Genomic DNA, 50,548 nt, shown 5'->3' on the forward strand with positions numbered 1-50,548 from the left:
TGCATTTTCAAAGTTTTTAAATTTAATTTTATGATAAATTAGTTGAAATCTAACTTGTGTGCATCCCTAGTCAATAAATTTGATGGTAAAAATAAATTAAAACTAAAAAAAATGAAAGATTAAATTAAAAGAATATAAAAAAAGGCTTCCATTGACATTCACAGGAACAGTCCAAATGAGAATAGTATGGTCTAGCAAACTTATGTTCTTGTTTTAATTAATTTAAATTCATACTTAAATTAACATATATTTTGCTTTGATTTGGTCAAATCTTATGTAATTCAGTTTTCAAATGTTTTGAATTATCTTAAAATATTAAACAGTTATAAATTTTTGGAATACTATTTTATATGTAAGCCATTCAATCCAAAACTAAAAGAGAAAAAAAAGTGACTTAAATAAAACATATATTTCTCATAATAATTATGAAAATAAAAAATATTATTAAACATAAAAAAATAATTACAAAAAAATAATTTATATAATTTTATCATACGTAGTTATTATTATTATTGCTAGTTAATTCAATTTTAATTTTTTTTGGAATAAAATAATAAGACTTTGTATACATTATAAAAAGAGAATCTCCTTAACCATATTATAGATAAATATAATTAAAAAGGAAATATTATAATGATTATTAAAATAAAACTATTTTAATTTTTATTAATTTTAAAATGTCATGATTATATATTATTTGAAGATAACTATTTATTATTACAGATAATTTTATAATTGTTTTTAAAATAAAATAATAAATTTTTTAGATATTAATTTTATAAAGTGGTATCAAACTTAACTCAACTTTATAATAATGCTTTACAATGAAATTATACCTTCTCATACCTACATTTTGACAGTGAGTTAGTGATATGATAGATAACAACAAACTATAATCAAAATAAATTGATATCGTATGAAAAAGTGGAGTTAAAGTCTAATTCTTAGTTTAAAAAGTAAAATTTACACACACTTATATACTAAAAAATATTTTTATAAAAAATATAAATTTATTTACTATCTTAGTATTAATGTTGAAAAAAAAATGAGTTTATGAAAAGATTTTGTGCATGAGAGGATATAGATGATAGTTAGAATAGAAATGGAATCTTGATGAGCATTATTACCTCAATAATTAAAAAATAAATGAAGACTCAACTGAGTTGTCATTGAATATAAGAAAGGCTGAGTTTGAATTGAACACAAGTTAAATCAAAGAAACCATTATTATTATTAATTCATTAAACAAAACGCCCCATCGTCAATTTCACACTTTTTCTGCATAAAACTATGGATTTTGGACCCATCTTTCTGTTCTCATGTGATCTTTCTTCTTCTCATTTTGAAAATTCTACCTGTGAACACACATCAACAAACTACAACTTGTTCCTACTCTTCTAACTAAGTTCTCTACAACCATTTTTTTTTTTACTCTTAATAATTGTCATAACAATCTTCTTAGACTGCTATATAACAATAATGGTTTAAAATTAGATATCGATTAGGGACTATTTCGATAATCTATATATAATTCTAACTTAACTTATTCAGCACTTATTATGAAATTGAAATGAATGATAATTTATATATTATTTCTTTTTTATTCTTATCTAGTTTATTCAAAAGTTGAAGTGAATGATAATTTATATATTATTTATTCTTTATTCTCATTTAGACGTTTGTTAAGGATAAAATCGGAACATAATTTTTAAAATAGACAATACTTTGAATGCGGTTGTAACATTATGTGCACTAAGTATGTTTTAGTTTTTTTAGCAGAAAATTGTTTTTTTCATGCGTGGTTCAAAAAATTTTGTTCTTTATTTTTATAATCATAATAAAAATTGATACAATAAGTTTGAGTTTTTAAAAAATTAATGTATATTTTTTTTAAAATTGTGTTAAACCGTGTTAGAATTGTTAAAATTTTAACAAATATTTTTTTAAATAGACACTTCACCGATACTTACGAATAGTATCAATGTTCGATATATGTGTTCGACATAGACACACTATTTAAAAGACGTGTCCGAACCTCATATACTCCTTTCTCTTCCAACTCACCGAGACTTTTAAGGATAAACTGTGATTTGATGGAACGCTGATCATATCGTTTATCATTGAATTATTATTATTTTTGTTCAATTTCATCAGTTGAATAAAATTTGTAAAATAGTAAAATATAAAAAAAAAGTGTTTGATTGATATGATGATGCATTCAGTGGACGGTGATTCAGGGTCTCATTTTGATGTCTACAGCAGAAACCAGAAAAGAAAAATCAACTGAGGAAAAAGGCCATGCAATTCCACGAAACTTCTAACAACAAATTGACAATCATTTTGTTTTGCAATTCCTTGATGTGTTGCAGTAACGTTTTGTATTATCCAAATTCTCAATCCACTCAAATCTTCTTACAAAACCACCCTCCATAACCACACACACCACACACTTTTCATAACTACCATTAACGCACTTCAACCTTTTTCAGAGAAAACCTCACACAGTGGCACGCTCTTCTTCACTCCCACCCCTTTCTCTCTCTCTCTCAAACCTTCATTAATATCTTCGGTGAGTTAGAAACAAACCAGGACTCGTGGCCGTTGGGGGCACCATTAATGCACTATCCATTTTCTTCGCACCCATTTAATGTTTAGTTGCAAAAGGCTCACCTTTGCTTCGGAACCATCACCCCTTTTGGTCATGTAAAACACACCGCAGCATTACACAAACATACAACCTTAAACATGCCAAAGCCTTGTTCCATCCACGCTCGTGCGAGGGAATAAAAAAACAGAGACATTTTCCCCGATTGAAACATTGATGGATCCCTTTTGTGGGCTGTGTCGGAGTTCAGAAGATACAGCGGAACAACATCGTGTGCAGGTAAACAAACAAAAGTGAAAAAGTAAATAAAATTCTGGGTTGTTTGTAGAATTTGCTGAATTGAACTAACCTGGTGCATGCATGATGCAGACGAAGTAAAGTAGTTCAACTGGTACAGGTCAAGTAGCAGTCCCGAATTCAAGTTCTGGTATTCCACTGTGTTCTGCCTTAAACACCCAGAAGGAGAACTTTTGCAGTGATATTAGTTCTAGTCGAGTGGAGCAGAATTTTTACTGTAGAGGATATTTGTGAAATAAAGAAGGGAATTTGAGTTTTGGGATTCATGGGAATGGGGGCAATTGCAGAGAGTGTGGTTTCAGTGTTGTTGTTAATGTTTGGGTTAACAATGGGAATGGGTTTGAGTTCGAGACCGGAATGGGTCGCGTTAAGGGAGCTTCGATCGTCGTTGGGGATTAGGGCAAAGTATTGGCCCATAAAAGCAGAACCGTGCAGGAACTGGACCGGAGTTCAGTGCCGGAAAGGTCGAGTTGTGGGTTTAAACTTGTCCGGTTTGAGGAGAACCCGGTTGGGTAGCGTTAACCCAAGTTTTGAAGTGGGTTCTCTTGTGAATTTGACACTGTTAGAATCGTTTAATGCTTCTGGGTTTGTGCTTAATGGGTCTATTCCTGAGTGGTTGGGTGGGAGACTGAGGGTGTTGGATGTTCTTGACCTTAGGTTTTGTTCTATAACGGGTTGGATTCCTTATTCAATTGGGAAGTTGAGTGTGTTGAAGGTTTTGGTGCTTTCAGGGAATTTTCTCACTGGTAGAATGCCTTCAACGCTTGGGAACCTCACAAGGTTGTCTGTTCTTGATCTCTCTGCTAACTCTCTTTCAGGCTATGTGCCTGCTTCTGTGTCTAAACTTGGGAATCTCACAAGGCTTGATCTTTCTGGCAATTATTTTTCTGGGTCTGTTCCACCTGAACTGGGTGCACTTTCGAGTCTTCAAAAGTTGAACCTTTCTGGGAATTCTTTTACTGGGTCGATTCCCTCTCAACTGGGTAACCTTTTTGAGTTGGTTGAGGTTGATCTTAGTATGAATTTTCTGTCGGGTTCGTTTCCAGGTGATTTGTTTTTCTCTCGGCTCTTGGCCCTCGAGGTTCTCATTCTCAGAGGGAATTCGTTTGATGGCGTTCTTCATGATAATCTTAGGCTAACGCCCAGGTTGAGCTTTCTTGATGTGTCCAGTAACAACCTCACTGGGACACTGCCAAATTTCACAAGTTGGAATGTTAGCTCTGCTGGTGCTGTGTTCAATTTGTCAAACAATTTGTTCTATGGAGATCTGAACACTTCACTGTACATGTTTAAAACAATTGATTTGTCAAGTAATTATTTGGAAGGTGAGGTGCAAGGTGGTGGTAACGTTATTCTAGATAGAAATTGCCTACAGATGGCTCCAAACCAGAGGAATTTGGAAGAGTGTAAAGAATTTTATGTTGCAAGAAATTTAACCTCTGCATTCCTAGAATCTAAGTCCAGGAGCAGCAGAAGGGTGGTATTCATACTGGTAGGAATATTTGGGGGGCTTGCCTTTATTGCTGTGCTGACATTGGTCCTCGTGCTGGTTCTAAAACAACGTCACAATCGTAGAAGCTTGGAAGTTCAAAGGGGGACCAAAGAAGAGGGACCTGTTCAGGAAGGGGAAAGCCCTATACCTCCTAAGGATGCTGATTTTGTGACTGGCGTGGGAGAAGCATTTAGTTCTGAGAAAATTATCCATTTAACTGGCAATTTTGCTGAAGCGAATATCATAAAGCATGGCCATTCTGGGGTCCTCTTCTTGGGAGTCATGGAAGGTGGAGCAACTGTGGTTGTCAAAAGGATAGATTTGAGTTTATTTAAGAGAGAATCATACATCGTGGAATTGGGACTATTAAGTAAGGTTTCACATGCAAGATTTGTCCCAATCCTGGGCCACTGCTTGGACAATGAGAATGAGAAATGTATAGTTTACAAGTACATGCCAAATAGAGATTTGGCTACTTCTTTGCACAGAGTCAACGAGTCAGATGGTAAATTGCAGTCCCTGGATTGGATCACGAGATTGAAAATTGCAATAGGAGCTGCTGAAGGCCTAGCTTACCTACATGAGTGCAGCCCTCCCCTTGTCCACAGGTAATGCCAAAAGCATTATAGATTGTTAGTGTTCTCTCACTATGGTTATGGTTATAAGAATATGATCACGCCACTAAATAGAATTTGTCTGCAAAATTTGATTGAGTTTATGTTGTCAAAAAAAGCTATGCTGGATTCTCATTTCTTTAGCATGGTGCCCTTTTGATTTTAGAATGATATACTTCTATGTTAGAAATGGAACTTCTAAGTTGACTGATGTATTGACATAAAAGTTGACTTATTGTTTTTTTCATAGGCATAAAGCTAACACTCAAACGTTTATGTAGTTATATTTTATATTACAATTGCGTTGCATTGAGTTGTTACCATTGCCCTTGTTAACAATGAGTGAAGTTAGGAGGTGTGAAAGAACTTTTGTAGTTCTGCAAATTACTAAAATTACACTCTTGATTTTTGAAGGGATGTCCAATCTAGCAGTATACTTCTTGATGATAAATTTGAAGTGCGACTTGGAAGTTTGAGCCAGGTTACCGCCCAAGGAGATCTTCAACAGGGAGTCATCTCAAGGGTTTTCAGCAAGCCACCGTAAGTTTTTGAATTGATGGAGCATAACTGTTTTATAATGAATGAAAATCAAAGAGATATTGTTAAAGGGGTATAGGTATAGGTCAGTTGGTTGAGCAGAAGTGTTAAATTCGTATGGATAAAAAAATTCAAAGAGATGCTGTGATGATTTATAAACATACTGAAGCTTTTAATGGCCAGAAAAATGATTTGATCATACCTATGATTAGTATGTTTGTTGCTTTGTCTTGGGCATTTGACCTATTTAATTTAACTTTGCATATCTTCTTAAGTGACCGAAAATTGATGTCTCTAATTGATTGATTTGTAAATAAAAAAGATTGCATTCTGTTGATAAGGATGCTTCTTGTAATCAAGGGACACAAAACACAAGCAAGCTCACAGAGTTATCACTGATTGCTGATTTTCTTGATATTAAAATTCATTCTCTTGTTCATATTTGTATCCAGAAAAGGTTGTAACTAACTTGATTTTCTTGTGATTTTGCAGACCTTCTAGTGAAGGCGATCCTGGTGAGTAAAATTGGTTTAGCAATGACTATTTAGTTTTTTATCAGATTGTTGATCCATTCATATTAAGCCAGAAACTTTGTCATGTTTTGAAATAACTGTAAAAAGTAAATTATTTCAACAATTGATTATAATCAACATTTGAATGCAGCAAAAATTAGTATTTATATAAGAAAAAGAATATATATACACACACATATAAAGATGGAACAAAAACTGTTGAAAAATAATCATAACTCACAAATCTTTAGATTCATAAAATCAGTTTTTTCTGATAAAAACAACTCATTAGAAATTTGAGCTATTATTTCAAGCATGTTGGCTTTAAGATTCATGGTCCTTTTGTTGTTTAAAACTGCTGCAAGAGAAATCCTTAACATTTTATTTTCATGGTGTGCAAATGAACAGGTAAATCATCAGTGACATGCACCTACGACGTGTACTGTTTCGGGAAGATTTTACTGGAACTCATCACCGGTAACATTGAAGTGAGCAAGTCAGATGATGGCACTTCAAAAGAGTGGTTAGATCAAACCTTGCCTTACATCACTCTGTATGATAAAGAACGAGTGACTAAGATTGTTGATCCACAATTGATTGTGGATGAGGACCTATTGGAAGAAGTATGGGCCATGGCAATTGTGGCTCATGCATGCTTGAATCCCAAGCCTTCCAAACGTCCTCCCATGAGACATGTCCTGAAAGCATTGGAAAATCCATTGAAGATTGTGAGAGAAGAAAATGTTAGCTCAGCAAGGTTGAGAACAAACTCTTCTAGGAAATCTTGGAGCACTGCATTCTTTGGTAGCTGGAGACACAGCTCATCAGACAGTGTTGTGGCCATAACACATACAAACAAAGAGAGTACCAGTGACACTAAAAAATCAAGAGTAGGTTCTCAAAGCAGTGGAAATGATCACTCATCTTCCAATAAAAGGTCATCCAATGAAATTTTCCCTGAACCATTGGACATGCAAGATGTGGAGAGTGGAGGGGCAAGATAAGCACTTGTGAAAGATTTGGTTATTCTTTAGTCTGTGAGGTTTTTTTACCACTTTTTCAGATAATTGGTGGTGCCATAGCAGTTGCTTGTGAAAGTCACTACCCAGCATCCATTATGGTCCATTTTGAATCAATGGAAAACCTTGATTCTGCCAGTGATAGCTTTTGCTTTCTGAAGCTCAGATTAAGAGGTCTTGTTGAAATGTCTGGTATATGAGAGCTCCAAAAAACTGAATATTTTTTACTCATTCAAACAGCCCTCCTTTTTAGGCAAAGAATTGTGTGAAAAAATGTAAGATAATGAGAGGGTTTTCATTCCTGCGAGGAATTGGAAGTGGAAAAAAGGTTGTGTTACTCGTGCATTCCATTCGCAGTTTGTATTTAGCATTGTAAATCTTATTGAGTTCTGTGGCATAAGCCCTACTCTTGAAGTGTTGAAAAGTGTGACATGATTGGTAGATAATTTTGTTCTTTACGTATGTGGTTTAGAGGTTTTATTTTCTGGTCCGTGTATGAAAAATAATTGTTGTGATAGGTTTTTTAAAGGATATCTGTATCTTGAAAAACTAAGTCTTAACTTTTGGGCAAGGTATACCCTGATCAAACAAGAGAAAAAAGATTGGCTAGGAAGTCATGTGTTACTTGAGGTGTTCTGTGCAACTTTGACAATAAAAAACATTCTACTTTCGGAAGGGTCCAGGTTCAATTTCACAAAGGACACACTCTAGCAGAGACACTGATACACGGATATGGAGATACATATAATCTCTAACATGTAGGATACAGAAAAGGATTTGTTTCTTATTTTTACAATCATACTAAAAATTTATACAATAAATTTGAGTTTTTAGAAAATTAATGTATTTTTTTTTTAAATTGTATTAGAATCGTGCTAGAATTGTTAAAAATCCAACAAATGTTTTTTGAATTGAACATTTTAACTATCCGTGTGTCTCTGACATGGATACACCATTGAAGAGAAATGTCCGAGCTTCATATGACAGGAATCGTTGTCCAACTAGCATCTATTTTAATTCTTATAGCAGTTGAACTCATGCAGCATAAAATCTTCAAGTGTCAGTAGTACTTGTCAGAAGAATGCCAAGTTAGAACAATGCTCAACCCGCATCATACACATTAGACAAGCTCATTAAACGAATTACCATCCACTGAGATATATTTTGTATGATTTGGAAAGTGGAAAAATGCAATATTAATAAGCATAGTTTACTAATATGTTCTTTACACATTGGTATGATATTAAGGTATGATTTAGCAGCAATTAGTCTGCTATCTCTCACTAACACCCCAACAACGAGTTTACAGTCATATTGACAGAAAAAAGAAAACCGAAAGAGCAGTTTCCTGTTGCAAAGCAGACACCAAAGGGAGTCAAATTTTTCCTGATGAGCAGAGAGTTCTGATAACCAGTCTTCATGATTTGGACCTATGAAACTGTAAATTGTAAATTACGTTGTTTTGTAAACAAGTTTATACATTTTGAATGGTTGAATGAGTTACTGATAAATTGTAATCCCACACTTAGCTTATACGAAGGAAGGAGACAATTTTGTAATTTCGGTGTAATAAAACTCTGTGTATCAAACACCTTCAATCAATGAATCTCAACATCAGTGACTTAATCTTCCTACTAAAGAAAAATGATCAAAACTTGTAAAATAAATTCAGAACTTGTAAAAGAAATGGAAAACAATATTGCTTGTTATTTGGTGTATATAACAGGGGAGATGTAACAGAAATAACAGAAAGATGTCAGCTCATAGTTGTTGTGTTTCATGTACTATTTCACATGATTCTTTCAATGGGGATACACTTGACTCGATAACACCACCTCCAATCCAAAACTTTAAGATAATAAATTTGTAAGTATTTTTCTTTATATATGACTGTTGGAGATCCAACATTAACTAGAAATTAGAGCATTTCATAGTATATAAGTAGGTGCAAATCTCAACTCATAAGTTAGTTTTATGAGGTTGAATTAGGCTTAAAATCTACTTTTTAATATGGTATCAGAGTAATTTTGATACTATCCTAACGATTTGTTTGTTGACCTTACCGGACCACCCGCTATCGGGCCATTATCGAACCATCCATAATATATTGTCCCACGCACGAGCTCACTCATTTTATTCATTATATATCTAGGAGTGGGACTCAAACTCACAAATGGATGCCTAACAATTTCTAGTTTTATTATATTTATATGCCAATACGTTCCTACAACCTTCCAAAGGGTTTAGCAAGAGGCCTTGATATTGAATTTGAAAATTTAGTTATTTTGTATATTCTGTCATTTATACTGCAATAATAACTAACTTAAGACATTATACAGCAAGTTGGTAATGCAGTTTCTTCTCAATGGCCTTTATTTATAGTGTAACCGTTTTTTGCTTCATTGTAAGGCACTGCAGGGTAGCATGTCCTTTTTTGTGCCTCTGCTAGTTAGTTATTTTAACTACTTGTGTTGTTTAGTAGTATTGAGAAAAAGAGTTTGGTGGCTGGGAGAAGAAGAAGGGGCAGTGTCAGAAGAAGTGGAGGAGAAAGAGAGATGTTTTTGGGTTTGTTCTGTTGATTGCTATCTACCATGGATAGGCCTTATTGAATACTGGCATTTCATCTTGTTGTGGAGTACCATGAGTGGTTGTAACTACAATGACAGACAATTTATGAACAAAGGATTTAAGTAGTTTTTTCTAACAGCTCAAAATTAAACACTGAATCTCATGGATTGAACTACTCCAAACAAAGAGACACCTCACACATTGTAGAGATTCATTACCATGGCAGATCTCAATGAAGGAACCACCTTTGTAACTTTCATAGCACATTAAATGTTATGAGATACTGATAGAGAGTTGGGTGAAGCCTTTGGAGACAACATTAATTCCACAACACCCATAACAATGGAAACCTAAGAGTCCAACTAGATATGAGCAATGAGATCCAAGAAACAACTCAAACTCATGAAAAATATGTGAGAAGAAGAGCTATTAGCAAGCACAATACTTGTGTCAGAGAACACATTTTCAAAAGAATGAACTTGTTTAGAGAGAACTCAACAATGTCCACCAAAACCAAATAGAGGTCAATGGAGACTCAAAATGCAACTAATCTCAAAGTATACTACAATTAACAAGTAAGAAATAGAACCAATATTATACATGATGATAAAGTCATTCATCCCCATTAACATGTGCCTTCATATATACCTTATTTGCTGTCTATTACTCCTCAACAACAATAAGGTCTATTTGGTTAGATCAAATTATGTTGATGTCTTGGTAGATACTTAGTACTGACATAGAAGTTATGTACTTGGAGGAATGAATTCAACAACCCAATTATCCAAGTGTATTCTGAGATGATAATAGAAAGATACTTATCTTTTCAACTTCTCCTATTGTTAGTAGGACTGACCTTAGAAATTTTCCTTGTGTTTAAAATATTTTTAAGTTCAATGTGGGGGGTTTTCCTCTTATCCTTAGAGGAATCAAAAGACTTTATTGTCATCTACAAGTATAATGGTGTTTTCTCCCCGTTAGAGATCACATGTTCGATTAAAGTTACTGATATTTTATATTGTATAAATAGATGCAAACCTCACATTATAAGTCAATTTTATGAAGTTGAATTAGACTTAAAGTCCATTTCTTAATATTTCCACTATGCTTTCATCGAAAACCAAAACCATTGACTTGTCACTAATAAAATCTTCTTCCTAGCAACTATGGTTTTTCATGATAAAAAACCTCATCATCTAAGCCTCAAGATGAACTTGACATGCTAATAAAGGTGGTGGAAGGAATGACATACTTATAGTTTTCATTGTAAAATATAAGATATGGAAAAAAAATGACAAATAAGAATAAGCATAGAATGCAAAAGCTTCAAAGAGAATGTTTCAAACAAAATTCACATTCAAATATTACTCATTAAGTTATACGATGTTTTAAGACACAAAGCAAAACATTGGCTATCCTATAATCTTGTTAGTTCATGATCATGCAAAACCCTCACTAAAAACTAAAAGCATTTAATTTTGTCTAGCAAATGATTACTCATAAGTAATAATATATGAATATATCCAACAATTACAAAATGAACTTGAAACAAAACACTCTATAACACCTTAAAATGTTACAAATGTTATTTCAAATTTCAAGTTTACTTTTACTTACTCATATAAAAATCAATCACTTAAAAATCGTTCAAATGTTTTTAATCGTGATAAAAAAATATCAATTCAAATAAATCATCTATTTGTCAACATTACTTTTTACTCAAATTCTTAACTTGAAGGCTTAAATATATTATAAATTATTTATTGTTGACAAATTAGTCAATTACAACTTTAAAATAAAGATTAACAACTTCACTATCTATTATCATATTTCCAATATATTATTTAGTTACAACATGCTTATATCCTTCAACTAAAAGATAATTTTTTTTTATACAATAACGTTTTCGTAAAAAGAGATATTCACTTTAACTCACCTATTCAATACTTATATTAATTTACTTTTAACCATTTTCTTGTTCACTTGTTGAATTTAGTATTAATATTCTTACATTCTCTCTTATCCTGATTAAGATAATTCATCATTAATGCCCTCAAAACACTTCACGTCTAAAGAGATAAAAGATTTTTTTTTTCTCATCAAAGATAATGTCTAAAATTCAAGTAAGAACAGAACATTTTGTTTTCTTTTGAGAAATAATAATAATTATTATAGTTGTTGTAATTATTATTAATAATAGTGTTTTAGCACACTGGTAAATACCGTTGTTGATTAATCGCTGACTACGTATAATCTACTGTGTTTTTTCTGCACCAAACCTCATACGGATCGAAGCTCCGAGGAACATGTCCATTGCCTAACCATGATACCTCAACCACTGACGCTACTTCGAACCCCTTTTGTCTCTTTAACTCTCGTTTCCCACAATAACCATTCCCACGCTTCCCCTTTCTCAAAGTTTTTTACTTTCCCATTCTTCACTCTGAAACAGACATCATTTCTTCCATAAGGGCCACCCCACCTAAACCTCTTCATTTCACTTCTCAGATTTGAACAAGAGTTATCGATTTCCGTTGTTTCACTCTTCACATTTTCATTTGTTGGACCGATAGGCTTAGATCAAGGAGGGTGGTGGTAGTTCGAAGAGCTTACATCGATAATTGGGTTTCAAATTTTGGTTTTCTGGATTGAAGTATGGCCATAGCTCGGTTGGTTCGGCAGGCGAAACGCCCTCATGGGTTGTGGGTGAAGATGGCAGCTGTGACTGTATTGGGTCTCTGTTTCATCTTTGTGTGGGGAGTGTTTTCTTCTTCTTCTTCCTCTGTCACTTCCCAAAGGGAGAGTTTTGAGGACATTGCGGAACCCGTGTCCTCTTCTTCTCACAAGCCGCAAAAGTTGAGAGATGATTCTAAAAAGGGTGGGGGGAGTGAGAAAAAGAGTAAGAGTAACGGTAACGGGTCTTCTCACTCTTCTGCCACGCGTCCTCACTCTGAACAACACAAGGGAAAGGACAGCAAGAAAGAGAAGAAACACGTGCATGAGGAGGACAAGGAGAAAGGGAATCATCAAGGGTTAGAGGATCCTCAACCCCAACATGTGGAAGAGAAAGAGAAAGAGAAAGAGAACGAGAAAGAGGAAGTGGAGGTGGAGGGTGAAGAAGAGAAAGTGGATCATGAGAGTGAAGTGGATGTGGATGCTGATGGTGGCAGTGATTTGGCTGAATCCGTGGATAAGGATGGTTCCGAGGTGGTGGAGGATGTGGAGGAGTTGAGAAAAAAAAGCAAGGGAAAGATCACAGGACCCTTGTTTGATCCAAATGCTAGCTATAGCTGGAAATTGTGTAGTACTAGAAGCAAACATAATTACATTCCCTGCATTGATATTGAAGTTGGTGGTGGCAAAGTAACAAGCTACCGGCACACAGAGAGGAGTTGTCCTAGGACACCCCTTATGTGTCTGGTTCCTCTTCCTCATGAAGGGTATGGATTTCCACTGCCTTGGCCTGAGAGCAAATTGAAGGTATATGAAAAACCCATAAAATCCTAGTTTGGATTACTTCTTGGTTATGTGAGCTTTTGAATTGAGATAAGTATTTGGTTTTTGAGTTACAAGATATCCGTTATAAGTTCATAGGTGTTTATGCAGAAATTAGATAAGGTAGCTTATGGAAAAGTTACAAGTTGATTTTAATTCGTACCAAAAGATTGATTTTTTTTTGTCTTATTCGTGTTTCTTCAGAAATTTATTCAAATTGGGACGGAATTTCTCATGGTAACATCTTGTGTCAGTGCAGATATTGTATAAGAATGTTGCACACCCGAAACTAGCTGCTTACATAAAAAGGCATAGTTGGTTGATGGAGTCTGAAGAGTATCTTACTTTTCCCCAAAACCAATCTGAGTTCAAGGGAGGGATTCATCACTATCTTGAGTCCATTGAAGAGGTAAGTTTTCTACTAGGTTGTGTTATGTTTGGTACCTCTTAAGCATGATTGTGGACAAACAGAATTGATCATGTATGAAAACTATAAGAGGGACTGCTGGAGTTTTATTTGTATACATGATAAACTCAGAACTACCTTAGTGACGTTAGAGATTAACTTGCTAGTAACTTGGTGACTTGAATTTTTTCATTGTACCTGGGATTCTCTGTTTGGAGAGAACACTGAACTAAGTGAAATTACTAGTTATAGTAGGTCTCTCCTTTTAACACTAGCAAATTCATATGGTGTGTGTTTCATGTAGTTAGATGATTTTGAGACTGGCTAGTTCAGTAAGTTTAACACTTATGTTCAAAGTGTTATGCTTGAAAGTCTGATAGGAGGCGACCCTTTGTTACAAAGGTTTATGAGAGAAGAAATAAGGGAAATGGGAATAATGCCCTTTGATGTTAGTTAAAAGGAGGTTTGTATTAAAAATAATTAACATGTCAGTAGAGAGTAAAGGAGGTTTGTATTAAAAGATACATGGGAGAGAAGGAGGGGTATGGGAAATATATTGTTGGGAGGATTCTGGTCCCTGGAAGAACCTGAGCTATTCTTTTCTATAATACCTGATCTACTTGTGAGCTTATTTGGCTTAAACAATTACTTAAAGAAATGCAATTTGGAGATGTCACTCAAATAACAATTATATGAGATACTTAGGCTACTCTTCATATTAACTCAAATCTCATCCTTCATGGAAGGACCAAACATTTTGAGATTGCTTACCATTTTATTCAGGAAAATACTGTATCTGGAGACATCAAGTTAATTCGAATGATCAATTAGCAAATATTTTCACTAAATCTTTACTGGAACCTATAATTGGTTATATTTGTAATAAGCTTGGTACATACGATTTATATGTACCAACTTGAGGGGGAGTGTTAAATGTAATGGACTTAGCCCATATATTTTGTATGATTCATATCTATAAATACATAACCCTATGTGTTCATTATACACAAGGGATTAATCCATATCTCTTTTACTTTATATTAACATAAATAAACCCTTTAAATAAATAAAAAAATATAGATTGAGATTGCAGAATGAAAGAGTTAAGTTATGCCAATCATCAAGAAGGCTGAACTATATATCTTAACTATAGATACAATAAGTTGAAAATGTATATATGACACTGAAATTTCTAGGATTGTATTGTTATGGTTTGTTCAACAAGTTATTGAATACTTTTAGGGCTTTCTTTGTCACAGCCATTTTCAGCGCTTGGTTTTATTTGCACAACTTATATTTCTCTGTATATTCTATAATTGCATTGTGATGGTAATATTAATACTTGTTTATACTAGCTTACAAGTTTCAACTAAAAATATTTTTTTGTTACTCTTTATTATGTATGTCGTCTTGGAAACATTTTGATACTCATTCTGAACTTTATAGATGGTACCAGACATTGAATGGGGTAAAAACATTCGTGTTGTCCTGGACATTGGATGTACAGATTCGAGCTTTGCAGCTGCGCTCCTTGATAAGGAAGTTTTAACATTATCACTAGGATTGAAGAATGACCTTGTGGACGTGGCTCAGGTGGCACTTGAACGGGGTTTTCCAGCAGTGATTAGTCCTTTCAATAGAAGGAGGCTTCCTTTTCCAAGTCAAGTTTTTGATGCTATACATTGTGCAGGTTGCAGCATACCTTGGCATACCAACGGTTTGTGTTCCTGTCTTCAGTTTCTTGTTTTCTGAAATAGTTCTCCAAATTACATGTATTTTGTTACAAGAACAGGTTGAAATTTCCCACTTTTTCAGGTGGAAAACTTCTGTTGGAGATGAATAGGATTCTTAGACCTGGTGGATACTTTATTATGTCAACTAAACATGACAGTATTGAAGAAGAAGAAGGTTTGGTCTCATGCTTCATTCATATGTGCCTTCACAGATGACATAAAGAAATTCAGTTTCTTATCAATTAATAATTATTATCATAAATTCTTGTTTGAGAAAAACTGAAGCAGGATATTAATTAATTTATTAGTATTAAAAACGGATCCATTATTGGTTTGGTCATGTTAAACCATGATCAAAATGGTAACAATTAAGTACACATTTCAAATTTATATTATATAAAATTAGGTAAAATTTTGAATTAACATAGCAATGCTTTGTGTAGATATTAACCTTGCTCTGTATTGTTACATCATGACAACTGAATTGTCGTACAAGTGACAGTTATTTATCTTTTCTCCTCCAGCCATGACAACATTGACTGCATCTATTTGTTGGAATGTTCTGGCTCACAAAAGTGATGATGTTGGCGAAGTTGGAGTTAAAATATATCAGAAGCCTGAAGGAAATGACATATACCAACTGAGGAGGAAGAAGATTCCACCGCTTTGCAAAGAAAATGAAAATCCTGATGCAGTCTGGTATCCTACTGTAAATATTATTTTGCTAAATTGATCTTCTAGCAGTATGTCTTTGCTTTCTACAATATTTTCCCAGTTACAAATTTTTATTGGTGAATGTAGACTTGTATTTATCTTCAGCATGCTAACCTGATTTTACTGCGTTAGTTTTTGTTACCAGAGTTTCCTTGATCTAGTAATGAAATACAATCACACATTAGTATGGTGGTGCAGCTGGTGATTAGAATTGGCTGTTACTTGTTTGGTTATGTATGTACTATATTTATGGTTAGAACTTTGAATTGATCATTTGAGCTTCCAAACAAAACTAGGAAAAAAAAAGATTATGATTGAACATTATGTTGAGACTTTATATGCCGGGGATACTTCAAACCAAACTAATCATTTGTGTGTTTGTGAATCTTTGTGTACTGCATTTAGCTGCTTGAGTTCATCACACGGTGTAGCTTATTTCTAATCAGATTAATCTCATTCATTAGTTGGTAAATTTTCAATGTTCTTTGAATAGGTATGTTCCCATGAAGACTTGTTTGCACCCCATTCCATCTGGAATTGAACAACATGGGGCAGAGTGGCCTGAGGAATGGCCGGCGAGGCTCGAAACCTATCCTGATTGGGTGAACAACAAAGAGAAAGTGGTTGCAGACACCAATCACTGGAATGCTGTTGTTAATAAGTCATATATCAGTGGATTGGGCATTAACTGGACAAGTATCCGGAATGTAATGGACATGAAATCCATCTATGGAGGGTATGCCAGAAAACCAGTTTGAATTTTGTACTCAATTTGAAAGTCCTTGTATCATGGATAAGTTCCTTGCATCAATGAGTGAGCTGCATTTTTCTCTGATACATATTTAATGCACATGTAATTTTTGTTCATTGCATGATTTCCTACATACATTAGAAACACTGGTAAAAAAGTAAATTAACAATTCTCCCTTCTAAATTCAGATTGGCTGTAGCTCTCTCTCAACAAAAGGTCTGGGTGATGAATGTAGTGCCTGTTCATGCACCTGATACACTTCCCATCATTTTTGAACGTGGACTTATTGGTATATACCATGATTGGTGTGAGTCATTTGGCACTTATCCAAGAACATATGACCTTTTGCATGCTGATCATTTGTTCTCACGGCTCAAAAACAGGTATTGTTGGATAATGTCTTAACATTATTCTATGTATGTTTTTTTCCTCGATGCTCTTTCATGACATTAAATAGTTCTGTTCTTGCTGATTATAGTAAAGTTAGAAGGTTCAAGTATGACATTAAATAGTTGTGTTGTTGCTGATAAGGTTCAAGTATGACATTAAATAGTTCTGTTATTGCTGATTATAGTAAAGTTAGAAGGTTCAAGTATGTTTTTACTTCATATAAAACTTAAGGACTTTTGTTCTGGTTCTTGTTATCTTTTTTTCCTTGATTCTCATCCTTTTAGAATTATCATATCATGTACTGATATGATACTATAAAAGGGCAAATACTAAAACAAGTCACATGATGAGATAACCACTACTTATGATTTTTTAAATGTATAACAGTGAGTGTCACCAATTTAATGTGGCATTAAATGGTTAAGTTCTTGAGATTGTAGTGAGATTAGAATTACATATTACAATTTTAGTGTTAAACTACATGCTTAAGATCACTGCATGTTCTTGAAAGTTGAAACAATTCTTTTGCAGATGCAAGCAGCTTGTGTTCATTGTTACAATTTTAGTGTTAAACTACATGTTTTTTTTTATAAAACTTTTATGTTAAGTATCATTATGCAACTTGACATTAAACTACATGCTTAAGATCAATGCATGTTCTTGAAACAATGATTTTGCAGGTGCAAGCAACCTGTGTCCATTGTTGTTGAGATGGACCGTATACTAAGACCAGGAGGTTGGACAATTATACGTGACAAAGTTGAAATTTTGAATCCATTGGAAGAAATATTGAAAAGTATGCAGTGGGAGATTAGGATGACTTTTGCTCAGGATAAGGAGGGTATCTTGTGTGCACAGAAAACTTTGTGGAGGCCTTAAGTCTCTGATATATGCAATTTTCTTCTTCTATAACACATCAACAACCATAACCACAAGTGTCACTATGATTTGTACTATTACCATATTCTTCCTTCAATGTGAAATGATATGCATGAAGGAGTTTTTATAGGCATCTTTCATCTAGCAAATCCATTTTTTTAACCATTGAGATTTACTATAAGAAATTCATTGAATAACAACCAAATTTAGAGACAAAAAATAATTAATCACTATATTAACTAAATTAAATACTAATTTAGAGATTAAAAAATTATTTATATTTAAAGTGGTTTCTATTATTAATAAAAATTTACGAAATAGTTTTTAAATTGGTATCTAATTAGTATTAAATACTAATACTAACTAATTCATTTATAATAAGATTTATTTTAACTAACAATAATATAAGACTAATACTAACTGATTTGTAATGAGATTTAGGTTAACTAACAATAGAGATAAAAATAATAATATATAGGTTAAAAGCCTTTAAACAACTTTTTTTTTTCTTTTAATTAGAATAATTGGAAGTTTAAGGTGAATTTGAAGTATGAAGTTATTTGAATGGTTAAACTTTTAGAAATTTGGTGAAACAAGGAAGTGAGATTAATTTTTTTTAAAAAAAACTGAATTGGGATTTTAGACTATTTGTATAATTTAAATTTGTTGAAAAATTGATTGTGATAATTTAAAAAAATTAAGAGATTAAATTGAAGTAAAAGAAAAATATTAAAAGACGAAAACTGCTCATGAATCATAGTAGAAACTCTAAAAGTTATATAACCTATGTAGCATAGATACGGATACAGACACTGACACAACATGAGTATGAATACGAAGATACGTATAATCTCTAAAATGTAGAACACGGGGACACAAATCTATATATTATATAATTTTGAATTATATAAATTGAAAATAAATATTTATGTGCAAAAGTATGTTTGAGATTCTTTTGATAGCATGAAGATATTTTTCATGACTGGTTCAAAAGAATTTGTTCTTTATTTTTATAATCATAATAAAAATTTATACAATAAATTTGAGCTTTTAGAAAATTATTGTATTTATACATTTTAAAATTGTGTTAGAACCGTGCTAGAATTATAAAAAATTCAACAAATATTTTTTGAATTGAACACTTCACTGATAAGTGTTCTACGAGTGTCGACACCAATACGTGTATCCGACACGGACACACCATTTAAGAGAAGGGTCTGAATCTCATAGATTATAACTAAGTTTACATATATATATATAAACATATACGTCTAATATATCACTAGAAGACATATTGAGATAATAATAATTATAATTATTATGTTATTAAAAATTAGGCTAAAATAGTTATAAGTAGTGTGAATATTAATTAATAATATACTTAAACTAAACTTAACTATATTACATCTGATATTCAAAACTATTAGATGAATGTGAGACTACATAAATGTTTTTTACTTTACATAATATGTTTTAAATTTTAATTTACAATGATAACAAAGAACCGGGCCTGCAACTTCATAGCCCGGCCCATAAACCTTTTCGGTCTTGCTGGTTCCTCCGATGGTGTTGGCCGCTGCAAACAGCTCCCGATAAACCGTTTCATTTCACTCCATTTTTCAGTAACAACAACGCATAGTTGTTAGATAGAATTAGTACACATTTTCTCTCTGAAATCTTCGTTTTGCAGTGCAACAATGTCGCTGTCAAAATCACTATCCTCAGTTCCCGCGCGTCTCACACTCCTCGCTCTCTTCTCCGCCACCACCTTCTATTGTCTCTACAAATCTCGTCGTTTAAGATACCTCAAACTATCTTCTAACCCTAACCCTAAACCTAAACCTAAGATCATTTTCCTCTCAGAAACCGGAACCTGCAAAACCCTCGCTCTCCGCCTCCACCGTCTCCTCGCCTCCAACGGCGTCGCATTCGACGTCGTCGATTCGCGCCACTACGAGCCCGAGGATCTCCCCAAGGAGACGCTCCTCCTACTCGTTGCCTCCACGTGGCAGGACGGGGCTCCCCCCGCTGCCTCCCGCTTCTTCGCCACGTGGCTCGCCGAGGCCGCCGCCGATTTCCGCGCCGGCTCCCTCCTCCTTTCGAGCTGCCGTGTAGCCGTATTTGGCGTCGGGAGCCGAGCCTATGGCGAGTCCTTCAACGCCGTTGCGAAGGGCCTCGCGACGCACCTGAGGGCGCTCGGCGCCAAGGAGGTGGTTCCGCTTTGCGAAGGGGATGTTGATGGTGGTGACCTGGACGAGGTTTTCGATCGGTGGTGTGAGAAGGTGGTGGCCGTTTTGAAAGGAGGTGGTGTTGCGGAGTGCGATGATGATGATAGTGGTGGTGCTGTGGAGAGTGTCTATTCGAGTTCCGAAGAGGAGTCTGATGTGGAGAGTGAGATTGTTGACCTTGAGGACATTGCTGGTAAAGCTCCTTCACGGCGGAAGACTGTGGCTAATGGGGAAGAGAGTAATGGGAAATTGAATGGCAGAAAAGAAATGGTGACTCCGGTGATTCGAGCAAATTTAGAGAAGCAGGTATACAATTTTGAATAATGTGATAATGTATCACTGCGTGCTGTGCAATTCGTGTATGGTTTGCGTTTGTTAGAGTTGCCAAGTTTTTTTTTGTTGCTTAGTAAGTGACGGTTTAGTTTTCTGCCTGATTGAACTTTGGTAGATGAGACGTAGGTCTAAGTTCTTTTTTTGAAATGGCTTTATTCGAGGGTTGCCGATTTGCAGGGGTATAAAATCATTGGGTCGCATAGTGGTGTCAAGATTTGTAGATGGACCAAGGCGCAGCTTCGTGGTCGAGGTGGTTGCTATAAGCACTCGTTTTATGGAATCGAGAGTCACAGGTAATAGAGCAACTTGACATGCTATTCATTTTATGCTATATGTCCAGGTATATTTCATGTCATAACATTATATTTTAGCTGGAACTCTAGGGGCTTGATTTCTTTACCTTATTCATTCCCGCTGAATTTAAAGATGGAGTTCATTAGTTATGTTGGTATGCAACTCTCTGCACCGTTGGATGGTCTAAATTAAATTTCACAAACAAGAAATTAGTAAATGGGTTCGGAAGAGGAAAGAAAGAGGGTGTACCTTGATTTGAAGATAACTTTGGGCTGCAATATAGTAATTTGGCTTTTGAAAAGTGGGGTCATATAGTGGTTGGCTTTATCCTCCTTGCCATGGGTTTTGTGAATTTTTCTTGTGCTTGTCAAAAAAGTGGATTTATCATTTGTTCTAGATATTACTGAACCATATTTCAGCTGCCTAATTCACTGTCAATTTTTGAGTTCACACAGATGCATGGAGACAACCCCTAGCTTGGCATGTGCAAATAAATGTGTTTTCTGCTGGAGGCATCACACAAATCCAGTAGGGAAAAGTTGGCAATGGCAGATGGATGATCCGATAGAGATTGTAAATTCTGCAATAGACCTCCATAAAAATATGGTTAAACAAATGAAAGGAGTTCCTGGTAAACTTATCTATCTATGCTACAATCATATTGAAGTATAAGGATATTTGTCTGATTAATGGACCAACATAGGGGATTAGTCAATATGAAGGAGATAAAGTAGCTTTTGATCATATCCTGTGTAAATATGCTCTAATTGAAAGCGTTGGGCACACTAAAGATATGTTATAGTGAAGAAGTTTAGATGGAAAGAGGGGGTAGTGGTAAAGGTTTCATTTCAAGTAAATATTCTCTTGTTTGAGAACTTTTAAATGCGAGATCATCATGTAACCTTTCAATCCCTTAGCAAGACTATCTCTCGCAATTCAAAAAAGAAAATTTATTTGTCCCTCCATTTCCATTCAGTCCCTCCATTTAAGCCATGCCCTCAATCAAAACCTAAATTATGATCTCTTTGAAAAAAAACTTCCAATTTTAATGATTTATTCTGTGGTTGTATTGTTATATGAACACTGCATTCAATCTAGGTAGCATAGCATCTTGAAATTCCTGTGCGTTTGTATGGCGACAAAGCCCATTTTGATGTATTAATTTCCATAATGCTATGCTTTGTAATTATAAATCAATAAAAAGAAAAAGAAAACTGGGGCACAAGCACCCTGCTATGTGTTCATTCTGGATATTGTGGATATTAGCTTCAGAGAAACTCCACCTTTCTGAACATCACTGTGTTCATGGATTAATTCCTAAATTGCCTCATTTAACACTTTGTCTAGGAGTCACCTTGGAGCGATTAAATGAAGGTCTCTCACCTCGTCATTGTGCATTATCTCTTGTTGGTGAACCTATAATGTATCCAGAGATAAATGCACTTGTGGATGAGCTGCACAAAAGGAGGATTTCCACCTTTCTAGTTACAAATGCACAATTTCCAGAGAAAATTAAATCGCTCAAACCTATTACCCAGGTATTGCATCATTTAGAGATACTAAAGTAAACTCATGTTGGTTTTGCTAATGCTAGTCAAACCTAATATTCTTGTTCTGCCTTGCAGTTATATGTCAGTGTAGATGCTGCAACAAAGGACTCTTTGAAGGCAATTGATAGACCACTATTTGGCGATTTCTGGGAGCGATTCATTGTAAGTATTTCCCCGTTCTGAGTGAAAATATGTCCTTAGTAGAATCATAGTGTGTTAACAAGTGTATTAATAAGGTGCAGAGAAATTCCTTCTAAGTCACTGCAAAGAGTAGCTTAACAGAATTACAGAGATGTCTTTCTTTTGTTGTCCAAGAGCTTTTTTTAGGATCCTTAGTTCCCACCATGATCGCCAATTTCAAAGCATGGATGTAGTAATAGATCCCAAAAAAGAAAACTGTTAGTATTAGTAGATCATGAGTAGCTAATCATCATACTGTCAAAGTTGGTAGGGAATCATATTATTTTGGAGATAATCACTGACAAGTTAATCATTATACTGGCAAAAGTCTGATGAATGTATCTACTTGCATGGAAAATGAACGAGAGTCAGTCTTGAAGTAGACTTCATAATAAATTAAGGGTATACAAGGAAATTAGCAATTAATACATCTGAAAATGAGTCTATTGTGGTTCTTATAATTAAGACAAGAAGTACACCACTGATTTGTTTCTTATAGATAGGACCAGGGGAGTATTTATTTTGTTAGAACCCCTCTTTTTTCATTATAAAGAGTGTGGAATACTAGTTGTAATAGTCACTATTTGATTACAGAAAAAACACAACTAATTCAGTTTCTTTTTCCTTTTATGTTGAATTTAATCTTAGCATGTGGTGTATACTTTGTCTGCTTGATCAGTTTGTCTATGTATGTTCATAACTATTTGCCAGGATTCCTTGACTGCTTTAAGGGAAAAACATCAGCGAACTGTATACCGCCTGACCCTGGTGAAAGGTTGGAATACTGAAGATGTTGATGCTTATTCTAAGCTCTTTAGTATAGGAGATCCTGACTTTGTTGAAATCAAGGGAGTTACGTATTGTGGCTCGTAAGTCTTCACACTATTCCCCTATTTGTCCAGTACTCAACTTGGTTTAGTCTTAGACCCTCTTTTAAATGACAAGGTGCTCTTCACAGGTCCACTACATCAAAACTGACAATGGAAAATGTCCCTTGGCATACTGATGTGAAAGCTTTTTCAGAGGCCCTAGCTTTGAAAAGCCAAGGAGAGTATGAAGTTGCATGTGAGCATGCTCACTCGTGCTGTGTCCTCTTAGCAAAAACTAATAAGTTCAAAATCGATGGTCAGTGGTATACATGGATAGACTATGAAAAATTTCATGATCTGGTAGGTGTTCGAGTCCTACTGTTCTTTTGGACCAATTTGGATTATTTGTTTATGAAATTTAGCCTCAATTTATTTTCAGGTGGCATCTGGAAAAACTTTTGACAGCAGTGATTACATGACTGTCACACCATCCTGGGCCATCTATGGATCGGATGAAGGTGGATTTGATCCAAGACAATTGAGATATAGGAAAGAGAGACATCACAAGTCAAGCCGCAAACAATGAGGTTAGACATTTAAGAGCTTTTGGCCACTGACATTCATTTTCCTGTTGATCTTACTTCTTCGGTGTATAACTCATTAGGTTATACAACATACTTCAATAGGATAGTTTTGTAATACATGGCTTCATACATAGGCTAGTACGATTTCAGTGTATTTAAGCCCCCAAGTTTTCCCAATTGCAAGTTGAAAGAACATTATATTTTTCTTATTTACCTCGAATTTTGGATGTCAATTGTAGTCGCAGAAGCAACTTATTTTTGAGATTGAGATCGGTAGAATATGTTTGAGCTTTTGCTGTACAAAGCATTGCTTAGTGTTGCTCTGTTGTAATATTTTGGCAAACTCCTTTAGTTATAGCCTTTCAGGAGAGGAGGATTAGGTGGAAATATTATAATATAATGCAAACATGTAGATTGTGTAAATCTCGAAGTAATGCTTTCTACCCCTATTGTCTTCCTAGAGTTCAATAGTAAACAGTTTTAAATTATTATTGTACATGTACGACGAATAGCCAACCTTGTTAGTTATTGACCATAATGTTCTCTTCTACCCAAACACTCACAACTTCATTATTTTTTAGTCCTTGAAAGATTCTATTCAAATAATTTGTCTCTTAGTCATATTTCTATGTACTAATGGTAAATTCAAATTATTGTTACTATTAAGAAAACTCAAGCGATATCAACTTCCTATGAACGAGAACTGCCGAATGAATGCCAAATTTTGTTATCGAAGGATGCGAATGATGTTAAAATTTAAGATGAATAAATTGATGTCACACGCCTTTTAGGATCAAAGTGTTTATTCTTTAGAGTTCTGCCACCCTCCACCTCACGCTCAATTTATAACTTTGAAGTCAAAATATGGGTATCCAAAGCGGTTTTCCGGATGCTGCGTTACACTTGTGGATTTGTGGGTCGAGTCATACTCATTACTCATATGTTGGTACATACCATTTTCACGTTTTTACCATGCGTGATTTTTGCTGGTCCCATCCTCCGCTATTAATTTTTTCCATACTTTAATTTGGTTTCACATGACATTTTGGTTTTGCTAGTATTACAATTCAGATTTCCCTTTTCCCCCGAAACATGCTTTCTCACAGCAGCTACCATGTTCTCTCTATTTTTCTTAACAGTCCCTTTCAATTATAATCCTTTTGCATCAAGTTTGGACCACTACTACAGAATGCCTAATCCACATAAGCTGAGAGATGATCGTATGATATGCCTGCTTTCAATTTGCCTGCTCTCTGAAACACTGGAATCCAAGCCCCAAGTCTAATCGTATTTGATTCATTGGTCATTCATATGAACGAGAACGATAAAATCACACAGCAAACCTCTGAATAAGAATAAAATCCTCATCTTAGAAATACGATTAAAAAAATCCTAGAAGCAGCAGATGTTGAGGAATGCTTTTAACAAAAGTGATTTATGTTTTTAGAATGAAAAATGAAATGTTGAATGGGATTGTGTGTTGGATACGTGTGGACTGTGTGAACTTCCATGAACGAAAAATGGACATATAGTACAATATTCTTGTCCCTCTGTACCATTGTCCCCCACAACTTATTTAAACCAATAATTTCTCTTGGACTCGTCACATCCTAATTGCCAAATTTTCAAATCTATATCTCTTTTCCAATTGGGACAAAACTTAAATATAAATTCTGCTAAATAACAACCTTCAATTACCAACCAAGGACAATTACCAATAGCACCAAACAAACACAAAGAAACTCTTTCAAATATGAAACTGCGTACTTTGATTGAAAGTTCAAGAGGTTCTATTTTAAACAAATCTTTTAGGTCAAAGTTTAAAATGTTAAATTACCTTGTCCGAGTCTTTAAGAAAATTAATTTAATATTTTTATTTGAATTTTTAGTCATTTGTTTATGTAACTTTAGTTTTAGGTTTTAGTTCATTTTTGAACTTTTTTTTATTGAAATACCACGTAATTTATTCGAAAAATAAAATAGAGTATTAATGGTGGAGTAACTAAAATAAGTACTGGAATAGCAAAGGAAAAGTATATTAAATAATACCAATAAAAGGGAAAAGTATATTAAATAGATGTGTCAGAATTTTTTTTGAAATAATGAGATTTAAAAAGCAATGTTTTAAAAAATGTTATAAACCAATTAAACAATCTTTTTATCTATCACTTTTTTTGTTCAGGTAAACTTTACAAAGTCCAAACGCAATTCTAATAGTAAAATATATAGATGATTGTGGAGCAAATGAAAGACGTGAGAACTTGAAAGTACCATTTTTTTCTAATAAACTTTTTAATAACTTTTTGTACTAACAGATACATGTGCGCAATTATAGACTTTTTAAGAGTTTTAGTTATTGGGTTAGACGGAAAATAACTAAATCCTTGTAAACACTAAAATAACGTTATTCTTGGAAATATTATACTATGATTAAAAAATTTAGTAATAGTGTAAATTAATGATAAAGAAATTTATATTAAAGGAAAACTTGTAATTTAATTTATAAAGATAAAAATATAAATATGAATTAAAAATAAATGGGTGGTTAATATATGAAATTAGGATTTGGAATAATATACATGTGATCCAATGAAAATTATAATAATTCTTAAAAACGTTCAAATATTAAAATTTCGAAATAGCTTCTAAAATACATTCTCATTCAAGATGAAGAATTAGATTTATTACATAAAAAGTCAGTTATTTTTAAATGTTCACGATTTGTTCCACCCAAAAATGAACAGAAACAAGTAATCAAACGCTCAAAATACCAATTTGAGAACAATTTTTTTTGAAAAAAAACTGTTATATATAGTGCGATAACCTTATCTGAAGCCTTCTGATTCTGAGTGAATGGTTGACCTTGGTGTGAAGAAGAAGTATGAAATGGTTGTGTTTTATAAAAGCTAATGCCATCGTTATCCAAATTCTCACAAAAGCCAACTTCTCCACTCAAACCATTCTACTAACACACCCTTTGCCATTTCTCACTTTCAACTTCATTTCTTCCACATTTGCCATGTCAAATTCAAGGAGAAAAACCTCACACGTCACTTTAAAAGTTTAGCATGGAAACTAATGAAAACATGTTGTAGGCCATGAATGGAATCTCTCATTCATTCCTTCCTTCCACCACCCATTGGTTTCACAAATACCAACAAAGGAGAAAACCCATTTGCCCAACACAAAATTCCACCTTATCATTAACTATTCAAAACATTCTAGATTTGCAACATCTCTGATGTAATTCATAGTATCCAACTTATGAATCTCATCTTATAAATCGATCTAAAATCAACGATGACATCAGAATCATTTAAAGTTTATCTTAATAAGAAAAGTTTGTCATCAATTAATCAGTTATAACTATCAACATTACAAAACTGTATAGGTTACTTACTTTATTTTGTAATATAATACTTGTTTTCTCTGTTTGCAGTAAAAATATTTGGTATGACAGTAAAAAGGATGAACATAGATTTGCTAACGTTGGAGAAAAGTTAAGAATGAAAAAGCAGTGAAGAGTAGTGTTAATGGGAAAGTGGTGTTAACGTCCAACCATCCTTATCATTCATTGGTGCTCTTAGGCGGCTACTACATTCTTCATTGGAACGTGACTCTCACACACTTTATTTTTTCTTCACTCACTCTCTCAACACAATCACCCTTTTCCAACACTCCCAACACAATACACACAAATAAATAAATAAAACAGTACCTTCAATTACTACAACTACAAACAGAATCCATCATAAGACAGTAATAGCAGCACTCAAACTTTATAAAATCACATAATAACTAACATCAAATATGAAGCAGATGATGCTGATGATGATGCTGCCATGTTGCAAAACACAGTAAAAGAAAGCTATGGTATATCAAGAGCATGACCAATATTTTCTTGAATGGTTAACTACAGTTTCAAGCTAAACTGAAAGCTTTGGAAGATGAAGAAAACACCCAATAAGACAAAGGAGGAAAATTTACCAAAATGGTGCAATTCAGTTTGAGTATTACTGGACAAATACAGAAAAAATTATAAAATGAGTGGCAACTTCAATTCAAATAAAAAATTGGTACACTGGTTGGTTCATATCCTTTTGCTGCACAACTATGGTTGATAGTTGTAGGCAATTAACAAACATACACAACACACTCAGATAAGAACATCTTTTCTGTGTGTGAGTGAGTGAAGCAATGGATAGTAATATCCAAGTTGAACTAAAGAAACTAGTAATTGAAGTCATGGAACATAACATAATACATATCTTTCAGGCAAAAGGTAAACCAATAACCTCGTTCAAGTGTTTCTGTTGGAACTTGTGTTCTCCAACAGCAACAGCAACAACATCAATAATATCAGTTTTGATACCAATCCTCTGAATAAAAAAACATGGCAAGACCAAGGAACCAACCAAGAATCAATTGCTTAATGAAAAAGTTGAATGAAAGAAAGAAACTATGAAAAAGAGAGAAAAAGGAGCAATGATTATATATATTAGCTACTCTTTCTGGGTTTGCTTTTCCTCCTAGCTCTGCTTCTCGATGGCTCCACTTTTGGAAGTTGCATCTCCTCTTGTTTTGCAACCCTCATGCATGCTGATGATGATGCTGCTCCCTCTTCCTCGTTGGATGTAACTTTCTCCATTGAACTCTCTATGCCTAGTGCTGATATAGAACCTCCTCTTTGCTCCATCACCTGTGCCTTCTCCTCTTCACTTTCTTCCATCTTTGCAATAATAACCTTACGAGGTCTACCTCTCTTTCTAGGAGCTGCTTGAGGTTGAGGCTGAGCTTCTTCTTGCTCTTTCTCATCATCTATGGTGGAAGATGCTTCAGCTATTGCCACAGAAAGTTCCTTAGTTTTCTGTGGCTTTTTCTTACCCATCATCAATACAATACTCACTATTTCTTATTTCCAAATTTTCAATTCAAAAACATCAATATCAAATCTCTCATCCCTTAAATCCCTTCACTGGATAGGATAGGAAGAAAAAGATGATCCTGTTTCTAATGCAAAACACACACACCCCCTCTCTCTGTTTTCTTAATTTTTATTTTGCAATATGTTAAAAGCAAGAAGACCAATATCTTTGACCAGAATCCGGGTGGAATAAAAGCAAGGCCTTTGTAAACTATAGTGGCATAAAAAAACAAATGACTATAGGTCTTCATTCGGGTGCCAATTAAATAAACCATTCATAGCATCATCTTTCACTTTCCTTTTTTGTCCATTCATAGTGTCATTCCAATTTATTTACACATCATTTTCCTCCTACCACAGCAGAAGAAAAAAAAAATGAAAGATAAATAGAAAAACAGAGAGAAAAGGAAGTAGCTATGTTAAGCTACTAGAAGAAAGAAAGTAGAGTAGTAGTAGTAGTAGAAGACAGTGTGTGCAGAAGGGTAAGCAAAGATGAGAATTGAAGTACCTTTCTCATTCACTGCTGAATAAAGTAAACAGAAATGATACATTTACAACCTCTATTTATCTATCTAAGATTTCAATGTTTACAATGATAAAAACACTCTTTCTTTATATCATAATTGGAAGTTGTATAATGGAATAGAGTAAACTAACTGAGAAGAGAGTGTGGTGAGTGATATTGGAGTGAAAAAGTAATAGTAGGAATAACCATGGTTAAGGGTGTGGACCAAAGAGGTGATGGGAAAAGGGGATGTGGGGTTTTGAAGAGGGGTAAGGTAGCCAGATTTGGTGTGTGTGTTGTACTACTCACACGCAGTGTTCCAGTCTGACCACTTGTGTTGTTGCTTCCCGGGTTTCGCGTCCTTACTCTTCTGCAGCTTTAAATGTTCGGCTCATCACATTTTTAGGGTTTATGTAATTATATACTCATATCTTCTGCTATAATATATATTATTATGCAATGTTAATGTGGTTGATCTGTTGTATTGTTTTTGAGATTTTGTATTAAGATTATTTATGTAAACATGTTTTAAGATAAAAACAACAACACAAGTAGTGAAAGTAATTGAGAGTTTTCAGGAGCACCCTTTTCATTTTTATTACCATTTTCACTGTGAACTTTATCTTCAATCATTCATCCATCATCCATGTAAAATGGTACTTCTTTCTTCATCCATTGAGTCTTGTAACCCTCAGGAGTATGGTTCCAGACACTGCCCAAATGCAGTTCATCACAATTTGTTTCTATCACAATCATAAAAAGAGTGAAAGTTTATTAGATTTTCAACTCATGTAAGACTTTTTTTCGCAATGGATTAACTCATAATCCTATCATTCAAGTTTTATGTAAGACTTTTTTTCGCAATGGATTAACTCATAATCCTATCATTCAAGTTTTATAAATCGATTTTATGAGATTAAATTAAACAAGTTCATTTCTTAATAGTTTTTCAACTTTAGTTTCACATATTTTATCATTCATTCAGAGCTAACATAATCTTGAACATAAAAGTTATATCCCTTTATTTACTAAAAGTTATATCCCTTTATTTACTAAAAAATTTTATTAAGATTAAACTCTAAATCCTAAACCCTAAACTATATATAAAAAAGGAAGATTAAACTCTAAATCCTAAACCCTAAACTATATATAAAAAAGGATATGTTTTGTGTGGCAAGTTGAACCTGACAAATGATAAACCGACGATAGAAAAAACACACGAGTGTGTTTTTGTGGTTGGTTTTGCGGGACCAAACACTGTGTTGGTTTTTTACACTCTTATTTAGATATTCAGAGAATCACCTTTCTAATAAACTTCCAATGAAGCTTCCTCTTTTGTTTTTATTTATTCACCTTTTGCTTCATTAATATTACTATTAATCTCTCATTAAATCAATATAAAAATGACTTTTTATAATAATAGCTTTCTTTTTTGTTTAAATCTAACACGACCATTAAATTTCGTTTTCTTTACTTAAAAGATAAAATACTACATGTCATACAATAACAACTAAAAAATTGTTGTTTTATAGTTAAAATAACTGTTTTTTTTCTTAGTTTTTAATGAGTATTAATATTAAATATAGGTTTTCATCTACAACTACTACTGTGTTATTTATGCTGTACACTTTCCTTTCCACCTATAAAATAACAAATCCTTTTACATCTACACATTTTAATTTTGTTATTATATATACAATTTATTATCAACTTCTTTTATACTAAAAAATAATAAGAAAAACCAATCAATGATATTTGAATAAATAACTAATTAAGTACTTGTCAATAATTAATATAGATTGTCAATATATTAATACTTTTTATTTATTTGAATAAAAGAGTTAATATATATTATAATGTTCAAGAAGAGTCTAGCTTGTGCAAGAGAGGACCACTTATTTGGTACTTTTTGAATAATGGCTTTTAAAGCCACTGATGATCTATAATTGCAAAAAAAAAACTATGTTTTGCTTTATAATGAAATATTATTATAGAGATAAACATACAAATAAACTAATATTTAATAAACTTGTGGATGAATCAAGTAGAGAAAAGTAACTTAATTCAGTTTATTAAGTTGAACTTTTATGAACTTTTTTTCTTGTACCAAACCCAGTTAACTCATTTATTTGTATTTAATTTTATCTTTTTAAAATATATCAAACTAAATATCTTTGAATGGTGTCCTTTTAGACTATTCACACAACAATGGTTTAAAAATGTTTAAATGTGTCACAACAATGTTTAGGTGATGTGTTAAAAGTATACCAAAGAAGGTACATCAACTTTTGTTCAAGATCAATTAATTCACAATTTTAAAATTTATATTTTGTTTATAATCTATAATAAGGACCTTTGATATTTTCTTAAAATTATTGGTTAACACTTGACTTTTCAGCTTATATATATTTTTTATCATTAATATTAAAACCTGATTTTCAACTTCTACTTTCTGCTACTAGCATTAACTCTTAATTTAATTCACTATACATCCTAATTCAAAGGCTAATATATATATGATGTTTAGAAAGCTAATAAAACCACTACAAACTTATCTTCTATTTTTATGGTAAATAAATTGAAAAATATGATTTATTCTATACATAATTAAAAAATATGGATAAAGTTATTGTCTAGTTGTTTTTTTACAATTATTTGTAACCTTTGTATATTAAAAATAGAATACCTTACTTATTTAATATCTTTTATAATGATAGGCTAATTATATTAACATAAAAAATATACAATTAAGTGTATCTTAGATTCTTATCAAATTTTAAATGGATTTTTTTAAAAAAAGTTGTGTATTCTTTTTACTGATAATAATTCTGATCAGATAAAAATGGTTTAGTCTTCAAGAAAAGATAAATAGATCATTCATAACTATAGAGAGAATACAAAGAAAAAGTATTTTATACAGATTGTGATTTTTGTGAAATGAAGTTTGAATAAGTTATTTTTTACTTATGAGTTTTTTAATTTAGATAATAAAATATTTATACTTCATCTCCTTTAAATCACTACTACTCTTAAATGTCTTAATTGGTCCTTAAATTAATATGAATAAATTTCTAGAAGACTCTAAATCATGATAAATTAGTCTTATTAGAGACTAACATCTTTTATATCCTAAACCCATCAAAACTTGGTTGATTTATGTTCCAATATTAGGGTGATGCAAAGTATATGTCATTAAGCTAAATGTACACGTGTTACCAAGTCATGTATAAGTCTCTATCAACTCCTCACCACCTAAAGTTCTTTCTACCTGATTAGACAATAATGAAACACAAAATACGTATGTTAACATGAATTCATGGTACAATACTACCCAAGGTATTCTTACACCACTCATTAAATGTCATGCAACTACTCATTCAAAGTCAATTCAGGATCAAACATTATATACACATATACTAATCATATATACATGTATATAAGGAGTCCATAAAGAATTTACCACCAAAAAAATACATATATAATGCATGCATCTCAACATAAGTCATTTACATCTCCAAAACATATATAATTAAACTCACCTCTATACAACATATCATCCATAAATCGTGTATAAAAGCATATTACTTGCATATAAAATACAACTATATCACGTATTAACAACAAATAGTCTATTGAGAAATCTCCTTAACACAAACAATGTAACATTCATTTTGTTTGAGCATAGTTAAAGTCAACGCTTAAGCGGTCATCACGTTGTTATAATCAACATAAAATATTATTTAGAAACGTGAGGTTTTCCTTAAAAATATTTTTTGAATAAAAAATAGTTATGTTCTGAAGAAATATTTATAAAAAAAATTATAAGTTAAAATTAATTTATATATAATTTAAAATTGATAATTAAGAAAATAAATTATATAACTTGTTTAAGTATATGAATAAAATTTAGTTACTTTATTTTATCTTCTATTTACAGTAAAATTTTATGATAAAAAATTATTCGAATACATCTTTAGTACGTAAAATTATTGAATTATACACATTTTGTAGTATTATTAAATTATATTCTATAATTTAAAGTATTTAATATAATATTATTTGCAAACTACAATTTTCCCATAAAACTTGGCCAGGTAGATATTTTGTCATTCTTTTTCTGGTTATGTTTTCATTATTTTTTTGGGAAAATAATCTTTTTTAGTTTTTTCTACATTGTAATAGTTGAAACATCCGTTTAAATTAATTGAACGTAATACTTTGCTTTGTCTCATTTAAATTAATTATCACACGAACAATTTTTATTTGCCAAATATATTTTTATCTTATTTTTAAAAATAAAGTAGTTAGTATCTAATTGATTTTTCGTTAGAGAATGAATAAAAGTAAGACAAAAAAAGCATGAATGTGATTGCAATTTACTAAATACATTTTTTTATTAAAATAAATGTATTTTCTGAGATAATACATTAATAAAGATTAAATTTGAATCGTTTCTATGAATTGGATTTATAATTAAGATTAAACTGATTTATTTAGTAAAATAAATAAATTCAATCAGGTATTTAATTTAACTACTGAAAGTCAAATAGTTCAATTCATATTTTATCTATTCTAGCAATACATATTTCCACACATTTAATACAGAATTTGCATAGCATCCCACGTATAACTCAAATTAATCATCTAAATACATTATGTTTAAAAACAATAAAAACGCAATCATCAATTACAATTGTATTATTCAAACATCTCAAATTATATTGTCAACAATTTTAATATTAACAAGAGTAACTCACATCAAATTCAAAATAGTTTTACCATTTTTTATTTAAAATGAAAACCGTAGACATTAGAGAAAAAAAGCAAATGTTAATTGAAAAAAATAATTGTATGAAAATTATAAATATTAATAAAAATGATTTAATTTGAAAAACAATAATTGTATGTAGTGCATGCAAATATAAAGAAATGTAACGAGAAAATGTAAAGGATTTGAATAACTATAAATTAGAAAAAAAAAGTTTGCAAAATTGTAAATAACATGAAAGTAGACTATTGAAAGCTTTAAAATGATTTCAAAAGTAAACAAACAAAAATATAAATATAAATATCATAAAACAAATAGAAAGACTTTAATGTGAAATGAAAAATAAAAAAGATAAATGAAAGAACATATAAATAATTAAAGTGGTGATAGAGAATTTTACAATGTTTATTTACTATATTTCTCACATTGAGTACATCCCCAAAGTGTTTTTATTCATTGGTTAATGAAAGTTTTAGTTTAATCAATTTTATCTATGATATATTTTAGGATAGTGTTTTCATGGATTTCTATTTTATAAAATCAACCATTTTTATGGTTTATTCCTATTATAATTTTTTATTTTTATAATAATATTATTTTGTTGGACTTTTGGTGAGGGTTGAAAGTAAGGGTAGGGGCTAATCCTATCATAGCCATCTTGGGTGGGACCGATTCATCATGACCATTGAAATGCGAATCCAGAGAAAATCTTTCCCCTTCCATGTGCCTTTGGATTTTATGTAACTTTCTACCATCATTTTCTTCTATCTTATTTCACCAATTATATACTTCACTCAATAATTCATACAAATAATTCCACTTAAAAAATAAATTCTAATATATTGTGATCAACCCATTTATTGTTCATTTAGATTAATATATTGTGATCAACCCATTTATTGTTCATTTAGATTTAAGATTTGGAGTTTAGGGTTTAAAGTTTTATTGTTAGATCTGAATTAATATTTTTTGCAAATTTTTTTTATAGTAGTCAAGTCAATTGTGAATTAGAATTTGATATTATTTATAAGTAGACAAGAATAATAATATATAAGAAAAATAAATTCCTAAATTTACTATTTTAGAGATTGGATTGAAGGGGATGTTTTAGTAGTTTGTTTATTGAACCAAAGCATGAACTAAAAAAGTTGAGAAGGTCCACCTTGAATATGGAATTTTTCAACATAGTATGGATCCAGAATAAAAATTGTAAAAAGTGGGGCGAAATTCACAAATTTTGGTAAATGATAGTCTTGGTTTGCACAAAATTTTTGAAAAATTTTCTCGAAATAACTTTTTGCTGAAATTCCACGTAAATATCTTGAGAGAATTTGGGACAAAATGCAACAAGTTTCAGGTAAAACGGATGAGTATTCACCTAGGAAAAAAATCAAACAGTTTCACACACAAACGAACCTTCCTTTCAGCCCTGACAATGATGAATAAAAATTATTGCAAATGTTGTGGGACAAATTTGGAACTCAAATCTCAGCCAAAACTCAATACACACAATGTTGAATGTCTTGTAAAAATTTAACACAAAAAGACCTAAGGAATAAGACGTAGTAAGTCCCAGACAGAGAGTGAAGAAAATCGATTTTTCGAAAACTAAACGTCTTGGCTTTTCTTCCATTTATCTCCTTTTTGTGATTTGTTTATGGACGTGCCTCCTTAGATGGGTGCAAACAACATATGAAAGTACTTATGTGAATGTTTTCGGAATTTTTCAATGCAGTATGGACTCAGAATAAAAATTGCAGAAAGTGGGGCGAAATTTCACAAATTTTGGTAAAGGATAGCCTTGGTTTGCACAACATTTCTGAAAAATTCATTCGAAATAACTTTTTGCTGAAATTCAACGTAAGAATCTCGACTGAATATGGGACAAACTGACACAAGTATCAGGTCAAACGGATGAGTATTCACCTAGGCAAAAAATAAAACAGTTTCACACACAAATGAACCTTCCTTTCAGCCCTGACAGTGATGAATAAAAAATATATTGCAAATCCTCTGGGATGAATTTGGGGTTGAAATCTCAGCCAAAACTCAATAGACACAATGAAAAATGTCTGGTAGACATTTCAGACAAAAATACCCAAGGAGTAAGGTGTAGTAAGTCCCAGACCGAGAGTGAACAAATATGGGTTTTTCGAAAACAAAATGTTCTGGCTTTTCTTCCCCGTATCTTCTTTTTGTGATCTGGCTTTTCGTACCCATATATTCTTTTTGTGATTTGTTTATGGACATGCCTCCTTACCTGGGTGCAAACAACATAAGAAGTATTTGTGTGATTTTTTTTCAATGCAATACGGACCCAGAATAGAATTGCAGAAAATAAGGCGAAATTTCACAAGTTTTGGTAGAGGATAGCCTTGATTTTTGATAAAATTTATGAAAAATTCTCTTAGAATAGTTTTTTCCTGAAATTCCACATAAGAATCTTGACTGAATTTGGGACAAAACGCGACAAATTTCAGGTCAAACGGATGAGTATTATCTAGGAAAAAAATCAAACAGTTTCACACACAAATGAACATTCCTTTTCACTCTAGCAGTGATGAATAAAAAAATTTTGCAAATCCTGTGGGACGAATTTGGGGTTGAAATCTCAACCAAAACTCAATAGACACAATGAAAAATGTCTGGTAGAAATTTCAGACAAAAATACCCAAGGAGTAAGGCGTAGTAAGTCCTAGACCGAGAGTGAACAAATCTAGTTTTTCGAAAACAAAACGTTCTGGCTTTTCTTCCTCGTATCTTCTTTTTGTGATTTGTTTAGGGACGTGCCTCCTTACCTGGGTGCAAACAACATATGAAAGTACTTGTGTGAATTTTTTCAATGCAATACGGACCCAGAAATAAAATTGCAGAAAGTATGGTGAAATTTCAAAAATTTCAGTAGAGATAGCCTTGGTTTTCGATAAAATTTCTGAAAAAATCTTCTGGAATAGTTATTTCCTGAAATTTAACGTAAGAATCTCGACTAAATTAGGGACAAAATGCGACAAATTTCAGGTCAAACAGATGAGTATTCATCTAGGAAATAAATAAAACAGTTTCACACACAAACGAACCTTAATTTCAACCCTGGCAGTGATGAATAAAATATTTATTGCAAATCTTGTGGAACGAATTTCGGGCTCAAATCTCATCCAAAACTCCATAGACACAATGACGAATGTCTGCTAAAAATTTCATACTAAAATTTCCAAGGAGTAAGGCGTCGTAAGTCCCAGACCGAGAGTGAACATAACTGGTTTTTTGAAAAAAAAAGCGTCCTGATTTTTCTTTCCCGTATCCTCTTTTTGTGAATTGTTTATGCACGTGCCTCCTTACTTGGGTACAAACAACATATGAAAGTACTTGTGTGAATTTTTTCAACGCAATACCGACGTAGGATAAAATTGCAAAAAGTATGACGAAATTTGACAAGTTTCGGTAGATGATAGACTTGGTTTTCAATAAAATTTCTGAAAAATTCTCATGGAATAGTTTTCTCCTGAAATTCAACGTAAGAATCTCGACTGAATTTAGGACAAAATGCGACAAATTTCAGGTCAAACAAATGAGTATTCATCTAGGAAAAAAATAAAACAGTTTCACACACAAACGAACCTTAATTTCAGCCCTAGCAGTGATGAATAAAAAATTTATTGCAAATCTTGTGGGACGAATTTGGGGCTCAAGTCTCAGCAAAAGCTCAATAGAAAAAATGACGAATGTCAGGTAAATATTTCAGACCAAAATACCCAAGGAGTAAGGCGTAGTAAGTCACAGACCGAGAGTGAACAAAACTGGTTTTTCGAAAACAAAACGTCATGGATTTTCTTCCCCGTATCTTCTTTTTTTGATTTGTTTATGGATGTGCCTCCTTACCTGGATGCAAACAACATATGAAAGTACTTGTGTGATTTTTTTCAACGCAATACGGACCCAGAATAAAATTGCAAAAAAAAGGGCGTAATTTCACAAGCTTCTGTGGAGGATAGCCTTGGTTTTCTATAAAATTTCTGAAAAATTCTCCCGAAATAATTTTATCCAAAAATTAAACGTAAGAATCTCAATTGAATTTGGGAAAAAACGCGACAAATTTCATATCAAACGGATGAGTATTCACCTAGGAAAAAAACAAAACTGTTCACACACAAACGAACCTTCCTTTCAGCCCTGGCAGTGATGAATACAAAATTTATTCCAAATTCTGTGAGACGAATTTGTGTCTCAAATATCATCCAAAACTCAACTGACACAATGATTAAGGTTTGGTAAAAGTTTCAGATGAAAATACCCAATGAGTAAGGCGTAGTAAGTCCCACACCGAGAGTGAACAAAACTGTATTTTCGAAAACAAAACGTCCTGACTTTTTTTTACCGTATCTTTTTTTTCTGATTTGTTTATGGATTTGCCTCCTTACCTGTGTCACAACAACATATGAAAGTACTTGTGTGATTTTTTCCAACGAAATACGAACCCATAATAAAATTGCAAAAAATAGGGCAAAATTTCACAAGTTTCGGTAGAAGATAGGCTTGGTTTTCTATGAAATTTCAGAAAAATTCTCCCAGGATATTTTTTTCTTAAAATTCCACGTAAGAATCTCAACTGAATTTCCGACAAAATACAAAAAATTTCAGGTCAAACGGGTGAGTATTCACCTAGAAAAAAAATCAAACAGTTTCACACGCAAACGAACTTTCCTTTCAGCACTGGCAGTGACGAATAAAAAATTTATTGCCAATCTTGTGGGACGAATCTGGGCTCAAATCTCAGTCAAAACACAACCGACACAGTGACGAACGTCTGGTAAAAATTTCAGACCAAAATACCCAAGGAGTAAGGCGTAGTAAGTCCCAGACCGAGACCGAACAAAACTGGTTTTCCGAAAACAAGACGTCTTGACTTTTCTTTTCTTCCCCGTATCTTCTCTTTGTTATTTTTTTATGGACGTGCCTCCTTGACTGGGTGCAAACAACGTATGAAAGTACTTGTGTGAATTTTTTCAGTGCAATAGGACCCAGACTAAAATTGCAGAAAGTAGGGCGAAATTTCACAAGTTTTCGTAAAGGATGATAGCCTTGGTTTGCACAAAATTTCTGAAAAATTCTCCCGAAATAGTTTTTTCCTGAAATTCCACGCAAGAATCTCCACTGAATTTGGGACAAAACGCGACAAATTTCAGGTGAAACGGATGAGTATTCACCCACGAAAAAAATCAAATAGTTTCGCACACAAACGAACCTTCCTTTCAGCCTTGGCAGTGATGAATAAAAAAGTTATTGCCAATCTTGTGGGACGAATCTGGGGCTCAGATCTCAGCCAAAACACAACAGACACAGTGTCGAACTTCTGGTAAAATTTTCAGACCAAAATACCCAAGAATTAAGGCGTAGTAAGTCCCAGATCGAGGGCGAATAAAACTGGTTTTCCAAAAACAAGACGTCCTGAGTTTTCTTCCCCGTATATTCTCTTTCTGTTTTGTTTATGGATGTGCCTCCTTACCTGGGTGCAAACAACGTATGAAAGTACTTGTGTGAATTTTTTCAGCGCAATACGGACCCAGAATAAAATTGCAGAAAGTATGGCGAAATTTCACAACTTTTCGTAAATGATAGCCTTGGTTTGCACAAAATTTCTGAAAAATTCTCCCGAAATAGTTTTTTCCTGAAATTCCACGCAAGAATCTCCACTGAATTTGTGACAAAACGCGACAAATTTCAGGTCAAACAGATGAGCATTCACCCACGAAAAAAATCAAACAGTTTCGCACACAAACGAACCTTCCTTTCAGCCCTGGCAGTGATGAATAAAAAATTTATTGTCAATCTTGTGGGACGAATCTGGGGCTCAAATCTCAGCCAAAACACAACAGGCACAGTGACGAACGTCTGGTAAAAATTTTAGACCAAAATACCCAAGGAGTAAGGCGTAGTAAGTCCCAGACCGAGAGCGAACAAAACTGATTTTCCGAAAACACAACGTCCTGGCTTTTCTTTTCTTCCCCATATCTTCTCTTTGTAATTTGTTTATGGACGTGTCTCCTTACCTGGGTGCAAACAACGTATGAGAGTACTTGTGTGAATTTTTTCAGCAAATAAAATTGCAGAATGTAGGGCGAAATTTCACAAGTTTTCGTTGATGATAGCCTTGGTTTGCACAAAATTTCTGAAAAATTTTCCCGAAATAGTTTTTTCCTGAAATTCCATGCAAGAATCTCCACTGAATTTGGGACAAAACGCGACAAATTTCAGGTCAAACGAATGAGTATTCACCCACGAAAAAAATCAAACAGTTTCGCACACAAACGAACCTTCCTTTCAGCCCTGGCAGTGATGAATATAAAACTTATTGCAAATCTTGTGGAACGAATCTAGGGACCAAATCTCAGCAAAAACACAACAGACACAGTGTCGAACGTGTGGTAAAACTTTCAGACCAAAATACCCAAGGAGGAAGGCGTAGTAAGTCCTAGACCGAGAGCGAACAAAACTTGTTTTCCGAAAACAAGACGTCCTGGTTTTTCTTTCCCGTATCTTCTCTTTGTGATTTGTTTATGGACGTGCCTCCTTACCTGGGTGCAAACAACGTATGAAAGTACTTGTGTGAATTTTTTCAGCGAATAAAATTGCAGAATGTAGAGCGAAATTTCAAAGGTTTTCGTTGAGAATAGCCTTGGTTTGCACAAAATTTATGAAAAATTCTCCCGAAATAGTTTTTTCCTGAAATTCCACGCAAGAATCTCCACTGAATTTGGGACAAAACGCGACAAATTTCAGGTCAAACAGATGAATATTCACCCACGAAAAAAATCAAACAGTTTCGCACACAAACGAACCTTCCTTTCAGCCCTGGCAGTGATGAATAAAAAACTTATTGCAAATCTTGTGGGACGAATCTGGGGACCAAATCTCAGCCAAAACACAACAGACACAGTGTCGAACGTGTGGTAAAACTTTCAGACCAAAATAACCAAGGAGGAAGGCGTAGTAAGTCTCAGACCGAGAGTGAACAAAACTGGTTTTCCGAAAACAAGACGTCCTGGTTATTCTTTCCCGTTTCTTCTCTTTGTTATTTGTTTATGGACGTGCCTCCTTACTTGGGTGCAACCAACGTATGAAAGTACTTGTGTGAATTTTTTCAGCGCAATACGGACCCAGAATAAAATTGTAGAAAGTATGGCGAAATTTCACAAGTTTTCGTACAGGATAGTCTTGGTTTGCACAAAATTTCTGAAAAATTCTCCCAAAATAGTTTTCTCCTGAAATTTCACGCAAGAATCTCCACTGAATTTTGGATAAAACGCGACAAATTTCAGGTCAAACAGATGAGCATTCACCCACGAAAAAAGTCAAACAGTTTCGCACACAAACGAACCTTCCTTTCAGCCCTGGCAGTGATGAATAAAAAATTTATTGCCAATCTTGTGAGATGAATGTGGGGCTCAAATCTCAGCCAAAACACAACAGACAAAGTGACGAACGTCTGGTAAAAATTTCAGACCAAAAGACCCAAGGAGTAAGGCGTAGTAAGTCCCGGACCGAGACCGAACAAAACTGGTTTTCCTAAAACAAGACGTCTTGGCTTTTCTTCCCCGTATCTTCTCTTTGTGATTTGTTTATGGACGTCCCTCCTTACCTGGGTGCAAACAACGTATGAAACTACTTGTGTGAATTTTTTCAGCGCAATACGGACCCAGAATAAAATTGCAGAAAGTAGGGAGAAATTACACAAGTTTTCGTAGAAGATAGCCTTGGTTTGTACAAAATTTCTGAAAAATTCTCCCGAAATAGTTTATTCTTGAAATTTCACGCAAGAATTTGCACTTAATTTGGGACAAAACGCAACAAATTTCAGGTCAAACGGTTGAGTATTCACCCACGAAAAAAATCAAACAGTTTTGCACACAAAAGAACCTTCCTTTCAGTCGTGGCAGTGATGAATAAAAAAACTTATTACCAATCTTGTGGGACGAATCTGGGGCTCAAATCTCAGCCAAAACACAACAGACACAGTGTCGAACATCTGGTAAAACTTTCGGACCAAAATACCCAAGAAGGAAGGCGTAGTAAGTCCCAAACTGAGAGCGAACAAAACTGGTTTTCCGAAAACAAGACGTCTTGGCTTTTCTTCCCCGTATCTTCCCTTTGTGATTTGTATATGGACGTGCCTCCTTAACAGGGTGCAAAAAACGTATGAAAGTACTTGTTTCAATTTTTTCAGTGAAATACGGACCCAGAATAAAATTGCAGAAAGTAGGGAGAAATTTCACAAGTTTTCGTAGAGGATAGCCTCGGTTTGCACAAAATTTCTGAAAAATTCTCCCGAAATAGTTTTTTCCTGAAATTCCACGCACGAATCTGCACTGAATTTGGGACAAAACGCAACAAATTTCAGGTCAAACAAATGAGTATTCACCCACGAAAAAAATCAAAAAGTTTCGCACACAAACGAACCTTCCTTTCAGCCATGGTAGTGATGAATAATAAATTTATTGCCAATCTTGTGGGACGAATCTGGGGCTCAAGTCTCAGCCAAAACACAACAGACACAGTGAAGAACGTCTGGTAAAAATTTCAGACCAAAATACCCAAGTAGTGAGGCGTAGTAAGTCCCAGACCGAGAGCGAACAAAACTGGTTTTTCGAAAACAAGACGTCCTGGCTTTTCTTCCCAGTATCTTCTCTTTGTGATTTGTTTATGGACGTGTCTCCTTACCTGGGTGCAAACGACGTATGAAATTACTGGTGTGAATTTTTTCAGCGCAATACGGACCCAGAATAAAATTGCAGAAAGTAGGGCGAAATTTCACAAGTTTTCGTAGAGGTTAGCCTTGGTTTGCACAAAATTTCTAAAAAATTCTCCTCAAATACTTTTTTCCTGAAATTGCACGCAAGAATCTCCACTGAATTTGGGACAAAACTTGACAATTTTCAGGTAAAACGGATGAGTATTCACCCACACAAAAAATCAAACAGTTTCGCACACAAACAAACCTTCCTTTCAGCCCTGGCAGTGATGAATAAAAAATTTATTGTCAATATTGTGAGACGAATCTAGGGCTCAAATCTCAGCCAAAACACAATAGAAACAGTGACGAACGTCTGTTAAAAATTTCAGACCAAAATACCCAAGGAGTAAGGCGTAGTAACTCCCAGACCGAGAGCGAAGAAAACTGGTTTTCCGAATACAAGACGTCCTGATTTTTCTTCCCCGTATCTTCTCTTTGTGATTTGTTTATGGACGTGCCTCCTTACCTGGGTGCAAACAACGTATGAAAATACTTGTGTGAATGTTTTCAACGCAATACAAACCCAGAATAAAATTGCATAAAGTATGGCAAAATTTCACAAGTTTTCGTGGAGGACATAGCCTTGGTTTGCACAAAATTTCTGTAAAATTCTCCTTAAATAGTTTTTTTCCTGAAATTCCACGCAAGAATCTCCACTGAATTTGGGACAAAACGCGACAAATTTCAGGTCAAAAGGATGAGTATTCACCCACGAAAAAAAATCAAACAGTTTCGCACGCAAACGAAGCTTCCTTTCAGCTCTGACAGTGATAAATAAAAAATTGATTGCCAATTTCGTGGGACGAGTCTGGGGCTGAAATCTAAGCCAAAACACAACAGACACAGTGACGAACGTCTGGTAAAAATTCCAGACCAAAATACCCAAGGAGTAAGGCGTCGTAAGTCCCAGACCGAGAGCGAACAAAACTGGTTTTTCGAAAACAAGACGTCTTTGCTTTTCTTCCCCGTATCTTCTCTTTGTGTTTTGTTTATGGATGTGCCTCCTTACCTGGGTGCAAACAACATATGAAAGTACTTGTGTGAATTTTTTCAGCGCAATATGGACCCATAATAAAATTGCAGAAAGTAGGGCTAAATTTCACAAGTTTTCGTAGAGGATAGCCTCGGTTTGCACAAAATTTCTGAAAAATTCTCCCGAAATAGTTTTTTCCTGAAAGTCCACGCAAGAATCTCCACTTAATTTGGGACTAAAGGCGACAAATTTCAGGTCAAACGGATGAGTATTCACCCACGAAAAAAATCATACAGTTTCGCACACAAACGAACCTTCCTTTCAGCCATAGCAGTGATGAATTAAAAATTTATTGTCAGTCTTGTGGGACGAATATGGGGCTCAAATCTCAGCCAAAACACAACAGACACAGTGACGAACGTTGCTAAAAATTTCATACCAAAATACCCAAGGAGTAAGGCGTAGTAAGTCCCAGACCGAGAGCGAACAAAACTGGTTTTCCGAAAACAAGACGTCTTTGCTTTTCTTTCCCGTATCTTCTCTTTGTGATTTTTTTATGGACGTGCCTCCTTTCCTGGGTGCAAACAACGTATGAAACTACTTGTGTGAATTTTTTCAGCCCAATACGGACCCAAAATAAAATTGCAAAAAGTATGGCGAAATTTCACAAGTTTTCGTAGAGGATAGTCTTGGTGTACACAAAATTTCTGAAAAATTCTCCTGAAATATTTTTTTCCTGAAATTCCACGCAAGAATCTCCACTTAATTTGGGACAAAACGCGACAAATTTCAGGGCAAACGGATGAGTATTCACCCACGAAAAAAATCAAACAGTTTCGCACACAAACGAACCTTCCTTTCAGCCCTGGCAGTGATGAATAAAAAATTTATTGTCAATCTTGTGGGATGAGTCTGGGGCTCAAATCTCAGTCAAAACACAACAAACACAGTGACGAACGTCTGGTAAAAATTTCAGACTAAAATACCCAAGGAGTAAGGCGTAGTTAGTCCCAGACCGAGAGCGAACAAAACTGGTTTTCCGAAAACAAGATGTTCTAGCTTTTCTTCCCCGTATCTTCCCTTTGTGTTTTTTTATGGACGTGCCTCCTTACCTGAGTGAAAACAACGTATGAAAGTACTTCTGTGAATTTTTTCAACCCAATACGGACCTAGAATAAAACTGGTTTGCACAAAATTTCTGAAAAATTCTCCCGAAATAGTTTTTTCCTGAAATTCCACGCAAGAATCTCCCCTTAATTTGGGATAAGTATTCACCCACGAAAAAAAATCAAATAGTTTTGCACACAAACGAACCTTCCTTTCAGCCCTGGCAGTGATGAATAAAAAATTTATTGTCATTCTTGTGGGACGAGTCTGGGGCTCAAATCTTAGCCAAAACACAACAGACACAGTGACGAACGTCTGGTAAAAATTTCAGACAATACCCAAGGAGTAAGGCGTAGTAAATCCAGACTGAGAGCGAACTAAACTGGTTTTTCGAAAACAAGACGTCCTGGATTTTCTTCCCCATATCTTCTCTTTGTGATTTTTTTATGGACGTGCCTCCTTACCTAGGTGCAAACAACGTATGAAAGTACTTGTGTGGATTTTTTTCAGCGCAATACGCACCCAGAATAAAATTGTAGAAAGTAGGGCAAAATTTCACAAGTTTTCGTAGAGCCATAGAATAATTTTTAGATTATGTAATCCGAAAACTCGTTTGAAAAAAGACTTCCGATTACATAATCCATAAGTTAAATAAGACTTCTAGACTATGTAATCCGGAAAGTAATCATGCATCTGAAAAAAGCTTCCTGATTATGTTATCTGGAAGCTAATTACAAATTTGAAAAATAACTTCCAGATTATGTAATGTGGAATATTATAAATGGGTATTTTTGGAAATTCGAAAATTTATGAAGGTGAAAGAAGAAAGTATGGAGGTGCAGAAAGAAACAGTCTAACAATAATACCTAAGAGAAAGCTACAAATTCGTTCAGCAATAAACGGTGACCTGTTAGGCTTTCCATGGGACCGAAGAAGGTGATTTCTTTTTGCACCCTATGCCTTCCTTTTACACCTCATAAATATAAAAATCTCCACTTTTATCCTTTTGGTTTATTTTTTATTTTATTTTGCAATCCAAAAAACTTTCTGTATTAGTACATAAACTTCCTGAATTATACAATTTAAAAGTTTTCTGTAATATACAATCGAAAAATTATTTTGTTGAAAAAAAAACTTTCAAATTACATAATTTAAAAGTTATTTATTGTATTTTTGATTTGTTTAATCCGAGAGAGATACTTTTAACTTCTAAATTACTCCAAAAGTCATTTTTTCATAAAAAAATTCAAATTATGAAATATTAGAGTGTCTTTAATTGTACAAATTGAAAGTATTTTTTACATTAAAAAATATTATAAATTATGGAATGTTGAAGTCACTTTTTGATTGGACAATTCAAAGGTAATTGTTGAGGACACCCAAAGAAAAAACTTCTGTTATATTGTAGTGTGATATGTTGAGCTTTTTTAAGTGGAGAAAACATGAGAGGTAGAAAATTTTTGTCATGAAAATTTTGTTCTTGAAAAATTATGTTTGAAAAATCTCATAAACCCTCATCCAGAAACTTGGAAAAACATTAATGTATAATTCATAAGCCACTTTAAAAATGGTAAAAGTTATTTTAAAAATTATGGGGTGCCAAAAAATTGTGAAGTTGCATGAAGAAGCTTACCAAAGTTTTTCAGCTACCATGCTTTATAAATCCAAAACAACACAAAATTTCAGAAAAAAAAAAAACGGTAATATCGTTTTTATGATAATAAAAAAAGATAAACCATGAAGAAAAATATAGAGAAAGACTATAACATTTAATAGTTATTAGAAATATTATCTTTAAGAAAAAAAAAATCTCAAGTGATAACACGCGATGATTTTGAAAGCACGTCACCTAATGTTATAAATATTAAATCATACTTACATTAACGATTTAAATACTGCATAATCCAACCATGGTTAAATCAGATTTGTAGAAGTTTGAATAGGTTAAACTAAGGTTAAAGTATGGTTAAAAGACTTGGCCAAACAATCACATCATATCACTTTCAGCTTTTGACACACCACCATCCTTATTCTTAATGCAGTTTCTTCGTATTTATCTGATTTTATCAGATAAGATGAACCATGTCACAATCACTTTCTTTCATATTTTCATAAAATGTATGTAGCACAAATACTTTTCAAATTTCTAATAAAAATTATAACTATTTATTTCATTGAGTTTATGAAAAATTTGGATTAAACTACGAGGTTCGAACACTTCTCTTAAATGACGTGTCTATGTCAGACATACGTATCGGATACCGATAGTCATAGAATACCTATCGGTAAAGTGTTAATTCAAAAAATATTTATTAAATTTGTGATAATTCTAACACAATTTTAAAAAGAAGAAATATATTAATTTTATAAAAAAATAAAACTTATTACATAAATTTTTTTATGATTATGAAAATAAGAATAAATCATGTTAAACCAGCCATAAAAAAATATCTTCCTAAGAAAAAACTGAAACATACTTTTTTACATGTACCTTTATTATCAATTTATATAATTCATAATTATATAATATATAGATCAGTGTTTGTCCCACATCTGTTCTGTGTGCTATATTTTAGAGATTATACGTATGTTTGTGTGTCCGTCTCGTATCAGCTGTAGGATTATACATATGTTTGTGTCCGTCTCATATCAGTATATCTGTAATATATAATCTTCAATAATATCTTTGTACTATATAATCTTCAATAATATCCTTGTGTTTGGATACATGAAAACGACCTTGCAGTATATAATTTCTGATTAACTTAAGATACTAAGACTGCTATATCATATACTTTGTAAAGAACACGAGGTAGATATTAATATTATTATTATTATTGCAAAGAAAGCTGGCAAAAACCACGGGGCAGAACATAGATGATTTGTATGAAAAGGTGGAAAAGGATCTGACAGATACTTTGGTTTTAGAATTTGATTACATGTAAAGAATGAGTGGTTTGGGCATGCTGCTATATCAGATTTTGAGATTGCGATGAAATATTTTTCGTGGTTAGAGTTTATTTGTGGAAAAAGAGCTCTTTGAATTTGTTTGTGGTTGTGCTCCTTCTCACATCAACTCAACAGATTTGGCTAATAGTAACAACCATGGTGTGTGTGTGTGTTATTTGCTATAGTTAAGTTTGGTTTCAGACTTCATCACCCTCTTTCTTCCTCTTTTGTTGTAACTCAAGAGTTGCTTTTTTTTTCTACTCAGAGTAATGATTTAGTTTCCACCTTGTAATGATTTTAACCCATGTTTCTTTAAATTTTTAGCTTCATACCATGTTTTTCCATGTGTGCATGAGTTTTGTTTTTTCTTACAAGATGTGTTGGTTCAATTATCTGATGATTCCAAGTATTTGGCTGATTGTGAAGCAGGTTTGAATTGGAAATCTGATGTAGATTTGATGCTTCTTCCATTTCATAAGAGGATTTTTGAAGTGATTGAATGAGTGGATGTGGATATGGAAGGATCTTTTGATTCACCATACAATGGAGAAGCTGGTAACAAAAGCCTTCAGATCATTAAATACTCTCCTTATAAACCCTTCACCATGATGCCATCACCTTGGTTTGATCTAAGAGTGTTTTATGTGAGAGTGAGTAGAATTCAGGTTGATGAATCCACCCCAGAGTTTCTCTCTCTGCATCATATTCCTCTTAGTCCTGATACCCTTCTGGAGGTGAATGGTGTTAGGAGCAGCATTCACTGTGATGGAGAGTCTTCAGTTCTGAGAAGGGATAGAGTGGATAAGAAATCTGAGGAAGCTACCTTTGTTAACACAGATAGTATACGTTTTACTGGGAGTATGAAGTTTGAGGTTTATGATAAGGAGCTTTGCATTCTCTCTGGGGTTCTGGAGATGTCTGATACCAATGGTTTTGATGGGGAATCAAAAAGCAGTGTGAAGAGATGGAGCATGAGTTGTCAAACAGAAATGGCACCTGGTTGTGGCTTCTTCAAGGGAAAATATGTTGCTGTGACTGAATTGCCTTGCCCTGAAATTGAGCTTTATGTTGCTGGCAGCTTCTCAGGAACACCTATAATCTTAACTAAGACACTGCAAATCAGTTGCCGAAAGAAACATAATAGGAAATGTGCCTTGGATGCCATTCCAGAATACGAAACAACTGAACTTCTTCACAAAGATGTATCTGATCATGGACATGATTTGCAGGTAAAAGAACTGTAAATTTTTGTGCATGATGTTTTGAAGTCTGTGTTTTTCTTTGATTAAGATTTCATATAAATGACACAATCTCTGGATAATAAACATAATATGTATCCTTTGCTGTTTTTGGGTATTAAAAAGAGGACTTTAATCCTAAGTGAATCATTAGATACACTGATTAGATAGACTGAAATAAGTCTGATATCATATTAAGAATTGGACTTTAAGTCTAACTCAACCTCATAAAATCCACATGTCTTAATGTCTAATATATGAGAGTTACTAATTTACTTCATTATTTTCTGTTTCTTATTCTTCAATGTTCCTTACATTACAAAGAGTCTTATTACATTACAAAGAGTCTTCCATAAGGACAATTCTTAGTGAGGTCAGAGTCTTTGTAGGGACTCTCTGTGCATCATGTGTGTTTACTTGTATGCTGTTCATTGGAAAAAGAACACATGAAATGTGACATCATGGTACATACTTACAGTTCATTCTCAAAACTCCGAGGAGGTTTAATTTTTAAATGACCATGTGTTGGATTCTGATATGGAATTATTGTTGACAATTAAGGAAAGCAATCATGATCAAGGAACTTGATCTATCAATGTGATCTGAATTATGCAGTTAATAATTAGAATTTGTTGTATTGTCTTTTTTCCGTTTTAGCTATGATATTTGTAGGAACAGTTATTTCCCTGATTTTTTTGGCAAGATTAGTGTACAGAAATAATCTCTTATTCTTATTTATACCTCTGATTGTATCAGTAAAATATATTCACTTTTCAACACCACGTTCTCAACATAATCATTAAATGATTTTGTCATATGTCGCCTAGTGGATGGATGATTGACATGATTTGCACATGTGATGTCTCTTGTTCTACCTTTTGTTTGTACCAAACTTTATCATATTTAATCTCTCAGATTAAAACACTATAATACCAATTAAAGTTTGGAGTGATTAATGATCCTCAGTTTTACACTTGACAGCGGCTGAAAATAATAAGGCCACAATGTTATTTGCATCTCTCTTTATCAGTTTATTCTCAAAATTTGAAGAGTTTCACTTTAAATTCTTAAAGTGTATGTTAGATTATTATTTGGATACTAGTATGAAATCGTTTAAGAATTGAGGTAAAAGACAATTTAAATATATTTTTATTTTTTAACCTTCTAAGATATTTTTTAAGATAAAATCGCAATGAAATAGTTTTGAGTTCCAAAATGGACAATACCTTATATATGGTTATTGACTATGTTATGAGAATGGAAGGTTTGAACCTTCGTTCCCTTAACTTCAAATGAAAGACTTGTT

At 33.4% G+C, this 50,548-nt stretch overlaps 3 protein-coding genes and 1 long non-coding RNA gene across 12 annotated transcripts in view; 3 read left to right on the plus strand and 1 right to left on the minus strand.

Moving 5' to 3' along the window:
- Positions 1-2,216: 2,216 nt before the first annotated feature.
- On the plus strand, positions 2,217-7,522 carry LOC137816413 (probable LRR receptor-like serine/threonine-protein kinase At2g16250). Its single transcript, XM_068619537.1, has 5 exons — positions 2,217-2,884; positions 2,975-5,002; positions 5,423-5,548; positions 6,038-6,060; positions 6,466-7,522. Exons 2-5 carry the CDS (start codon positions 3,168-3,170, stop codon positions 7,059-7,061), a joined length of 2,580 nt encoding a protein of 859 aa, XP_068475638.1. The 5' UTR covers positions 2,217-2,884; positions 2,975-3,167; the 3' UTR covers positions 7,062-7,522.
- Positions 7,523-11,869: 4,347 nt separating this feature from the next.
- Positions 11,870-24,413, plus strand: LOC137815338 (probable methyltransferase PMT28). The gene is made up of 16 exons (XM_068618483.1): positions 11,870-13,124; positions 13,399-13,548; positions 14,992-15,262; positions 15,361-15,453; positions 15,803-15,977; positions 16,486-16,728; positions 16,932-17,126; positions 17,814-18,009; positions 19,659-20,546; positions 20,751-20,866; positions 21,323-21,498; positions 22,215-22,405; positions 22,493-22,579; positions 23,309-23,466; positions 23,556-23,766; positions 23,846-24,413. Exons 1-16 carry the CDS (start codon positions 12,300-12,302, stop codon positions 23,990-23,992), a joined length of 4,122 nt encoding a protein of 1,373 aa, XP_068474584.1. The 5' UTR covers positions 11,870-12,299; the 3' UTR covers positions 23,993-24,413.
- Positions 24,414-28,026: 3,613 nt separating this feature from the next.
- On the minus strand, positions 28,027-29,548 carry LOC137816414 (uncharacterized). Its single transcript, XR_011081797.1, has 2 exons — positions 29,423-29,548; positions 28,027-29,265 (listed from the first exon to the last, which is right to left on the minus strand). It is a non-coding gene; the product is annotated as an uncharacterized lncRNA (long non-coding RNA).
- An 18,202-nt stretch (positions 29,549-47,750) lies between these two features.
- Positions 47,751-50,548, plus strand: part of LOC137816415 (uncharacterized protein At1g01500) — a 3,956-nt gene continuing 1,158 nt past the window's right edge. The window contains exons 1-2 of one of the 9 annotated variants that reach the window (XM_068619541.1): positions 47,751-47,949; positions 48,434-49,233. In XM_068619541.1, the coding sequence (XP_068475642.1) occupies positions 48,520-49,233 (714 nt within the window). In that variant the 5' untranslated portion in view covers positions 47,751-47,949; positions 48,434-48,519. Of the gene's footprint in view, positions 48,293-48,430; positions 49,234-50,548 lie in introns of all 9 variants that reach the window. The other 8 variants (XM_068619538.1, XM_068619547.1, XM_068619540.1 and 5 more) reach the window with 8 other exon arrangements.

This window comes from Phaseolus vulgaris, chromosome 1 (assembly GCF_000499845.2).
Source record: "Phaseolus vulgaris cultivar G19833 chromosome 1, P. vulgaris v2.0, whole genome shotgun sequence".
Taxonomy (NCBI): domain Eukaryota; kingdom Viridiplantae; phylum Streptophyta; class Magnoliopsida; order Fabales; family Fabaceae; genus Phaseolus; species Phaseolus vulgaris.

Coding starts and splice junctions, on each gene's coding strand:
- LOC137816413 (XM_068619537.1), top strand. CDS start 3,168: ATGGGAATGGGGGCAATTGCAGAGAGTGTGGTTTCAGTGTTGTTGTTA. Junction 5,549..6,037: donor AGGGTTTTCAGCAAGCCACC/GTAAGTTTTTGA, acceptor GTGATTTTGCAG/ACCTTCTAGTGAAGGCGATC. Junction 6,061..6,465: donor TTCTAGTGAAGGCGATCCTG/GTGAGTAAAATT, acceptor GCAAATGAACAG/GTAAATCATCAGTGACATGC.
- LOC137815338 (XM_068618483.1), top strand. CDS start 12,300: ATGGCCATAGCTCGGTTGGTTCGGCAGGCGAAACGCCCTCATGGGTTG. Junction 13,549..14,991: donor ATCTTGAGTCCATTGAAGAG/GTAAGTTTTCTA, acceptor TGAACTTTATAG/ATGGTACCAGACATTGAATG. Junction 23,467..23,555: donor GGAGTTACGTATTGTGGCTC/GTAAGTCTTCAC, acceptor TGCTCTTCACAG/GTCCACTACATCAAAACTGA.